General features: G+C 36.0%; 1 long non-coding RNA gene across 2 annotated transcripts; it reads left to right on the forward strand.

The window, feature by feature from the left end:
- Positions 1-11,836: 11,836 nt before the first annotated feature.
- LOC102913173 (uncharacterized) lies at positions 11,837-25,898 on the forward strand. Of its 2 annotated transcripts, none has more exons than XR_013051143.1 (4): positions 11,837-18,450; positions 19,210-19,523; positions 21,143-21,268; positions 24,991-25,898. It is a non-coding gene; the product is annotated as an uncharacterized LOC102913173 (long non-coding RNA). The 2 variants fall into 2 exon arrangements; XR_013051139.1 differs by having other exon boundaries at positions 11,845-18,450; positions 19,353-19,523.
- Positions 25,899-53,208: the final 27,310 nt, after the last annotated feature.

Below are 53,208 nucleotides of genomic sequence, written 5' to 3' on the forward strand. Positions count from 1 at the left end.
AGAACCAATGTAAAAATGAAAGCTGAGAAGTCAGAGCTCAGAGCTAAAATCTTACCTCCTGCAGTGCTCCTACCTCCCTGAAAGAGAGCTACTTCCTGTGTCTGTCTTTAAATAATCTTTCTGTTCTGCCTTCTCATTGGTTGTAAACACAAACACATGACTGCCTCATCACTGCCTGTAAGTACAGCCCTCCAGGTCTTAAAGGCATATGTCTCCAATGCTGGCTGTATCCCTGACACACAGAGATCTACCTAGCTCTTCTACCAAGTGCTGGGATTAAAGGCATGCACCACCACCACCACCACCACCACCACCACCACCACCACCACACACTTGCTATGTCTCTAATAGCTCTGACCCCCAGGCAACTTTATTTATTAACATACAATGAAAATCACATTTCAGTACAAATAAAATACCACCATACTTGAGATCTCGTGCCATTGGTGAGTAAGTACACATGCCTTTAATCCCAGGAAGTAATATGTCAAGATGTAAAAATTCCATAAGTTACAAGGAGACAGGAACTAGACACTGTTTTTGGCCAATGCCTTTTCACTTATTACTCAGAGGCTTTCAGGACTGGCTGAGGAGTTGGTAAGGTAAGTTGGTTGTGGTTTTCTCTGCTTCTTTGATCTTTCAATTTTACCCCATTATCTGGCTCAAGGATTTTTATTAATAAGACATTTTTTTTTAATTTTGTGGCAGGGTTTCTGTGTAGCTTTGCACCCTTCTTAGATTTCACTCAGTAACACATTCGGGCCTTGAACTCACAGAGATCAATTTGCCTTTGCCTCCCAAGTGCTGGGATTAAAAACATAGGCCACCACCACCCAGCTTTAATAAGACCTTTTAAGATTTGAATACCTGCTAGGGAAGCAGGTAGACTGACTGAAGATTTTTACCTGTTCCTGTGCTTCTTCACCTTCAATTCCTTATTTATGCCACAGAATAATCTGTGGTTTCTCCCTTCATCTAGCTTGAATCGAACAAAATTTCTAACCTCAATAATCAAACTCAGAGTACTGTCTCAACTTTTAACTCCAACATGGCCTCCTTCGGAACCCACCAACCACTGTGGCCAAAGAAGAGCTAACCTAAATACAGATCTTCACCCTTACTTATTCCTTTGAGTCCAATCCCCCAGCCTTAGGATAGTGTGTTTGCTATGTGTTGCCTGGTAGGAAAACTTGCAGCAGAGCACTTGCCTTAGCCATCCAATTCTCTAGTGCATGTCTGAGATTCCTGCTTACATCCCTTCCACAATGCTAGCATTTGCCCCACACCTCAACTCAATCAAGTGTTCCCTAAAAACATACAGACCAACCTAGGCAAGGAAATAGTTAGTGTAAATGTAGAACTTCACCTCTCCATTTGCTTCTCCATGCCCAGTCTCCTAGTTTCATTTCAAGCACTATGTAGAACACATGCTGCACCCTCCCTCCCACATATGCCCCTGTCTCTTGTAGATAACACAGATATTAACAACCAAAGTTCTTCGCCCTTCTCATTTCTTTGTCCTAGCAAATCATGAATTCCAGAAGATACTATCTAAGAACCTACTGGCAATTCTAATCAGGAAACAATTAGACTAACTGCAGATCTTGATCTCTCCTTCCATTCTTCCAAGTCCAATCTTCAGTCTCATTCACAGCTTAATTTCAAACCTTCTCTTGTGATCTGACTTTACTCAGTGGTCCCATTCCCAGTTAACTAACTAAGTAGCTCCTGTGGATTAATCTCTTCTCTTCTCTTTTGTGGAACTTCTTATGCCTTCCTTCTAGATCATTCCCAATCTTAAATGGAAGCTTTGTAAATTTGGTGACATTTTACCTGAAACTGCAAGTGACCACACTTATCAGGATTTCAGAAGAATTTTCTACCAGGCAGCACATTGCCAACACACTATCCTAAGTACCAGAAAGAGCAACAGAAATTAAGAAAGGGAATACCAACCCAGCATGTATCAGATATCAGCATGTAGAATTACAATTTCCCCAATCCCAGATGCCTAGACACCAGCCTAAAAACACAGTCAATAACATCCGACAGTATACCTTCACCCGAGCCCACCAACTATACTACAACAGGATCTGAATATTCCAATACAATTACAAAATAAGAAAAGAACACTAAAATATTTGGGTGGAGATGACAGGGGTCATTAAAGAGCAAATAATAAATCTCATTAAGTACTCTGTGAAACCACAAGCAGTGCAAGGAAATTAAAAAAAAAAAACCATTCAAGACCTAAAAATGGAAAGCGTATTAGATATAAAAACTCAAATTGAAGGAAATACAAAAGAAATATTTAGGAACTCAAACAGGAATCTCAGAGATGAACTTCATGAGTACAGTGTGAGAAATGGATGAGAGAAACTCAAGCATTGAAGACAATGTAAAAGAAATGTAGACCTTTGTCAGAGAAAATGTTAAATCTAAAATATTCATGGCACAAAACATGCAAGATATCTGGGACACCATGAAAATAATGTGAAATAATAAGAATATAGGAAAAAGAAGCAAACCCAGGTCAACTATATATAAATAGTATAATTTACATAATATATAATATTTAATATATAAATGAATAATAAATATAAATATAAATGTACATACATATGAATACCATCTAAATACTATAAAATAATAATGGTAGAGATGGTTGCCCAAATGTCTATCTCTAGACAACAAAGGAATTTTCTTTTACTTTGATTGGATTAAATCTAATTTAGTTCTTGGCAAAGAGAACTTATTGAAACCTCTAACCAACACAGTTTGTAGGTTGCTCTTGACAAACTGACAGAAAGGACCCATTCTTGAGGACAACTTCAGAACTCATTGAACTGATTGGTGACTACATAGAGCTTTCTCCATTAGTTTATAGCTTCTTTGATACAGGAATGTACTTTGTACACTATCAAAAGAGAAATGTAGATATGAAGCCAGACACAAATCCTTTGATCTACAATGGTGTCTGCTGTTCTACAATCCTTTTCTACACTATCTATATGTTTAGTCTCATTAGTTAAAAAAAGTTGATAGAAAAGTAACTTGGCGCCTTTAATCCCAGCACTCGGGAGGCAGAGCCAGGTGGATCTCTGTGAGTTCGAGGCCAGCCTGGGCTACCAAGTGAGTCCCAGAAAAGGCACAAAGCTACACAGAGAAACCCTGTCTCGAAAAACCAAAAAAAAAAAAAAAGAAAAGTAACTTCGAAGGGAGTAATGGAGAAAAGCCAAACTGAGAATGATGGGAAGAAGAAGAAGAAGAAGAAGAAGAAGAAGAAGAAGAAGAAGAAGAAGAAGAAGAAGAAGAAGAAGAAGAAGAAGAAGAAGGGTGGAGTTAGGAGATATGGTAGCCACTGACCCAGGAAGCAAGACATGCTATAGGACAGGTAAAGCCACAAGCCACCTGGCAATATCTACATTAATAGAAATGGGTAAATTTAAAGGTAAGAGTTAGGTAGTAAAAGCCTAAGCTATCAGCCAATCATTCATAATTCACATTCACACTCTGTGTTGTTTATTTGGGACCAAGCAATTAGAACAGGAAACATTAATTTACACAGTCAAACTTGCAAGATATGATAGGCAAATGATACCACAAATCTCATGGCAGTAAACAGCCAGTAATGATTTTTCTTAAGGCCCACTCCATGAGATGGGATGCATTCCTGACACTGCTTTGGTGACAAGAGACTGGGGTAAAACTAAATAATAGTGGTCTAAAATATTGTGAAAAAATGGTGACTAATGATGTTCTGCTATGTTCTTATTAGTCACTTGTTCAGTCATCATTAGAGATATTTTCTCCAAAAGCAGTTGAGAACAAACAGATAGACAACACAGAGTTTGAGATGCTCTTAAACAATCAGGCCAAAATCATCTGTCTCTACCAAATCTCTCACTTTATAGCTCAGAGTACTCTTCAGAAGAAGAAAGAATGTTAGAACCAGAGAAGAGTGAGGACACCAAAAAAAAAAAAAAAGACCTTCCACATCAACACAAGAAAAGCTCACAAGAACCCACAGACTGGAACAGCATGCATAGGGCCACTCCACTCTGCACCAGTTTTCTGCTTGTAAGTTATGGCTTTCAGTTTAGTGATTTTATGGGCTTCCTGAATGTGTGAATCTCTGCTTGTGGGTCTCTGCTTGTGCCTTACCTTGTTCTCTTTTCCTTCTGTTGTTTGTCTTGTCCAGCTGTGAGGTGAGAATACTATTTCAACATATTGTACTTTATTTTGTTATATTTTTATTATTATTTTATTTTATTTTACAATATTATTCAGTTCTAAATGAATTAATGAGTGAATGAATGAATGAAAATCTATCCACTAAGCTAAAGGATAACAACTCAGCTTTCATTTATACCTGCTGGGAGAGGGAGAACCAGTTTTCTCCAATGCAGTGACACTGGATATATCAACCATTTCAAGGAAGTCTTCATCTTCAGGAGTAGTTGACCAACATGTAATAGACCTAATGTGGTTGCTTCTCTTCTGCACTCTAGTTTTAGCAGAACATCCATATTCACTCATTTGTATCCACACCATCATAAACAAATATACCTATGCACATCAAAAGAAAAGATAAAACCAAGTCAAATGTGATGTGGCATCCATCTGTGATACTAAAACTCAGGAGGAAGAGACTTGAGAAGACCAAAGATCCAGTGTCATTTTCCAGTTCACATAGTATTTGTATCCATCCTAGGATACAACAGATCTGCAAAAAAAAAGTCAAACTCTGTTACTACAGGCACAAAAATAACCAATGTCATAAATGTAGCAGATAATTAACAGTGGTTCTGACTTGGAAGTGATATTAAAAATATGTTTATTTGGAAGCAGGGATTCCAAAGGGTGTGTCAATAAGGGTGTCTCAGCCTTGGCATGTAGCAGAGGATGGTTTTGAACTATTGATCCACTTGAATCTGTCTCATGAATGTTGTGATTGAAGGCTTGCACCATAATAATTAGCCTGGATATTAATTATTTTGCTACATTTTCATTGATGTTTATCAGGTGATGAGACCTAATGGCTGAATCTAACCAAAAACAACCACAAAATCTATGTGTTAATAGGGAGTAATGTTCAAAATGCAAACAAATAAATACCTGACTCCTGGCTAAGTGTGCTATGAGGACAATTAGATAGTCTTTCTGTTCTGCCTTCTCATTGGTTGTAAACCCAAACACGTGACTGCCTCATCACTACCTTTAAGTACAGCCCTCCATCTCTTAAAGGTGTATGTCTCCAATGCTGGCTGTATCCCTGAACACACGGAGATTTACCTAGGTCTGCCTACCAAGTGCTGGAATTAAAGGAATGCACCACCACTGCCATGCTCTTGCTATGGCTCTAATAGCTCTGACCACTGGTCAACTTTATTTATTAACATACAATTAAAATCACATTTCAGTACAAACAAAATACCACCATAATCTATCCAGCTCTAATGACATAATTTTCCAGAGTAAGTTATAAAAACAACTTTATTGAAGAAGGAAGTGTAGAAATTTTCACAGATATCATACACAACAAATAATTGTAAATAAAGTAAATAAATTACAAAAGGGAATGGTGGCATTATGAGAAAACAATGGGTAAAAAAATAGTTTATCATATAAACCTGATGAACAAAATGTCTCTGTAACCCACATAAATCAGAAGTAGAAAAGTAACTCCACAACATTGTTCTCCAGTTGTCTCAAATGTTCTTTGAAATTTGTGTAACCACACAGCCACACATGCACACATACACACTGGATCATAATTAATAAGATATTTTTATGGCTGGGGATCAGAGGAAGGAGGAGGGTGGATCTATTTGTGGTATGTGGGGTGAGTAGAAAATTTTTAATAAAGAAAAATGAAAAAAATAAGTTTAAAAAATGATTTTAAAAATGTATGTTTAAAGGAAAAAATAATAGTGTGAAGGCAAGATGGTGAATTTGGGACAATCCAATAATAACAAAGGTAACAAAAAAGAAGATAAAAGTGGGAATTCTGCCAGGGAGTGGTGGCACACGCCTTTATTCCCAGCACTCGGGAGGCAGACACAGGCGGATCTCTGTGAGTTCGATGCCAGCCTGGGCTACCAAGTGAGTCTGAGGAAAGACGCAACGCTACCCTATCTCGAAAAACCAAAAAAAAAAAAAAAAAGTGGGAATTCCAGGATATCTGTCATACAATGCAAAGATGAAATGTAAGTTTCATAGGTGTAGTAAACATTTTATGATCGTTTCTTGTAATTAGGAAATGAGATATTATGTTTAGTAGCTTTTAATGTCAATTTAACACATTCTATATCCACCTTGGAAGAGATTTGCAATGAGGAATCATCTAGATTATATTGTCCTATAGGCATGTCTTTGAAAGAGTATCCTAATGTTCATTGATAATGTAGAATGATGAATCACATTGTGGACAGCATCATTCCCTACTCATAGGAGTCCACAAAAGTATAAGGGAAGAGAAAGCTAGTTGCAGGTAAGAAAGCAACAGCAAACACTTTGTCTGTCTGATTTTGACTGTGAATACAGTGTTTTAACTTCCTAAGAAGATCTCTTATCAATGATATACTGTACTCTGGAGTTGTAAGTAAAACAAACCCTTTTCTTGCTAAGTTGCATCTTGTTAGAATGGATACACATTCAGATACAGGCAGAATTTAGAACCTCAAATAGACAAGACCAGAAAAGAACCACCTCTCAAAATGTTATACTTAAATCAAAAAATATGTATTGACATTGGCAAGAGAGAAACATCAAGACAAAATTAAAGGAAGATCTGTCAGAATAATAGATTTTACCTGAGATTTTGAAAAGCAGGAGAAACTGGAAAGTGGTATTTCATGTTCCAAAAGACAGCTAATGACAATTCAGACTACCCATCAAAGCTGCTTTCCATTATTGAAGGAGATATAACAATTCATATGCTAAAAATATGCAAAATTATATTATGACCACCAACACAAATCTACAAAGCATATTTAAAATAAAGGAGTCTTTTACAGTTAAGAGAAATATAAGTGTATCCCTAAGAGTGCAACAAGCAAAATTCATTTCACCAGTCAACTTGACACAACCTAGAATTATCTGAGAAAGCCTCAGTTAAGATATTATACTCATGAGGCTGATATGTTTCCAGGTGTTTGAGATGTAATCTTCATTGATGATCAGTGTGTTTTGGCCCACAGCATAGGTAGAGGAGACTGAGTTGTATAAGAAAGAAACTGAGCATGAAACGATGATCAAGTTAACAAGCAGATTAGTAAAATTGTGTCTGCTTCAGTTCCTTTTGGAGATACTGCCCTGACTTCTCCCATAGCTAAATTGTGACCAGAAAGTATAATAATTTCTTCCCCTACATTGATTCTAGCAAGAGCGTTTTTTTCACAGAAACCATAAAGCAAAGTAGAGCAACAGCTAAACAAAAAATAATGAAAGGAAAACAGCTCGAGCACATTGGCAAAATGACAAAATTGCAATCATGAATAGGCACCTTTCAGTAGTATCTTAATTATAATGGAATCAATTCTTAATCAAAAGACATAGGTTAGGAGATTAGAATAATAAAGTATCAAGTATATTTTTTGTTGTACTCCATCATAAAAGACATATAACCTTAAAATGAAAAGATGAAAAAGATATTTGAGGCAAATGGAGCTTGAAAACAAGCAATTGTTGCTGATGCATTCTGGCAAAATAGACTTGAAAACTTATCTAATGAGAAATGATAAATATTACTTCCTACTGATTAAGGGAACAATTCATGGAGAGAACTGTACAGTTCCACACACAGGTGCACACAGTACTACACAGAAAATACCACTAGATGTAAAGCCAAAGTCTATCACCAGGTATCATAGTAGTTCATTCTAAGAATTAGTCTTTCATCCCCAAACAAGTAAACAGACTTAAATGAAATCAAAGGTAAAATGGCCTGAAAAGACAACTATAGAACAGTATATCCAAACATTGCAAAATACAAATTGTTCTCAGCAGCCCATGGAACTTTCTTTAATATAGATCATATATTAAGACACAAAGAACATGGGAGCAAATATGGGGAAACTGAAATATTATCTTTTATTGTACATGACAACAATGAAATAACTTCAATAAACAAGAGAAACACTAGAAGGTAAAGAAACTCATGGCGGTTTAACAACTCACAACATAATCATGAATGATTTCTTGAAGAATCCAAGAGTAGAAAGACTCCTATAATAACATGAAAATTAAAACCAATCAATGTACTTTAATCTGTGAGATGCAATGAAAATAGTCCTAAGAGAGATGTTTAAAGGTCAACATGCCTACATTAAAATATTGAAGAGATTTCTAATAATTTAGTTAATGGTTCACCTTAAGACTCTGGAAAAAGAACAAGTTACAAATCAAAATCAGGAGCTGGAAAGAAAGCACTGACATTAATGAAATCAGTGAAATGCAAACAGTTGAAAAGGAAACGAACCACAGAGTCAATGAAATTGATTTTGGTCCTTCAAAATATAAACAATATTGACAAACTTTAGATAAACTATCCAAAAGGAAGCATGCAATCCAATGCTGAATATGTAAGATTCAAAAATGGAGTCATTATGAAAAGCAACAAATTAAGAAAATTATTAGAGTTTACCTTAAGAACATTCCACTAAACTGGAAAAATCTAAGACATATGAATGAATTTCTAGACAGCTTAAAAACTACCATAATTAAACTAAGATGATGATTTAAACATTTAATCAAGTGTGGATGGGGATAAGGCTCAGCAGTTAAAAGCATTCACTGTTCTTGTAGAGAACCAGGATTCAATTTCTAGTACCTGTATAACAATTCACAATGCCATTGCCTAGATTCTTGGGGCAACAGACATCTGTAACAAACACATACATACATGCAAGAAAATCACTTCTACACATAAAATAAAAGGAAAATTAAAAATAGTCAGGACTGGCTCTGCCCCTTGCCCATCACCTCTGGGGTGGGAAAAGGCACAGCAAAGACCATCACTGAATAATTCAGCTACCACTCACTGAGGCCCAATCTAGGGCTTTGAGTTGGGTCACCCCAACATTGTCCCTACCTTTGAGCTGGTGGTGAAGGTGAAAAGGGCTGGTGCTTCAGAATCTAGTCACAGGATATCCATTACTGTGAGTGATAGTAACATATCCAAGATTTGTCTAGGTGAGGGTGCAGTATTGATGCTGTAACAAAATGTGGAGACCCTGAACCAGACCAACAGCTCATTGCAAAGTACATTATCAGTAAGTAAAGCTGTTTCAGCAAAATAATATACTGCATGACACTCCCCAGTTCCCTATGCCATTATGATGAACAAATAATGGAGATGTTGGGAAAATGGAGTAGTAAAGTGGGACAAGTAGGTTGGATCTGAGGCATGACATGTTTGACTGGTATGAGAGAATGCTGCTATTGATAGTGGAGCATATCCATGCCCGGAGTGTTTGACAAGATTTGGTTTTTGGTTTGTTTGTTTTTCTTTTCATTTTAAAATAAATTTACTCATGTATATTTTTACATTCAAGCCATAGTTTCTGATCCCTCTTCACCTCCCAGGAACTCCCCCAAACTCCCTCTCAAACCATTCCTTCTCCATTTCTGTTTAGGAAGGGGGAGGTCTCCCATGAGTATCAAAAAATCATGGCCAATGAAGGTGCAATAAGACTAAGCAATTCTTCATGAATTATAAATACAGTTGCTATGAACATAGTTGAACAATATCATAGTTGTATGATTGCACATCCTTTGGTTATATGCCCAAGTGTGGTATAGCTTGGTCTTTTTGTAGGTTGATTTCCAGTTTTCTGAGTAACCTCCACAATGATTTTCAAAGAGAATGTACAATTTTCCACTCCCACCAGCAATGGAAGAGTGTTCCCCTTACTCTATCTCCTCTCCAGCATGAGCTGTTTGATATAGATATATAGGATAAAAGGGTAGATTGTTGAACCTACTTTTAAAAAGTAACATCTTATTTAAAAGTGTTTGACATTGCTATGGATTTTAGTTTATTGATACAAATTTAAAGTTAATTTTGTTATACTCTATATGTATTTTACTCTAATTTAAAGTATTATGTTCATCCAACTCAATTAAATTTTAATAAAACAATTAGTCTTCTATGATAGTCATTTGCAGTGGATATCACTCTATATAAATAAAACACTGATGGCCAGTGACCAGGCAGGAAGTATAGGCGGGACAAAGAGAGAGGAGAATTGGGGAAACTGGAAGAAGGAGGAGAGACACTGCAGCCACTGCCAGGACAAGCAGCATGTAAAGACGCCTGGAAGCCACCAGTCATGTGACAAGGTATAGATTTATAAAAATGGGTTAATTTAAGATAAAAGAACAGTTAGCAAGAAGGCTGCCATGGCCATACAGTTTATAAGTATTATAAGCATCTGAGTGATTATTTTATATGTGGATTGTGGGACTGTGGGGCTTGGTGGAAGCTGGAGAGAAGCTCTCCAGCAACAAAAGGCTCCCAACGGCTCAAGTTTCCACCTTAAACCTAAAAATATTTAATAACCAATTCTAAACAGAGCCCAAAACAGGTTCCTCCTTCATGTCTCATATGGGAGGCTAGACGCCGCAAAACACGGGTTTGAACTACTGGCCAGTTCCTGGCATTTGCGTTTGACCAGCAGTATGGTGGAAATGAGGTGTCTGCCAGAGGCACATTAGGCTGTGTGGGAGATTTAGTCTTTACTAGTATTAAAAAAAAAAGAGGTTTCTGGGCTACACGCTGCTTTGATAAAAGCTTAGACCCACTATTTCTGAGACTTGATGACTCACAGAACAGGCAGAAAATGCCATGTTGGTAAGCTGAAATGAGTGGAGCCAGCAGCCACACCACCATTTCAGTCTTAGAATGGTGCAGTTTAAAGCAATAGGCTCAAGGTAATATAAAAAAATAAGCCACATAAAGATGGCTACCACACAGAGAATCTGGATTATGTTCTCTTTGATATTCGTAACTGAAGAAAAACATTTGATTACAAAAGTTGTTGATTTATGCCAAAATGTATATTTTAAAGGTATCTTGACTTCAAAATTTGGATTTAAGGATATGTTGCTTTGGAAAAGAGGTTCTGCTTTTTTTCCACAGAAAGCCAGAGGCTGTGGATTTATTCCAGATTAAGATACATCAGGTTTCACCAGCCAAGACTCCCAGAAAGGTCTCCGATGACACCATGGCCCAGATGATCCAACATCCAAAACAGTTTCAAGGCAACTGGTTCATACAATACAGCCTCACAGACTACCCCATAGGCCTAAAATTTTCTTTGCGTCCCCATAAGATACAGCAGCCCCCTCCAGCAGGAAGTAGTAAGAGATGCTATGCCCCAATTCCCAAATATACCAAGCTGGCTTTAGAGGTGGAATTGGCTCACTACCCCTCTAGACCCAGACATATTGCTTTAAAAAAAATGGTTAAGAAATTCTTGTGCCCCAAATCAGAAGAGCCCTCTGGTGTGGGACAGAGAAAAAACAATATTTTTATTTAAAACAGGTTGATTATGAATATGATCTCTTTCTAAAAAAGAAAAGGGGATTTGATATAGATATATAGGAGGATATAGAGATGATAAGACAAAAGGGTAGATTAATGAACCTACTTTTAAAGAACAACTTGTTTAAAATGCTTTACATTGGTATAGATTTTAGTTTATGTTTAAAATGTTTTACATTGGTATAAATTTGTTTATTGATATAAACTTGAAGTTAATTTTGTTATACTATATATATATATATATATATTTCTATTCTTGTTTGAGGTATTATGTTTAACTCATTTAAAATTTTAATGGATAATTAAAAATAGATTAATAATTAGTCATCTATGATAATCATATTTGTAGCCATGTTAGTTAAGTCTTCTAGGTATACATATATATATTTCAGATAGATAGGTAATCTTCAAACACTTCATAGACGTAGAGAATATGGCATTTAAATAACTTAAAATTCTGTTGACGTGAGACAATTGCTCCTGGCTACACCAATTGATCCCGAGAGAATGTTGGGCTTCTAAGACATTTCCATTTGGAAGTTTGTCTTTTTGGTACAAAATAGCCTACAGGGCAAAGAACTGCCCTTGCCTTGATGGCTGACAGTACAAATGTATTGCTGTCCTTTCTGGACAAGCGGGACACAAGGAAAGTGACCACTCTACTCTGCCAAGACAGGGTAAGATGGTCTCTCAGAAATCCTGCTTCTGAAAATGATCTGTCAGATACTCTAGGCCTGTAGCCAATTTGAATGCACCAACAATGCTGAGAAACATTAGGTGACTATCCAGGCTGCCAGCATTCTTGGTCTACTCTTGCAAGATTCCTGAAAGTTGCTTGCATCCATCTACCATTTCTCAGGTACCATTATGTTCCTTCTCAGGTCTTTGATGTGGTTGAAAACTAGATAGTTGTAATTTTCTCAGTTATGATAAAAGATAAGTTAGATAGAAAACCTTAAATTCACAAATATAAGATAGATAGGACATCTTTAATATTGTAACTGTAATTCTTGCTCAATAATTGTTTAGTTATATGTAATTTTACTATGTTAAAATTAAAACTTTCATTTTTAAAAAAAGAAGAAAAGGGGAAGTGCTGTGGATATCACTCTATATAAATAAAACACTGATGGCCAGTGACCAGGCAGGAAGTATAGGTGGGACAAAGAGAGAGGAGAATTGGGGAAACAGGAAGAATTAGGAGAGACACTACAGCCACCACCAGGACAAGCAGCATGTAAAGACGCCGGTAAGCCACCAGCCACGTGGCAAGGTATAGATTTATAAAAATGGGTTAATTTAAGATAAAAGAACAGTTAGCAAGAAGCCTCCCACGCCCATACAGTTAATAAGTATTATAAGCGTCTGAGTGATTATTTTATATGTGGATTGTGGGACTGTGGGGCTTGGTGGAAGCTGGAGAGAAGCTCTCCAGCAATAGTCAGTCTTCAAGGACTTGAAGTTTTTGTCATGCTGGTCTTTCAATTGCTTGATTAGAGTTAAGTCAAGAATAAATTACTTCTACTTTAGTAAGTTAGCCTTGAGCAATGGCATACACTAATTTCTAAGTCCAAATTCCGGTTTCTTTCATATGATCTAATATGACTCTCTAGCTATATGTTGTTTGATAGGTTTTTTATTTTATTCCCTTTTAGTCTGTTGAGAAACTCCTACACAAATATTATAATTATTACATTTTACCTTCTCTCTGTTTTGCTACTTCCCTCCTCTTGTGGTCCTCATTTCCCAAATTCATAAGAATTTTTACATATCTTATATATTTACAGATATAATAGATAAATGTATATGTTATGTATGTATATATAAAATTGGGATGCATTTATATTGGTATACATATATAATATATCACACCTAATATATTGATTCAATTTTGATCATATGCATATGTGTTTTGAAGTGACCAGTTGGTTGTACAAAGCATAGAAAAGCTATAGGCAATTGATATATTTTAAATAGAAAAGAGTTAATATTTTTCTAGAAGGAACACAGATGTGAAAGAAGATAAAGATGATGCCTAATAGAGCTTATAGGAGAGACTTGCTATTTGGTCCAGTGATAGGTAGCAGTACATAAGTCATTGTATATTCATTAATAAACTCAAGTCTTCTGGTTACTATTTAGGCAATTTTATATATACCAGGTTCATCCTGGAAGAAGGAGTTGCAATTTTGAAAACACCTCCAACTGACTGGCATATAGTTATGTCATATTGGCCATTTCTTGCTTAATTATTCATGTGGAAGGACCCAATCCAGTGGTTTGGAGGCACTTGCCCTAGGCCGTTGTTCTTGGTTTGTTTGGAAAAGCAGACTAAGGAAACTATGAGGAATGAGTTAGGGAGGAGTGATCTGCCATGTGACCGCTTCAGTTCTAAATAGATTTCTGCCCTTTTCCTTGTAGTAGTGACCATCACTGCTGTTTTGCTTGGACAGAAACTTCTGTTTGCTATAGGTGAAACAATTCTTACTAGGAACCTGTAATTTCAGCTTCTGTAAAATTTGGTCAGTTCCAGAAAAAAAATGTTTTATGGAACATACATGAAAAGGGCACCCTGGGATGATTGCATAGACAAGATTATGGCGATGCTTCCTGTTCTATATAAGCTATGGAATGTTCATTATCAGGAATAGACATTCTTGAGCTGAAGCTAGAGTTTTTGTGTCCTGGCTAGTTTTATGTCCACTTCACACAGCATCAAGTCATGTGAATGGAGGGAAATTCAACTGAGAAGTACCTTCATAAGATTCAGCTGCAATGTATTTTTTTAGTTAGTTCTGGGAACATCCAACCCATGGTGCTTAGTGCTCGCCCTTGGTTGTTGTTAATGGGTTCCATAAGAAAGCAGGTTGAGCAATGTCATGGAAATGAGCCAGTTAGCAGCACCAATCTCATAACAAAAGAGTATTTTTTTGAATTCCTTTCTAACAAATTATTGTCATCTGACACCAAGTTGTGGTGGTTTGAAAGAAAATGGTCCCACATATCACAGATTCTAAGGACTCCTCCACAAAACACTCAAACTGTATCACTACTTTCCATAAGAAAGCATTGCACAAGATCCATGACCTTTTAAAATAACAGTGAAAATATTGAAAAAAATAAGAAATTAATACTCTTAACAATAGATTAAACTATACTGGGAGGAGTCATGAAAAAGGAAGTGAAATTAATTACAGTAAATATTTAAGACTTAAAGGAAGGACCTAAAATGAACAACATGAACTGGGAATACACTCTCCAGCAATATACTCTTCAATGATTGACAAATTTAATATTATGGATATGATTAAATTAGCACAGAAAATCCATATTAAAATTTTGTCAAAATTCTAATTTCATTTCTTATTTTAAAAAGTTGTTTCAAATTTATTTTACTTTTATATTTGAGTGTTTTACTTGCATGATTATCTGTGTACCTCATGCATTTTGGGTGCCTGTTGAAACCAGGAGAGATTATTGGATTCCCTGGAACTGCAGTTACAGATGGTTGACAGTGACATATGGGTTTAAAGATGGAATCTGTGTTCTTTGATGGAACCACAAGTACTCTTAACAACTGATCTACATTGTGCCTCTCCCATTTTATGATCTTCTTATAAGTGAGAAGATTTTCCACAAAAATAATGGAATATTTACTTCTCACAGACCGAATATCTTGTTTCTTCACCCATCACAATTAAGATTTGTTTCTTAGATAGGATTTCCATTGTTATGAAGATACAAAATGACATCAACAACTCCTATAAAGGAATATATTTAATGGGTGGTTAGTTTACAATTCAGAGCTTTGTCCCATTATCCTTATGGTGGCATAAAAGGTAGCAAGCAGACAGATAAAATACTGAATCTGTGAGTCCTCACATCTTTATACAATGGCAACAGAATGTGGTCTGAATTACTGGAGTAGATTGATCATTTGTCAAATCACAAAGCCCCCCCCAACAATGTCACACTTCCTCCAACAAAGCCAATCCTACTCCAACAAAGTCATACCTCTTAATATGACCACTCCATTTTTTGGGCATTTTGTTTCAAATCACCACAATTTGGTATCAGATAATAATAATTAATTAGAAAGCAATTCAAAGCCGGGCGGTGGTGGTGCAAGCCTTTAATCCCAGCACTCGGGAGGCAGAGGCAGGTGGATCTTTGTGAGTTCAATGCCAGCCTGGGCTATCAAGTGAGTTCCAGGAAAGGCACAAAGCTACACAGAGAAACCCTGTCTCGAAAAACCAAAAAAAAAAAAGAAAGAAAGAAAGCAATTCAAAATGATACTCTTTTGTCATGGCATATATTTTATAATGTTAGTTTCACTATTTCTCAAAAATGAAATTTTGTGAAATATCAAAATAATAGGTAAGATCAAATTTTATTCAACTTGTGGGGGCTAGTGTTTCCTAAAATTGATACTAAATGTATTTTGAAAAGCCATATGAAAACCCACTAATTTAGATGCTTTCTAAAGTAAATAAAATAATTTAAATTGTATTATAACATATAGGGATTATCATGTCCCAACTAGAATTTATATGCTGTCAATTGAAATATATAGTAACAGGTATTGGTTTTCATCTGGCAAAAAGGAGCCCATAGACACCCCCAAATATTACAAGCTGTTGTCAATGTTTTTGGTTACTTTCCACAACCTGATGATAAGGCCTTATTCCTTAAGACAGAACTTAACTTATATTATTCAATATGGAGAAACTGAGCTGGTGTCTAACAAGAAGCTTCATCTCTAATGATTATCATTAACAGTACTGGAAGGTACTCTGCACACTACAGGAGGGGAAAAGCAATCATAAATATCATATATCTACAAATACTGTGACCTATACAAGTGACCTACCTTCCAGATTTATTGGTACCTTAATAGACAAAATATTATGGGAATAGTCAACACCATTATTACTGGATTTAAATCCAATTCCAACAGATGGAACCCACATCTGACAATGATAATGAGGCCAAACCTGATTCTAGATTGCTCATGGACTTATAGGAAAATCTATAACAATTATTGAAACATGCCCTACTCTGAAACCATTACCAAAGAAACACTCTTGGTCCCTAGAATCAGTCAGTGAAAGAAATATGCCCTAGCCTTAGAATTAGTGTGAAAATGCCAAGAAATGCCAGTAACAGAAACACAGTTTGGTTCTGATATCAAAACCAACACTGCCCCTAACCCACAAAAGTAACCAATCCCTGAACAGAAAAAAAACTAACCAATATTTGGTTGACTCCATGCCGAAGATACTCTATATAAAGCACCCTGCATGTTCAGTTGTGGGCTACTTTCTAAACCTTGTTAGAGGCAGCCACTCTCCTGGACTACTACTTCCCATATAAATTTCTTTCTCAAAAGAGTTTTGGGTGTGAAGATCTCAATTCACCCTTTCATGCTGAGCTGACCTAGAAGTTAGAGGCCTAACTCTCCTGAGCAGTCAGAATACCTTCCCTTCCAGGGCTGAGCTGTCTCATTGCAGATCCAGTCATCAGAGTTGTCCTAGCAGCTCAAGATATCTGGGAGACCTTCCCCTCCAGGGATGATCTGTCCTAAGCCAGTCAAGGTATTTGGGATACCTCCAGGTTTGAGCTATCCTGTCAGCTTGAGTTATCCCAGATACCTCACTCTCTAGGGCTGAGCTTTCTCATTGCAGCTCCTGCTGTCAGGGCTGTCCTAGTTGTCATCTGACTCTCCAAATAGTTAAGATACCTTTCACCCACAGTTGCAAAATTTATTATTTGGTGCCAAAACCTGGGACCAAAACCACAGAGTTGGAAAATTTACTTACATTTTGGTGCCCAAAACCAGGACCATACCCACAGAGTTTCAAAACTTTTTTACAATGAATCCATTCTACCTAAGGCTTGTGAAAAACACAGAACCTGAGGATATCTTTTGATAGGATATATTCTAAAGACATGAAAGAACAATACAGCTTTGAACACTCATCAGTATATTTATACAAATGAACCACTATAATGGCACAGTTTTTACCCAAATAATGATAGGGGAAATTTTACATTGTCTTATCCATAGAGAAAATACAAACACAACAGAGCAGGTCAATGAAGGTAGAATCAACTGCCTCAGGAGGGGAAATCTCATATTGGTTGTTCAGGTCCTAGTGCTCATCTAAGGATATAGTCACATACAAACAGAATTAAATGGACTCTGTATGGTATGTAAATGTGTGATCATATCAACATAGCAGTGAAAATTAAGGAAGGATTCATGAATATGGGAAAGAGAGGAAGGCAATGGAGGGGAAAAATGAGGCTGAGGTGTATCTAAGGCACTATATTTATCCAAAACAATCCCTATTTTAAAAAACATGATTGTACATGACAACTTTATTTCAGAGCAACATTTTTTTATGGTCTCTGTAAATTTTTTGCACATTTGAAACCATTGAGAATGCTTAATTGTATTAGAAAATATTTTAACTAAGACTCATTTCAATCTCCTAGTACTTGTTATTGAGTTTCTGGTTTGGGGCCATGACCTCAGGCTCACAAATATCTAAAAGAATCTCTGAATAAGTTCACAGTTGCTTAATACAGCAACCTTTGACTGGTTTCTGCAATCTCTATTTCTTCTTATCAGCAGCTCATTTTGTACAAACTTTGGGATGTTAATGATTCTTTTACTGAACTATAAATTATACCTCTCAGCATTTGCTTTAATCTGAACAGGGGATCAATGCTGGAATTCTCACAGCACCAAGAAAGAGTATTTTGGGATGTCAGCCTACTTTTGGTTTGAAGGAATACCTTTCCCTGATATAGTGTATGAAAGAGAAATTATTGAAGAAGTCATGATAAGTTTGTGATCAGAGATGAAGTCACTGTCATAGTGAGTTATCCTAAGTCAGGTAAGAACATCATTGAGAATGATCCTGAACTGTCTGTGGAGATTTTGGGCTTTAATCATCCTTCATTTAGGTGGTGAATGGAATACTTTATATATCTCATGTGTTCAATGGTGTGTGGGCTCGAAGAGCTTTATCTGAGAGCATTTTCACTCAGAGGAAGAACTCTAACCTAAGCAATGTAGTCAGTGGAGCAGCTTAGGCACTAGCAGTGCCTGAACTGATCCTTGGGGCAATGACAGTGTTTCCTAAAGCAGATTGTGGCATTTGTTTCTCTCTGTGTGGAAGAGATATTGATGATAATAAACAGATAAAAGAGCATCAAGAAAAAAAGGCATGAATGTAAGATTATGTGGATGAGAGGACAACGTCAGGTAGAAGAATTACCATGGATGATCTTAAAGTAGAGGAAAGAGTCTCAAAACTCAAGGAACCAAGAAAGGCATCATGGTCATTGGGGGAGGAGTGTGGTGGGTGGCAGAAGCAGTAAACATTGGTTAAGTATTAGGTTGCTAACATCAAAGGGCAATAATATGGAAAATCTAAGGACAGTGGACTGCAAGAAAGGGAATCAGATAATAACCCAGAGAATAATGCTAGAGAAACACTCATTGACAAATGAGCATATAATCACAAATACATTGTGTATGGTAAATAGACCATGGAATTCATTTAAGCTAAAGTGAAGCAGTACCAATACATACAGTGCAGGATGGATGCATCTTAATGACACTGTATTAAATAAAATGTTCCAATCTCTAGGACATATACCATGAATGCATCCCTGACAAACATCTGGAATAGTTGAATTTACCGAAACAGAATGGTTCTTCAAATGAGTGTCACTAACTTTTCCTTCTTGTTCATGAACTAATTAGCTGATTGAGATTGTCTGCTTGATTCAGACCAAGGGAAATCCCAAATGGATACAATCTGTGCTTATCTGGGAACTTACACCCTGGATAGAGACTAAAAGGGGACTTCCAATATTGATCAATAAAGAAGGACCACGCCTCATGTACTCCCACCTCCCTTTCCATCTTTTCCCCAAGTCTTTCTTCAGATCCAAGGCCAAGGTCAGTGTCCAGTAGCTGAGATATCTTTGGCCAAATGCTGTTTGCAATTATTCTACTTCATTGGGCCCTGGAACTCTGCCTGATTTGGAGAGGGAAGTTGGGATTTTCATGCACTAGGTGATGCTAATCTGTCCCCTCCTCAGACTGTATCAGAGTACCAGAATATCAACCACCTCTCAGTGATCCTGGGCAGATATAATGCGGAAAAACTATGTTATAACAGTAGGGCTTTCAGGGACTACACATACAGGTAAAGTAGAGCTCAAACTCTTGTGTACAGTTGATATTACTGTTTTGTTGTCATCAAAGTCATTTAGCTAAAATTGGTTCTATATATAGCTGAAACCTAATGGGTGAATCACCCAAGCAGAGTTGCTCATAGGGGAAGCAGCCTCAACAGGCACCAATGCTGTAATTTGGGAGATTGTTCAACAACCATGGTTTATCTGTATCCATTGTGTCTTGCTGTGTGTAGCTGTCCATTAAGACCAGTAGCCACAAAAATCACCAACATCACTGATAGAGGATCTGCTACAGGAATCAGTAATATCCAGGTTGAGACACATCATTTCCCATTGTTAATAAGAAAGTTTTGTGGAAATCCCCACACCTTAGAAACTATAACTATTTATGCTACACACAAAGACAAATGTAGAAAATAATGTCTCTTGAAACTATCACAGTGAAGTTGTGATCATAAAGCTATATTTATGTGTCTTATGTAAATTTAGAAAACTTATGTCTTGAGAAATTAAGGCCCAAAAGATGAATTATATAGTAATGTCACAATGAGCATTGGGACAAAATATTTATTTCATTTCATTAATTTTTTTTAAATTATTTCTTCTGTTTTGAGATTATATTATAATTACATACATTATTCCCCCTTCTTCTTCCTATCTCCAGGCTTACCATCACACTCCTCTTTTCTGTTATTCAAATTTGTGTTTATTCATTAATTGTTGTTACAACTATATGTATCTATGTAGTCCTAAGTACCTTGGTACAATCTGCTCAGTATGTACACATTTACTTGTGTTATGATTTCAGGGCTAATAAATTGATATTGTGTAACCAATTGCTGTTGCTTTTTCCATTTCTTTCCATCTCAGCATTTTTTAGGTACTCATGGGTCTTTGTGTTCACCATTTTGCAATGAAACATTAGCATTAAACTCTGCATAATGATTCTTTTGAGAGTTTTCTTTTATAGTTACAGTTACAGAAACCAATTAGTTTGTCAATTTTAAGATAAATTTAGCATAGTATGCATTATTCGATGTCTATAAAACATTATTTCACAGTGAATGGACAGTCTTTCACCCTGTAAAATATTGATCTTTACAAGTATTGAATCAATCTTGTCTTTTTATTGTTGCTGTTGGTTTTATTACAATATTACTGGCCTCAGTCATTTTGCTGTTATATTTGTGTAAATCAAAATGATAAAAGAAGATTCTGATATTAATATTTTGCATTTGTGTTCATATTTTGTTCAAATAAAAATAATAAATATTTTTGGAAACCTCATTGATACTTGATTGATTTTCATATAAACTAAGCCAGATCAAATTGGTTTATGACTATATTGACATTCATTTACATGTTTTTCCATTTAAGGTGATCTATGTCATCAGAAATCCCAGAGATGTTCTTGTGTCTCATTATTTTTTCCTAATAACACAAAAGTTATTGATAATCCAGAGTCACTAGGAACTTACATTGAGTGGTTCCTCAAAAGAAATGGTGAGTGTCCTGTTAAGTATAGGGGTTGAGGGAGGCTCAGTTACATTTATGAAGACAAGGTGTCTATAGCTTAGGCTGGCCTTGAATTCTCAATGCAGATAGGGATTACTTGGAAGATCTGCTCCTCCTCCCTGTACTTCATGAGTTCTAAGACTATAAGCACTCACTTCAACATTCTGTTTATTTAATAATGGGATTCAACCCCCAAGTCATTCATGTTATCTAACTTGGTTACAACTCAAGCCTTTATTATATTCTATAATTTCTCTTGGCTCCATCTTATTCCTCTACACTTTACCAACCTGTTGATCCAAGGATCATTACCATCACAAACCTAATTGTGAAGTCTTCCTGTTCTCACAAGCCACTGCCTAATGGCACAGCTACAGCTTGTCCTATGAATAACCATCCTGGCAATATTTGGTGTAGCTAGTCTTTCTAGTACTAAGGAAGATGTTATATCTTGTGGTTAACAGAGCAACAGTGATAGCAACAACACTAGGACCTATTTCCTTCTCATCATGAATATTTGAACATGATGACAGTACCAGATGTGAAGTCTTATCAATCAGAAAATGATTGGTTACTCTGATACCACAATTGCAGTTATCACACCAGTGGGTGTATGTTATATGGATGGTTGAAGTATGGATATCAGTGTCCATAGCTGAGTAATATTATTGACAAGATTCTCCCACTAGAATCCTACATAAACCTTTTGTTACAATGAGGGCTATTCAGCAGAAATTTATATTTCAGCTATTCCCAGTTTTCTTTCCTTATGTTGTGTGACCAGACTATGAGACTGGCTTTAGGAATAGGGTCTTAGCCAGGCAGTGGTGGTGCACATCTTTAATCCCAGCACTCATGAAGCAGAGCCAGGTGGGTATCTGTGTGTTCAAGGCCAGCCTGGTCTACAGAGCAAGATCCAGGACAGGCACCAAAATTACACAGAGAAACCCTGTCTCAAAGCCAAAAGAAGAAGAAGAAGAAAAAAGAAAGGAATAGGTCTTACCAACCAGTTTTTGTGGGCAAATGACAATAGTGACAATTGCCTACATTATTTGGGTCCCCAGGCCTGTTTTAGGCAACATTTTCTAGTGAGGTATCCCAATAATAGCAATTCAGCTTTCATTATATAACCAATAACTTTTGGGAACATTAGTATCTGCTCATGAAAGCTGCCTTGATTTAAACTCTTTAATAAAATTTTAAATGAGCTTACAAACTAATGGCATTTTCATATATTCTGGGTTTTGGTTAACTTTATCCCTAATTTACCCACCCCATCTTTGCATCCACACAATCAGTCTCATATTCCCTTCCTTCATATTGATACCATATGTGCCCTGGTGCTTCTCCCTCCTTAAGGTCTCTTTTTTCTTGCTCCTCTTTTAATGGTTCTTTTCTGCCTTCCCCTCCTTTATATACACATCAAGGTAAACATGCTAAGAGTTTGACTAGAATCGAAATATGAGAAAAAGATGCAGTGCTTGTCTATCTGTGCTTGTGTTACCTCCTTAAGTATATTTTCAAGTTCCAAATATTTTACTGTGAATTTTGTAATTTCATCTTTAAAGCTGAATGAAATTTTATTGTGTGTACATATCACAATCTCATCTATTTTCAGTTGATGGGCATCTAGGCTAAAACTGTTCTGTAGCTGTTGTGAATAGAGCTGTAATTACCACAAATATTCCAGTACCTATGTAGTTGTGTGTATATAAGTCTCTAGTAGTATATACTGACCTAGTTTGAGTCTATACCTAAGATTTGATAGCTGGTTCATATGGATTTCTGTTTTCAGCTTTTTAAATGGTTCCCATATTGATTTTAATAATGGCTGTGCAGTTTTCCATCCTAACAGTGTTTTTCTTTCCCCACATTTTTAAAATTAAAAAAAAATACATTTTATTATAAAGCAACTTGCACATAAATAAAAACCATATTCACCAAAATTATGGAGAATCAAAGTCTATACAATTAAGTGTATTTATATACAATTAGAATTGGTATGCAAAAGAGAAGCTTGGAAACTTCATATTAAATGTTATACTTTCAATATTGCTTATATTTCACCCAATTTGGACCACAAAACCCCCAAATCCAGGAGAAATTTAGAAAAAGAAAAACATTACCTATATTCTCATTCAACAGTCTTGTCCATTACTTGCATCTACTCCTTTCACATCCCTTTATGTTTAACTTATCTTCTGTTTTCAAACATTTTCAACATGCACTTCAAACATTTATTTTTGATTTTTTTTTCCTTTTTTTTCTTTTTTGTTGTTTCTGAGACACATTTTCTCTATGTTACAACTCTGGCATTTTTTCTTTTAAAAAATGTTGGCCTTTCTGACATAGATAAGATGGACTCCTAAGTAGTTTTGAGTTTTTATTTGTATTTCTTTGATAGAACCCTTTCAAAATTCATATGATGAATTCTCTTTCTTTTATGCTATACTTTTTAGTTCCATACCACAGGTTTTGATTTGTTTCTCAATTTGTTCATCATTGGTATAAAGAAAAACTATTTATGTTTGTTTTGATAATTTTGTACACTGTCACTTTGTTAAAAGTCTTTATCAGATCTAAGTGATCGCTCCTAATCACTTTCAGTCTTGCACTGATAGAGTTGTATCACGCAAGAACAGGTACTTTGACTTGATTTTTTATTTGTACAGCTTTTTTTGTTCATTTATTTTTTTCTATCTTAGAATTTGGTACTATAATAAATAAGAGTGGAGGAAGTCAGTTCATTTTCTTCTTGCTTGTCCTGGAAATATATTGGATTTCCCCCTACCTAGTGGAATGTAAGCAACAGTTTTCCTACATATGGCCATTACTATGTTGAAATATATTTCTTCTATTCTAAGTTTTTTGGCATTTTATACATGAGGGGATGATAAATTTTATCAAAAATTCTTTTCTTTATCTACACAGATTACTATGGGTTTTCTATTCTTGAGTCCATTTATAATATGTAATTTATATTGATTGATGTTTGGGTATTGAACCAGTCCATCACTGAGTCTCTGGAGTAAAGTCAACTTGATCATGTTGAATGGTTGTTTTTGATACAGTGTGTATTTATGTTTATGTTTGTGTCTGTCTGTGTGTGTGTGTGTGTGTGTGTAGTTGTGCATGTGCATGTACATTTATATGCACATTGTGTGGGTCCATTTATATCCAAATGTGCAGGTTGACCATGTGGATTAAGGTGTTCATGTTTGGCAATAAATAACTTTACCTGTTCAGCCATTTTACTATCCTTTGATAAGTTCCTGAATATGTTAACAAACGATATTAATGAGAAACTTTGCATCTATATGAATCATAGATCTTGGTCTATATGATTTTTTTTGTTGCTGCATTATTTCTTTGTTCTTTGTATCAATATGATACTTCAAAAATACTTTGTTAATGAGCCTTATTTTCTTTCTTTTATGTAACAGTTGAATAATCTTTGTGTTCTCTGAAGGTCTGGAATAATTCATATGGTCTGAACTTTTCCATTTTTTAGATATTTTTTATTACTTTTGCAAACTCGTTGTTTACAGTATTTTTATAACTTAATTTTTATTGATTCTTTTGAACTTCTTCTCATCATGCATATCAGTCCCACTCATTGCCCTGCCCTTTCAAATCTACCCTCCACCCTTGTATCCTGCCACCAAAAAGAAAATAAAAAATGATTTCACCTCTCACTTTGATAATTGCAGGCAAATGGATGGATCTAGAAAAAATCATCCTGAGTGAGGTAACCCAGACTCAGAAAGACAAATATGGTATGTACTCACTCATAGGAAGATGCTAGATGTGGAACAAGGATGACTGGACTGCTACTCACATCACCAGTGAGGCTACCTGGAAAACGGGACCCCAAAAAAAGACACGGAGAAATGGACAGGATCTACATGAACAGCCTGGTCATGAGTGGGAACAATGAAGGGTGACGGTCGAGGGAAAGAGAGTGGGAGATCCTAGCTGGATCAAGAAAAGAGAGGGAGAAAGGGGAATAGGAGACCATGGTAAATGAAGACCACATGAGAAGGTGAGAAGGGGAGGAAGCAGAGAGCTAGGGAGGCCCACGGAGATCCACAAAGATACCCCCGCAAAAGACTGCTGGCAATGGTCGAGAGACGGCAGGAACTGACCTACTCTGGTGATGGGATGGCCAGACACCCTGATAGTTGTGCCATAAACCCCATCCAAGGACTGAGGAATCTGAATGCAGACATCCACAGCTGGGCCCCTGGTGGAGCACTGGGAGTCTAATTAGTGAGAAAGAAGAGGGTTTATATGAGCGAGAATTGTTGAAGCCAAGGTTGGATAAAGGACCAGGACAAATAACCAAATGAATGGAAGCATAGGATCTATGAACCAAAGGCTGAGGGGCCCCCAACTGGATCAGGCCTCCTGAATGCGTGAGACACTCATTTGGCTTGATCTGTTTGGGAGGCAGCTGTGCATTGGTGCCGGGTCCTGGGCTCGTAGCATGAGTTGGCTGTTTGAATCCTGGGACTTATGCAGGGAAACTTGGCTCGGTCTGGGAGGTGGGGAATGGACCTGCCTGGACCGAGTCTACCAGGTCGATCCCGGTCCTCGGGGGAGACCTTGATCTGGAGGAGGTGGGAATGGGGGGTGGGCTGGGGGGAGGGGGGTGAGAGGGGAAGAACAGGGGAATCTGTGGCTATTATGTTGAACTGAATGGTGTAAAATTTAAAAAAATAAAAAAATAAAAAAAAGATAATTTCCTGATGTCTATTCTTCCTGAGAGACTTTGCTTCTTCTTTTTCTAGAGCTTTCAGGTGTGCTGTTAAGTCACTAGTGTGAGATTTCTCCAACTTCTTTATGTGGGCATTTAGTGCTATGAATTTCCCTCTTAGCACTGCTTTCATAGTGTCCCATAAGTTTAAGTATGTGGTGTCTTCATTTTTATTGATCTCTAGGAAGTCTTTAATTTCTTTCTTTATTTCTTTCTTAACCCATTGGTGATTCAGTTGAGCATTATTCAGTTTCCATGAGATTGTGGGCTTTCCGTAGTTTTTGTTGTTGTTGAAATCTAACTTTAAACCATGGTGGTCTGATAGAACACAGGAGGTTATTCCAATTGTTTTGTATCTGTTGAGATTTGCTTTGTGGCCAAGTATGTGGTCAATTTTAGAGAAAGTTCCATGGGGTGCTGAGAAGAAGGTATATTCTTTCTTGTTAGGATGGAATGTTCTGTAGATATTTACTAGGTACATTTGGGTTATGACATCAATTAAGTCCTTTATTTCTCTGTTAAGTTTCAGTTTTGGGAGATCTGTCCACAGTTTGGAAACTGGGGCTTATACAGGGACACTTGGCTCAGCCTGGGAGAAGGGGACTGGACCTGCCTGGAATGAATCTAACAAGTTGAACTCAATCCTCGGCTTAGTCTTTGCCCTGGAGGAGATGGAAATGAGGGGTGGGCTTGGGAGTAGGCAGGGGAGGTCTTGGGGGGAGAATAAGGGAATCTGTGGCTGACATGTAAAATTAAATTTAATAAATAAATTAAAAAAATAAAAATAAATAAATGTGATCATTTTATCATGTTTAATAAAAATAATTCACCTTCTTTTGAATGTTAATATTAAAAAAAAGAAAAGAAAAAATGAAAACAAAAATAAAAACAAAAACAAAAAACAAATATCTCACTGACCCCTCTGGGGAATGACAAGCTCTGCTGTCAGTCAGCAGTTTTCTCTCATTCCAGTCACAGCTGTCACGTCTCCAATTCTGGCATACTTTTCCCTGTTCACTTCTCTGTACTCCCCATCTTCCCACTGCATATTTGTTCATTATAGTTGCACTGGGTGCTGTTGTGTATCAGACCACATACACTTTTGCCCAAACAGCTTTATTTTCAAATGTTCATTGTGATAAATGGCTGGTCTGGTTCAAGGCCTCTCTGGCTTTGGCTACACCATCAATACTGGACCCTTATCCAGACTCCTCTCAGATATCCTACTATATCTCAAAATCAAGGAAATCCTACTGTGGATATCGCTCTATATCAATAAAACACTGATGGCCAGTGACCAGGCAGGAAGTATAGGTGGGACAAGGAGAGAGGAGAATTGGTGAAACAGGAAGAAGGAGGGAGAGACACTGCAGCCACAGCCAGGATAAGCAGCATGTAAAGATGCTGGTAAGCCACAAGCGATATGGCAAGGTATAGATTTATAGAAATGGGTTAATTTAAGAGATAAGAACAGTGAGCAAGAAGCCTGCCATGGCCATACAGGTTGTAAGTAATATAAGTGTCTGAGTGATTATTTTATACATGGATTGTGGTACTGCTGGGCTTGATGGAAACTTGAGAGAAGCCCTCCAGCAACAAATGGCCCCCAATGGCTCGAGTTTCCACCTTAAACCTGAGAATATTTAATAACCAATTCTAAACAGAGCCAAAATCAGGTTCCTGCTTCATGTCTCATTCCGGTAGCTAGATGCCACAAAACGCAGGTTTGAACACTGGCGGGTTCCTGGCGTGTGCATTTGACCAGCAGTATGGTGGGAATGAGGTGTCTGCCAGCAGCACATTACTCTGTATGGTAGATTTAGTCTTTACTAGTATTTAAAAAAAAAGGTTTCTGGGCTACATGCTGCTTTGATAAAAGCGTAGACCCACTATTTCTGAGACTTGATGGCTCACAGAACTGGTGGAAAACATACTGCTGCCATGTTGAGAAGCTGAAGTGGGTGGAGCCAGCAGCCACAGCACTGTTTCAGTCTTAGAATGCTACAGTTTAAAGCAATAGGTTCACAATAAGACTGATTCAGATAAAGTAGTTTACAATGTGTGTAAAATATACATAGGCTTGAAAGAGACAAAAAAAGATAAATTAATATAAATAAGCCATGTAAAGATGAATATTACACAGAGAATCTGGATTGTGTTGTCTTTAGGATTTTTAACTGCAAAAATACATTTGATCAAAAAAGATGTTAAATTAAACCAATATGTATATTTTAATGGTACCTTGACTTCAAAATTTGGATTTAAGGATATGTTGCTTTGGAAAAGAGTTTCTGCTTTTGTTTCCACAGAAAGCCAGAGGATATGGATTTGTTCCAGATTAAGATACATCAGGTTTGACCAGCCAAGACCCTCTGAAAGATCTCTGATGACATCATGGCCCAGATGATCCAACATCCAGAATGGTTTGAAGGCAACTGGTACAGATAATACAGCCTCATGGACTATTCCATAATCCTAAAATTTTCTTTGTATCCCCATAAGATACAGCGCCCCTCTCCAGCAGGAAGTAGTAAGAGAAGCTATGCCCAAATTTCCAAATATACCAAGCTGGCTTTAGAGGTGGAATTGGCTCACTCCCCTTCTAAACCCAGACATATTGCTTCAAAAAAAATGGTTAAGAGATTCTTGTGCCCCAAATCAGAAGAGCCCTCTGTTTTGGGACAGAGAAAAACCAATATTTTTATTTAAAACAGGTTGATTATAAATGTGATCTCTTTCTAAAAAAGAAAAGGGGATATGATACAGATATATAGGAGGATATAGAGATAAGATAAAAGGTAGATTAATGAACCTACTTTTAAAGAACAACTTGTTTAAAATATTTTACATTGGTATAGATTTTAGTTTATTGATACAAACTTGAAGTTAATTTTGTTATACTGTATATATATATATATATATATATATATATATATATATATATATATTTCTATTCTTGTTTGAGGTATTATGTTTATGTAACTCATTTAAAATTGTAATGGATAATGAAGAAATAGATTGATAATTAGTCATCTATGATAATCATATTTATAGCCATGTTAGTTAAGTATTCTAGGTATACATAGATATATTTCAGATAGATAGGTAGTCTTTAAACACTTCAAAGACCTACAGAATATGGCATTTAAAATGTTTTAAAAATTTAGATGTTATGGACAGTGAGACATGTCTGCTCCTGACAGCACTGGATTTACTTCAGAGAGGAGGATGGGCATCGAAGACACTCCATATGGAGTTTATCTTCACCCTGCCAAAGATAGCCATTCGGGCAAAAAACTGTTCTTGCCTGGTCTGTTTGATTGACTAGACATGCAAGACCCAGGAAAAGATGACCACTGTACTTTGCTTGATAAGATGGTCCTTCAGGTTCCTGCTTTGCAGAGAAAATTGCCAGACATTCTACAGGACACTAAAAAAAAGACGGAGAGACTTTAGCCCTGTGAGCTGAAGACAGATGTCCCAACTTTACAAAGGAACAATAGATGACTGTCCAAGCTGTCAACTGTCTCTGTCTACCCTGCAAGACTCCCGAAAGTTACATACATCCTTTTCCCATTTCTCAGGTAATATTATATCCTTCTGAGGTCTTTGATATGGTTAAAGACTAGATATTTGTAATTTCCTCAGTTATGATAAAAGATAAGTTAGATATAAAACCTTAAACTCACAAATATAAGATAGATAGGACATCTTCTTTAATATTGTAACTGTAATTCTTGCTCAATAATTGTTTTGTTATATGTAATTTTACCATGTTAAAGTTAAAACCTTCCTATTTAAAAAAAAGAAGAAAAGGGGAACTACTGTGGATATCGCTCTATATCAATAAAACACTGATGGCCAGTGACCAGGCAGGAAGTATAGGTGGGACAAAGAGAGAGGAGAATTGAGGAAACAGGAAGGAGGGAGAGACACTGCAGCCAGTGCCAGGACAAGCAGCATGTAAAGATGCCGGTAAGCCACAAGCAATGTGTCAAGTCATAGATTTATAGAAATGGGTTAATTTAAGAGATAAGAACAGTTAGCAAGAAGCCTGCCAAGGCCATACAGTTTGTAAGTAATATAAGTGTCTGAGTGATTATTTTATACGTGGATTGTGGGACTGTTGGGATTGATGGAACCTGGAGAGAAGCCCTCCAGCAACAAAATCCTGTGGCCATGCTTCCACAGGACCAGCTCTTTCCATCATCTCCAGCAGCTCATAGACAGGGTAGATGTTGGAGAGAGCCAACTGAAGGCTGAGGATATGCACTTCAGTGAGAGCTGAGTTGTTCAGCCTCAGTATTTGCTGTGTGTTCCCTAGGCTCCAGAGGTGGCAGATGAGAGGTAGGGTCAGGCCTGACTATTTTACAGGTTTATTTTATGTTATGTGTAGAAGGGATTTGTTGCATGTATGTGTGTTTTTGGATATGTGTCTTATGGCCACAGAGGAAGGAAGATGGCATTGTGAGCTATCATGTAGGTACTGGAAATTGAATCCTGACCCTCTAGAAGGAAGTAATTATTTTTGACTTCTGAGCCTTGTCCCTACATCGACCTATTTAAAATTTTAAGATGTCATCTTGGTTTTATTTAGATAGGTTTTAACCTATGTAGAAATTAATCCATATATTTTAGATTTTCTGGTTTAGTGGAATGATTTTCATGTAAACTTTAATAATTTTTTGAATTCACTGGTGCTTGTCATAATGAATGATTCCCTTTTCATGACTTACTGTATTATCTTTTCCTGTTTTTCTCCCTTTTCTTTGTTTATCCATGGTTATATTGTATTTGTGCTCAAATGCGGTGACATTTTACATTTGCATTAATAAATAAAGTTTGCCCTTAGATCAGGGAAAATAGAAAGCCATTTTAAGTAAACAAAGAAGTCTGGCAGTGGTAGAACATGCCCTTATTTCTATCACTTAGCAAGCAGGATCGTTGTGTGTTCAAGGCCACACTAGAGAACAGAGCCAAGCATGGTGACACATGCCATTAATCCCAGTACCAACCATAGAAGCCTGGAGGTCTGTACAGAGAGACAGAAAATGACCGAGATGTGTAAGAAGAGGAAGTGAGGTATCTGGGCTAGGAGACCGACCAATCAGATGGCAAACAGCAAGTAATATAAGACTGGGTAGATAGGATGTCACTCTCTTTGGAAGCTGCAGAGTTGGTGAGTTAAGGTTGGCTTGTGTCTTTCCCTAGTTCCCTGATCTCTCTAAGGTTTTCACCCCTATATTTGGGTTCATGGTTTTTCTTTAATAAAACCATTTAGAAATATGTATACATTTATCAAAAGTTTTGTCAATATTATTTATATGTTGAAAGAACAAACTATTTCATTGACTCTCTGGATTTGTTTGGTTGCTGCTGCTGTTTTCATTTCACTAACTTTTTTTAATGTCAGTGTTTTCTTTCCAGCTACTACTTTTGATGTTTGATGTATTCCTTTTCCAAAGGCCTAAAGTGATTCATTAGCTAATTCATTAGAAATCTCTTTAACATTATAATGTAGTTCATTTGAACCTTAAAACTCCCTCTTAAGGCATTTTTCATTGCATCCCATAGGTTAAAGAATATTGTGGTATTTTTGTTTCATTCCATCTTTCAATTCTTGATTTTATCAAGGACTCATTCATCCTTAAGTTGTAAGTTGTTTACTCTCCATGAGTTTGTTTATGTTCTGGAGTTTTTCTTATTTATTTATAGTCATTTTATACTTTTGAGTTAGAACATAAGGAATTATTTCATTTACCCTATGTTATTTAAGATGTTCTTTCTGACCTTGTATATGTCTATTTTACAGGAAGTTCCATGGACTTCTGAGAACATAGTGTATTCTTCAGTTTTTGGATACAATATTCCATAGATGTCTTTTAAGACCATTTTACCCGTGATGTCAGTTAATTCTATTTATTTTCTATTGGGATGAAGTGTTAACTATTGGAAATGAAAGTACTGAGATTCTTGCCTTTGGCTTTACATCTAGTACTATTTTCTGTGCATAACTGGGTGAACCTGTGTTTGTAATTGTAGAGTTCTCCCCATGAATTGTTCCATTAAGCAGTAGGAAGTAATGTTTATCAGTGCTCAATAGACTTCAAGTCTATTATGTAAGATTAGATCAGCAACATATCTCTGTTTTAAAGCTCCATTTTTCCAGAATCTCTTTTCTCCATTATTTCATTTTAAGTTTATAGCTGTCTTATATGATGAACTACAACAAACATAAACATCCTAGTACTTTAATCTAATGTCCTACACTGGGTCTTTGGATTAAGGAATTGGTGTCATTAATATTCAGTTACTAGTGTGTACCTGGAGTTTTCTTGTGTCCAAGCCTGCTGGTAGTCAGGGCAAATCTTTTCCACTAGCGTCCCCCAACTAAACACACAGAGACTTATATATTTACAAACTGTATGAACTAATGGCTCAGGCTTCTTGCTAACTGTTCTTATAACTTTAATTAAACCATTTCTATAAATCTATACCTTGCCACGTGGCTTGTGGCTTACTGGTACTTTACATCCTGCTTCCCATAGCGGGCTGGCAGCATCTCTCTGACTCAGCCTTCTTCCACCCAGCATTCTCCTCTCTCCTTGTCAGGCCTACACTATCCTTCCTGCCTAGCTACTGGCCAATCAGTGGTTTATTTATCAATCAATCCTAGCAACATATATTCACAGCATACAGGACACCCCACAGGACTTCAGCTACACTATTGAAAGATGTTTGTTGATTCCTCTCATTTTGATGATTTTACCAAGGTGATTGAGTTGTTTTCTTATTTAACTATTGGTCTAGTTTGCTTTATGGTCTCTGTGATAAAAACACTCTTGCCAGAAGCAATATAGTGGAAGAAATTGTTTATCTGGCTTAAACTTTCAGATTGCAATTATCTATGGGAGAAGTCAGAGCAATTTCTCCAGAAGGAACTGAAGTAGAAACCATTTTATTAATCTGCATGTTAACTTGTTCAAAGTCTTATGATCAGTTGTCTTTCTCATAAAATCCAGGCACAGCTACCTATGCTGTGGGCCCTAACACACCAATCATTGATCAGGAAAACAACTCAGATACTTTGTCACCAGCCAATCTGATCTGTACAAACTCTTAAATGAGAATCTCTCAGATAATTCTAGGTTGAGTCAACTTAAACACTGAAGTTAGCTTTTGCTTGTTGCAGCCTTATGGATTCATTTTTTTCTCTTTACTAGCAAAGATTCCTATAAGTATATTTTGTAGTGCTGTCTTCAGCAATGGTGCCTTGCTGTCAGTTTGTGGAGAGCAACGTATAGTCTTGGCAATGGCCTGTGTTAGGGGTTCCCATGGAGTCTCTTTGGTCAAGAACTCAATTAGATGTAACCTGATATGAGAAATGGAAGCTTCCTTCCGTGACAAGAGACTGTCATTTCGAACACTATCTCTCCCATTAATTGATAATATTATTTATATTGTCATCACATGTGTATATATTTTAAGAAGTTTATTGTACTAGATTTCCATATATTTGCTCAAATATTCCTTAATTTTAGTTTTCACTCCTCATATTCCCTCCCTCCCTTAAGTTCCTTTCCTGCTCCCCATTTAATCATCCCATTTCAAGCCTTGCTTATCCACCCATAATGTGTTCTCTATGCTTAGTATTTTTCATTATAATTATAGGCTGAAGGGCCTTTCTTTCCTGTTATAGTCTATTTTGTGTTTTGCAAATTATTTTTTAATTTGATGGCCATCTCCTTCTTTAGGTTGGTGAATTATGTTCCTGATTTATTTTTGCTTCATTTATTTATTTTGTTTTTTTTTTATCCAAACCAAAATTTCCCTCACTTCCCTCTTTCTGCTTCCACCACTATCCCCCAACCACTTCATTCCCCTTCACTGTTACTCTTCAATACAGCTGGGCCTCCCAATGATATCAGCCAACCATGGTACATCATATACCAGGGTGACTAGTCTCTTACTCTTCTATTAAGGCTGAATCTGGTTATCTGGTAAGTCAAAAGGAGGCAAAAGTGTCAGAAACATCCTCTGCTCTCATTATCATGAGTCTCACATGAACACTAAGTTACACAACTGTAATATATATGCACAGCATTTATATGTCTCATGCGGGCCCTTTGGTTCAGTCTCTGTGTGCCCCTATGAGCCCAGGTTAGTTTAGTCTGTGGGTTTTCTTTTGGTGTGTTTGATATCACTGGGATCTAAACTCCAGCCTTGCCCTCTTCTGCAGGATACTGTGAGCTCCACCTAATGTTTGGCTGTAGGGTAGTTCTTTGCATATTTTTCCATGGGTTGCTTTGTTATGAAGCCTCCGTTACACTAGACATCAGTCTTTGAGAATAGAAGAATATCATTAGGAATCATTTCGTTGACATTTTGCCATTCATATTAGGTTCTATTCTAAGACTCTGGGTTAAACTGCCTCTGGATCCTGACCATCAGAGAGGAACCCCTCTCAAGATACAGGTTGGCACCTGTGCCAGTCATTAGTTGTTCACTTCCACAATTTCTGCCACACCTTTCCTAAGTCAATGTTGACAAGACAGACTATAGGTAGAAGGCTTTGTGGCTGGGTTGGTGGCCCAGGCCTTCTACTGGACATCTTGCCTGGTTACAGGAGATGGCCAGTACAACTGCCATATTATGTGTCAATTGGTCAACCTCATATATTCATGAATGTTTCCATTGCTCTAGGTTTCCATCTCATCCCCGAGGTGCCCATAAATCCCAGTGTCTCTCTTAATTCTCTCTCAACCCACCCTTCACCCACATGATCATTTCTGTTACCATCTCCATTCTCCCTTCTATGTTTTCCCCCATACACTATCAATCTCCATTTTACTTCTTCACAGTGAGATTCATGCATATCCCCTTGAGCATACCTAGTTATTTAACTTCTCTGGGTCTGTCAGTTGTAGTTTGTTTCTCCTTCACTTTCTACATAATATTCACATATGATTGAGTACATACCATTCTTGTATTTCTGGGCCTGGATTACCTTACTCAGGATTATCTTTTCTACTTCCACCAATTCATATTTAATAATGCCATTGTTTTTAACAGCTGAGTAATACTCCATTATGTAAATATACCACATTTTCTATATCCAACTTTCTATTGAGGTTATTTACAGTTTCTATTACAAATAAAGCTTCTATAAACATAGTAGAACAAGTGTCCTTGTGGTATGGAGTGTTCTTTAGGCATATGCCCAGAAGTGGTATGGTATAACTGAGTCCTGAGGTAGATCGATTCCCAAATTTCACAGAAACTGTGTATTTACTTCCAAAGTGGATGTATAAGTTCGTACTCCCACCAGCAGTGGAGGAGTGTTCCTCTTGCTCTATGTGCTCTCCGTCATAAGTTGTCAATGGTGATTTTGATCTTAGCCATTCGAACCAATTTAAGATAAAATCTTAGTGATTTTTTTAATTGTTTTACTCTGATGGCTAAGGATTTGAATATTTCTTTGACTGTTTCTCAGTCTTTTGAAACTCCCCTGTTGAGAATTCTCTGTTCAGATCTGTACTTTATTTTTACATTGGATTATTAATTTTATTGGTATCTAGTTTCTTGTGTTCTTTATATGCTTTAGGTATCACACTTACGTCAGATGAAGAATAGGTAAAAGTCTTTCCCAATTCTGTGAGTTGCCTTTTGTCCTATTGATAGTTTCCTTTGCTCTACACAAACTTTTTAGTTTTATGAGACCCCATTTGTTAATTGTCAGTTTTTATACCTGCTCAATTAATGTCTTGCTCAGGAATTTGTCTCTTGTTCCAGTGTCTACAAGGCTATATCCCACTTTCTCTTTTATCAGGTTAAGTGTATCTGGATTTGTGTTGAGGTCTTTGTTCCTCTTGGACTTCTTTTTTGTACAATGATAGATATGGATTTATTTACATTCCTATACATGTGAACATCCAGTTTTACCAATGCCATTTGTTGAAAATGTTGGTTTTTTCATGGTATAATTTGGTTTTTGTTTTTTGGGTTTTTTTTTGGCAAAAATGAAATGTTCACAGGTGTATGTATTTACTTCAGGGTCCTTGATCTTATTCCAATGAACAATTTTTCTGCTTTTAATGCCAATACCATGTGAGGTTTATTACTATTGCTTTGTGGTACAGCTTTAAATCGGGGACAGTGACATCTCCCGATGTTACTTTCTTGTCCAGGATTGTTTTAGCTATCCTGCTTTTTTATTTTTCCATACAATGTTGAGTAGTGTTATTATTTAAACTTCTGTAAGGAATTGTTTTTGGAATTTTGATAGGTATTGCATTGAATCTTTAGATTGCTTTAAAAAAACATTTGTTTTTTATTTATTACACATACAGTGTTCTGTCTACATGCGAGAAGAGGGCACCAGATCTCATTATAGATGGTTGTGAGCCACCTCTGAAAGAATAGCCAGTGCTCTTAACTTCTGAGCCATCTCTCCAGCCTGTAGATTGTTTTTGATAAGCTGTACAGTTTAATTTGTTAATCCAGATGATCAATGAATGTAGAAGACATTGTCATCTTTTAATATCTTCTCCAATTTTTTCTTCAGAGTCTTTATGTTGTTATCATGCAGGTTTATAACTTACTTTCTAAGAGTTACACCAAGATCTTTATCTTATTTGTGGCTATAGTGTAGGGTGTTGTTTCTCTGATTTCTTTCTCACCCCAATTATCATTTATATAGAGAGTGATACTGAATTTTTTTCAGTTAATTTTGTATCCAAACACTTCACTTAAGATATTTATAAAGTTTTGGAGTTCCTTGGTGGAATTATTGGGGTAGATTATGGGGTAGAAGTATGTTATTGTATCACCTGCAATTTGTTTCCCATTATTCTCCATAAGTTTTCATATTCTACAAGATAACACTTCAAGTACTATGCTAAATAATGTGGAAAGCCTTGTCATGTTCCTAATTTTTGTGGAATTGCCTTGACTTTCTCTCAATTTAATTTGATGTTGGCTATTGGTTGCAATATATTGCCTTTAGTATGTGTAGGTATGTCCCAATATCCCTGATCTCCCCAATGTATTTATCACAAAGGGGTGTTCCTGTTTGTCAAAGGATTTTGTTTTTCCATCTAACAGGGTGAATGTGTGGTGTTTTTCATTCAGTTTGTCTACATGCTGGATTAAATTAAATTAAATTAACATATATTGAATTATCCTTGCATCTCTAGGATGAAGTCCACCTAATCAGGGTGGATGATCTATTTGTTTTCTTGCATTCACTTTGTGAGTATTTTATTGAGTATTTTTCATCTATGTTATTGAGGGAAATTGGTCTGTAATTCTATTTTTGTTTATTTTTTGTGTGGTTCAGATATTAGGGTAACTGTAGAGTTATAAATAATTTGGCAATATTCCATCTATTTCTTTTTATTTTATTTATTTATTTAATGCTGAATGCCATTTATTGAAGGAGGGAGGGGGTCTTAAATACAGGCTTACAGCACAATGGGAGAACCCCAGTGGGCAGAAGTTCCCCAGTGATGTTTTACAATCTTGCATCTAACCTGTTAATGCCCATTATTCAGGATACACAGACATTGATCTTCCCTGAAGAATTCAGGAGGGTGGAACCCAGTAGGGTATTAGCATAGGGAGGATATCAAGGTCAAGGTCAGTAAGCAAAATAATAATTACCCAAAACGGCCCTACAGGTCCCCTTTTTACAAAAGAATGAGCTTCTGACTTAGGTTGTGTGTGACATGAGCAGGTCACCTTACCCATCATAGAGACGCCTGCCCAGGCCACACAGGCACTCTGTCTTAGGTTGGTGAGCACCCCCAGGCATTACCCATCTCTGAATACTCATTATCATACAGGCTCAATCATGCGTGAGCTGCAGAGTTAACTGCTGCCACAGATCTCAAAGTGGTGCTGGGCTTGCAATCTGTGTTTTTGACACAGAAAAGACAAACAGAAATCCTAACCCACCCATAGCCAGTAGGCTAAAGGCAACTGAGCCATTCCCTTTCTTAACTAGCCTTACTGAAAACTGGAGTCCTTGTAAGATGGTATCCCAAAAGCAAATGGAACTTGAGTTTATATATTTATAATTTTCAAAGCCAATCGGAATGTATATAACTATTGAATTAAATTTATCATGCCCAATAGAATGAAAGATTAACTAACTGCGGTAGCTACTTTTGCTGCCAGGATCTCCACTGCCTAGCTAGAGTAAGCAATTATGAAATGGTAATCCCAGAAACAGTAGCAGCGGTGGCCACCACTGCTATAACAGCAACAACAGCAGCAGCAATGTCAAATTCTCTTCTGGAGCATGTGGGCATCCACTGGCATGGATACAACTCCAGGAACACGAACCACCAATGCCCATTTTTCTTGATCCCAGCAGGACTTAAGCTGGCAGCTCTGCAAAAGAATAACTAAGAACCATAAAGAAAAACAGGCAGCTCATAAGGAATATAACTAATGGTCTTATAATGGCTACATTCAGGCTCATAAATTTTAAGGTATTTCCAAAGGGGGACTAAATGAATTTCAGGAGGCCCATAAATGTTACATAGAGCCACTCCTGAAAAGTAGGTACTACACCAGCTTGAAGAGGATTGTGAAAATGAAAAGGCTTAGCTGGCATGCTACTGTTAACAAATGGAGGAAAATGACCTTCAGGGTTATCCTTAATCTCCAAGGTGTCTGGGTGACACGTTCTCAAACATACTTGAAAAAGCAGTTGCCATACATTACCTTGTGGAGAATCCAACCGCATGGCTACAGTTCTTAGGCTTACTTTAATGCTTGCCAAAGCTGGCCATATTGGGCTCTCAATCCATCTATTTCTATTTGGTGGAATAGTTTGAGGAGAATTGGAATTAGCTCTTATTTGAACGTCTGGTAGAATTATGTACTAAATTATGTACCATTTAGTCCTGGGCTACTATTGCTTGGGAGACTTTTAATGACTGCTTCTACATTCTTGGGGATTACACATCTATATAAATTGTTTTGAACTTCATATAACTTCAGTAAGTGATATCTAACACAAACATTGTTCACTTCTTTCAGATTTTCCAAGTTTGTGTGGTATACACAATTTTGACTTATGGCCCAATGATTTCTTTTATATCCTAGGTGTGTGTTGTTATGTCTCTCTTTTCAATTATGGTTTTGTTAATTTAGATATTCTCTCTCTGCCTTTTAGTAAGTTTGGATAAGAGTTTGTCTATCTTGTTGTTTTTCCTCAAAGAACCAATACTGTTTCATTTTTTTCTTTGTGTTGATCTCTTTGTTTTTAATGTATTGATTTCAGTCCTCTATTTGATTACTTCCTGAAGTCTGTTCTACTATTTGTGTCTGCTTCTTATTGTTCTAGAGCTTTTAATTTTGCTTTTAAGTCTCTGCTATGAGAATTCTCTAATTTCTTCAATCAGCGTCTTAGTGCTAAGAGTTTTCCTCTTAACACAACTTTAATTGTGTCTCATTAGTTAGGTTAGGTCATGGTTTTATTTTCATTGAATTCTGAGAAATCTTTGTTATCTTTATTTCTTTCTTGACCCATTGTTAATTAAGTTGGGAGTTTTTCAGTTTTCATGATTTTATAGGCTTTCAATAGTTTACATTGTTTTTGAAATGCAAATTTTACTGACAGTGGTCTCATAGTATATAGTGGGGTATTTCAATTTTTTTAATCTATAGAGAGTTGATTTATGACCGAATATATGAACAGTTTTGGAAAAGGCTCCACAAGGTACTGAGATATAGGTATAATCTTTTGTATTTGGGTGAAATGTCCTGCAGATATATGTTCCAGTCAATTTGAGCCATAATGTCGATTAATTCCATTATTTATCTGTTTATTTATTTATTTCTGGATGGCATGTTACTTGTAGGAATAATCTGTTGAAGTCTCTCACTATTAATATTTGGGATTTGGTGTTTGATTTAGGTGTAAGCCACATGTCTTTTACAAATGTGGGTGCTGTTGCATTTGGAGAATAGATGTCAAGAATTGAAATGTCATCATGGTGGATTTTTCCCTTAATGATTATGAAATATCCTCCACCTTCTCTTTTGAATAATTTTGCTTTGAATTCTCACTTTTACATTAATTTAACCCATTTTTATTCATATTTGTATTGTCACAGGTCCTGTCCTCCAGCACCTTGCTCCTCTGGCATCTCAGATGTGTCTCTCCACTGTGCCCTTCTTTTTTCCCTCCTCAGTTTCGTTTCTCCACTTAACCTTATCAAGCCTGGGTATTGGTCAATACGCTTCTTTATTAACCAATCAGAACATAATTTATACAGGGTATAGAAATATTCCACATTTCCCTCTTTTTTTTTGTCTAAATTAATAGGAAGGTTTTAGCATTAACATAGTAAAGTTATATATAATGGAAACTGTTACTAAATAAGAATTACAGTAGCCATTCCCAAATCCATTTGCATTTGGCAAAAGTAGATAAAATGATTATCTAAGTAATCTTAGTCTGAAGTTTTGTATCTAATTTACTTCCCATTATAACTAAGGAAAACTATATTTATAATATTTATATCTGTTTATTCTTCATCTCCACCAAACACCAGAAGCATGAAATATTACCTAATGACAGGGATATCAGGCTATATCAACAGTCACCCAAAGTTCTTCTGCAATGATGGGACATTCATCTTTGACCTACAGGCCTAGATTATCTGCCAGACTTTACTGTGAAGCAGAGAAATCTAAAGGACTTCCCAACTTGTCTCCTCTTTCAGTTTTTGCAGTGACTATCAACAGTTGAGTCAATGGCAGTTTCTTTGCCCACATTGCTAGCTTTATTCATAAAAAAAGCCTCCACGTAGTTTCTTTGATGTTCATCATCTTTCTGAAGTTGATTGGTGCTGCCAGGGCAGACACATCTCACTTTCCTGAAAAGCTTAAATTGTTAAAACATTTAAAATGCCATATTTTATAGTTGTTTGAACATTTTGAAGATTACCTATCTATTTGTAATATATGTTTGTATACCTAGAACACCTAACAAGACTATAAATTTGACTATTATAGATGACAATTGATCTGTATTTCTTAATTGTATATTACATTTATTATTGCATTGCATAAGAAATACATTAACCAAGTATATAATCCATTATAACAAGATTAACTATAATTTGGTATAAAGTAAAGTTCATTCCAATGTTTAATATTTAGAGATTAACAACTGTTTTGGAGGGATTAAAGAAGATTCCAAATTCTACTTTTTTCTCATAATAGTTAAAACGTTTCCTATAATCTCTGATTCATATACCCTTTCTTCTTTTGAAAGAGATTGATTATGACCAATATCAATTTGTAAACAACTCTCCTTAAATAAAAACAAACATTTATAACCAATATTTTGGTAATGTAGGTGTACTTTTCTAGACTACTTCCTGCTGATCGGTGGGTGCTGATAATCTTTCAGGGACTCTGAGAAAATCAGGATAATAGTTAAGTTTTGGCTGGAGTGTTTGTGAGGCTGGATCATCTAAGCCAGCAATCGTAAAGCTATTTTGGTGGTTGGATCATCTAGAACATTTTTATTGGTGATTTGTCACCTTGTTCTGAAAATATGTAAACTTTTAAAGGTAACACATACATCTGTATTAAAAAATATAAACTTTGATTTGTACACAGGCTAGCCAAAAATATTTACTTTGGCTTTATGTATGAACAGGTAAAGCATACATCATATTTCTTGTATTTATTATAGGTTTATTTTCTCATATCTGTATTCAGGATTTTAGGGGTTCTTCCTCAAACAAACCTGCTTTACCAGGCATGAATCCATGAATCAAAATGGATGAATTCCATTTTTCTGTGAAAACAAAAGCATAAACTTTCCCACAACTAACATATCTTTTGACTTAAATTTTGAAGTCAAGATAATTTTAAAATATATAGGTTGGTTTAATTTAATAGCTTCCAAAATCAAATGTCTTCAGAAGTTGTCATTCACTCATTAACAGTCAAAAAATCTAAACACAGTACAGAACAGAATATAGAATTTAGACTCTCTGATTTTTATCTATATATGGCTTATCATAATTTTATTACTCTAATTAATTTTAAGAATTTTACCTAATTCTTTTAAAATCATTTTTAATATATGACTATTTCTATCCTTTCTCTTCTTCTTCCAAGCCTATACACATTTTTCAAACACACTGCAATCCACTTAGAGGCCTTTTTGTCTGAATTTGTTCTTACTGTGTTTCTCTAACCCTTTCTGTCTTTATAAGAAAAACCCTAAATCTGCCACCTAGTATGTAGCTGGAAAATGCCACTCTGTATGTCATCCTGTGTGAGAATGTAAGAACTTGCCATGCTGCAGATCAAGCCCACATGTCACAGGCAGAGGATGTGTCTCTGTACAGGGGCTCACATGAGAGTTATGAACTACGAAACTGCTCTTGGCTCCATTTTTGTGTGTCTAGAAACATTTTTTAAGCTCTCTCACATTTTACATGAATGTATGTGCCCAATCGTGGGTCCCCTATGTAAATGGACATTTTTTTCTCCCACCTGCCAGTTCTCAAATTACCACTCAGAACCTTATGATAAATCCAGAATTCTAATCCAATAGCTCAGGCTTGTTACTAACTAGCTCTGACATTTAAATTAACACATTTTATTAATCTATGTATTGCCTTCGCAATTCAGAAAAGGTACAGTGCCCTTTTCTTTGAAGGAAGCTGAACAGGCAGTGGGGGGATGGCTTCTGATGTGCAATGGAACAGCAGCTGAAACAGTTATTCTTGAAGAATAACTAAGCTCATGCCTCTCAATAGTAGACAGGCATTTAATAGAGGGATGTGGAGAAGAAGGGGATGCTGAGATGAAGCAATATATACACAGCCAAGAAGAATGGACAGCTGAATTAAAAAAACCATCAACAATTTCCAGAATTTAAAATCCCGAATCATGACATGACACTAGTGGTGTTCAGGTGTTTTTGATACATGGACTGCTCTCCCCCAATGTGAGGTTGAACTGTTGACCTTGTGTACATCCTACTTCACAAATGAGTCTGTCAGATACACTAAGCCTATAGGTTGAAGATGATGCCCCAACACTGTAGAGAAAGCTCAGGTGACTCTCCAGGCAGCTGGCTGTCTTTGTCAACTCACAAATTTTTTGGAAGTTGCTTGCATGCACTTCCTGTTTTTATTTTTGTTAGCTAATATTATTTCCTTCTTGGGTCTTTGAGGGAGTTGAAGATTAGGTAGTTATAGTTGAAGATTAGTTATAGTTGAAGGTTAGGTAGTTATAGTTGAAGATTAATTAGGATAGAAAATGAATTAGATATATTTTGATCTTACCAAAATAGGATAGATAATAAAATATTTTTTCTGAATTTGTCAAATACAAATGCACTAGACATTGTTTAGGTATTTATTACTTGTATATAGTGTATATAGTTATTGTACTTTTGTGTATAGGTTTTCTTTTGTTAGTTATAACCTTTTGCTTTTTTTATTAAAATAGAAAAGGGGAAATATGGTATTTTATTTGTACTTTAATGTGATATTTATTGTATGTTAATAAATGAAGTTGCACCTGGGTCAGACCTATTAGAGCCACAGCAAGAGCGTGGTGGTGGGGGTGCACGCCTTTAATCCTAGCACTTGGTAGACAGAACTAGGTAGATCTCTGTGTGTTCAAGGATACAGTCTGCATTGGAGACACACGCCTTTAACCTCAATCCCAACCATAGAAGACCTGGAATTCTCTACAGACAGGCAGTGATGAGGTAGTCATGTATTTTGGTTTACAACTAATGAGAAGGCAGAACAGAAAGACTATATAAAGACAAACACACAGGAAATAGCTCTTTTTCGGAGAGGTCTCGGCTAGCTGCATCAGGTGGGTAAGGCTCTTAGCTCTGATCTCTTGGCTTTCTCATTTGCATTGGTTCTGTGTTTCTTATTTAATAAGACAGTTGGTTACATCTATACACAGACACACAAACATACATACATACATACATACATACATATATATATGTGTGTGTATATGTGTGTGTATATATATATATTAAAAATGTGTGAGTCCATGTGAAACCAAATATGCAGGTGGAGACCAAGGACAACTTACAGGAATGTATTCTCTCTTTTCATCATGTGTATTTAGGTGATCAATTTAGACAGCAAATAACGTTTCCTGTTGGAACATTGAACTACTCTTTGTAATATTCTTGATTTTGATTATAAAGTATCTTATTGAGTAGTTTTGTATCTATGTTCATCATGTATCTTTACCTGTAATTTTCTTTTTTTGTTGAATATCTTTCTACTTTTTGTCTCAAGATGATACTTCATAAATGTACTTGGTGGTGTGTCTACTTTTCCATCTTTTATGGAAGAGATCAGCAAGCTTTGGTCAGATTCTCCAAAGGTCTAGGAAATTTCATCTTTCTGATTTATTTTAATTTAGTGGCTGATTTTAGTACTTCTGGAAACTCATTGCTCATTATTGGTTCTCTATGAATTGAAAACCATGTACCCCAATCACACTCATTTGCCAGGTTTTCCATACCTGCTATCCACCCTTGTAACCTCCCCCACCAATAAAATAAAAAATGAAAATATTTGTTTTAAAAAGAAAGGAAAGTTGAATATTGTTCTTTACTGAATGAGAGATCAGGAAAGGGAAAGTTTTCCCATTGTCATGGATCTGTATGATAAACATAGTAAAAATGATCATCTTACCAAATACAAGCTACAGGTTCAATATTATTCCCATCAAAGTTCCAACACAATTGTTAACAGAACTTGAAAGAACAATACTAAATTTCATATGGAAAAATTAAAGATGCGTAATGGCTAAAACAATCCTGTACCATAACAGGACATCCAGAGGCATCACTATGTCTGATTTCAAGCACTAGTACAGAGATGTAGTAGTAAAAATTATATGATATTGTTAAAAAAAAAAACAGAAAGGTGGATCAGTGTAACTTAACCAAAGATGAAGACATAAATCCAAAAAATTATGGACACCTGATCTTCAACGATGAAGCAAAAATTATACTATGGAAAAAGAAAGCAAATGATGATAGTCTAACAGGATATCAGCTTTTAGAAGAATGCAAATCAATCCATAGTGATCACTTTTCACAGAACTCAAGTCTTAGTACATATAAGACCACAACATGAATCCAGATACACTGAATCTGATAGAAGAAAATGGGAAATGGCCTTGAATGACACAGAAGACAACTTCTTAAACAGAACACTGATAGTACAGTCACTGAGATCAACAATTAATAAATGGGACCTCATGAAACTGAAAATCTTTTATAAAGCAAAGGACACAATCAATAGGGACAAAATGGCTCCCTGAAGATTAGAAAAATATTTTCAACAACTCTGCATCTGACATAGGGTTAATATTCAAAATACATAAATGAACTCAAAAACCTTGACACCAACAAACTAAATAATATAACTTAAAAATGGAGTACAGATTTAAATAGAGAGGTCTCCACAGAGGAAACCAAAACTGCTAGGAAACACAAGTAACAGCTCTAATTAGAGTATTTTTGTGTTTGCTTGTTTCTTGTTGTTGTTTAGGCCCAATTAAACACATTGAGACTTATATTATTTATAAACTGTACGGCACAATGGCTCAGGCTTTTTGTTAGTTATTTTTATATTTTAAATTAACCCATTTTTAAAATTAATTTATAAGTTTTTATGTGGCTGGTGGCTTTCTGGTATCTTAACATTTTTTTATGGTGGCTGACAGCATTATTTTGTTTTAGTGTTTTACCTTTCTAATTTTGTTTTTGTCTCACCAATATTTTTTTTTGGCTACTGACCAATTAGTATTTTATTCATTAAGCAATCAGAGCAACACATTTATAGCATAGAGAATATTTTACAGTATTTTTTAAAGGGAGGTTTTAACTTTTACATAGTAAAATTATATATAATTAATAGTTATCAAGTAAGAATTATAGTTATATTATCTAGACTATTTGTATTTGGCCAAATGAAAGAAAATATTTTATCTATATTATATTTGTGAGTCTAAAGATTAATATCTAACCTCTTATCATAACTAAGGAAAATTATAAGTATGTAGTCTTTATATCAAAGAACTTAGAAGTTCTTAATATTACCTGAGATATAGGTAAAGGACATAAGAAACTTTCAGGAGTCTTGTGAGAGTAGACAGAGGCAGCTGGCAGACTGGAAAGTCATCCAAATTTCCTTTGTAATGTTTGGGCATCTGTCTTTAGTCCACAGGCCTAGAGTCTCTCAGTGTTTTTCTTTTCTTTCTTTTTTTTTTTCTTTTTGGTCTTGTAGAATGTCTGTGTTTGGCGTTTGGCACGTTTTTTTTTTTTCGTGTGTGTGTATGTGTGTGAAGCAGGAACTTGAAGGACCATTTTGTCAAGCAAATTTTAGTGGTCATCTTTTTATGGGTCTTGCATGTCCAGTTGATCAAGCAGTCCAGGCAAGAATAGTTTTTTTGCCCAAGTGGCTATTTTTGTCAAGAAGAAGATAAACTTTTTATAGAGTATCTTTGATGTCCATCTTCCCTTCTAAAGTAAATTGGTGTTATCAGGAGCAGACATGTTTCACTGTCCACAATGTTTAAATTTTTAAAATATTTTAAATGTCTTATTTTGTAGGTCTTTGGAGTTTTTGACAATTATCTACCTAACTGAATTATATCTATGTATATCTAGAAAATGTAACAGGAGTATAAGTTTGACTATCATAGAAGTCTAATTGTTTTATTATAATTTAATGAGTTGTATCAACATAATACTCTAAATACAAGTTAAAATATATATACAGTATAACAAAAATAAGTTTAAATTTGTATCAGTAAACTAAAATCCATAGCAATGTAAAACATTTTAAAACAAGTTGTTGCTTTTTAAAACTAGGTTAAACATTCTACCATTTTATCTTATCATATCTATATCCTGTATATCTATATCAAAGAGCTTTTGCTGGACAAGAGGTAGAGTAAGGGGAACACTCTTACATTGCTGATGGGAGTGAAAATTATACATTCTCTTTGAAAGTCAGTGTGGAGGTTTCTCAGAAAACTGGGAATCAACCTACAAAAAGACCAACTATACTCTCTTGGGTATATACCCAAAGAATGCTCAATCATACAACAATGATATTGCTCAACTATGTTCATAGCAATTATATTTGAAATAGAACCTGGAAAGCTAGATATCTCTTAACCAAGGAATTGTTAAAGAAAATGTGATGCATTTACACTCAGCTCAGCCATGAAAAAACAAAGCCAGCAGGAAATTTGGAAGCAGATGGATAGAAATAGAAAAAAAAATCATCCTGAATGAGGTAACACAGAGAGAGTTAAAGACAAACATGGTATGTACTTAGTCATAAGTGGATATTAGCTGCAAAATAAATGATAATAATGCTATAATTCACAGACGCAGAGAGACTACGTAACAAGAGGATTCATGGGGACTATACAATGATTTCCATGTAGAAGGAAAATAGAAGAGAATTAGTGAGTCATCTGAGGGCTGGTTGGATTGGAAACATGAACAATCAACTTGAGGGAGGGGTGAAGGTATAGAGTAATGAAAAAGACTACTGGGAAGGGGGGCATTTCCAAGTTAGGTAACAACATGGCTTAAGGGAATCCCCAAAGAATATATCAGGAACATTCCTTAGACTCCTAGAAATAGCAGATATGCAGTCTGAACTGGCCATCTCCTGTGACCAGATTGGTCCCTAACCCAATTGTCATGAGAGAAGCTTTATCCAGCAACTGATGGAAACATATGCAGACTCCACAGGTGGAGTTCAGAATACACTGCGGAAGAGGGGGGAAAGGATTGTGTTAGCCACAGAGAACAAGGACACCACGAGAAAATTTACAAAATCAACCTGGGCTTATAGGGGCTCATAGAGTCCTAACTGCCAACCAACCAGTTTGCTTACATAAGACTGACCTCTGACCTCTGTATATGTGTTATAGTTCTGGAGCTTGGTTCTTTTGTAGGACTCCTAAGACTAGTAGAGCAGCTGTCTCTAATTCTTTTATTGGCTTTTGGGACCCTACCCCTCATACTGGGTCAACTTGTCCAGGTTTAATACATGGGAAATTGCTTAGGCTGTAACTTCATAGGCAATGACTTTTTGATATTCATGGGAGACCTGCCCTTCCCTAAACAGAAATGGAGAAGTAGTGGATTGAGGGGCAAGAACAGAAGGAGGTTAGAAGGAGTTCCTGGGAGGAGAGGATGGATGGGAAACTGTGGTTGGAATGTAAAAATATACATAAATTTATTTTAAAATGAAAAGAAAAACAAACAAACCAAAAATCAAACTAACAAGGGCAATTTTAAGAGCCATGCCATATTGCCTGCTCGAGTTAAGTTTCTGTTGTCCAGTATTGAGCCACTAACCAGAAACTTTTGACATGCCTGGACAAATCCTAATCCTGAGTTATTAGAAAATAACTGAACATTTACTTATCTTTCTGCTACACTGACCATTAGTAACAATGTTTTGTGTTTGGGTTGCTTAGTTGGGTTGCTTCACAACTCAACAGTCCCCTGATAACTTTCCCAAAGAATGTTTCCTGGTCTGCTTGCTTTAAAAGCCACCTAAGAAAAATAAAATTTTATAGCTTGATCAGAATACTGTCTTGCTGTCAATTCTTTTTGTCTCTTGTCCCTTTAATTCACCATTCCCCCTTCTAGGGTCTCTACTGAAGATCCTGCTAGCAGGGACATCAAACCATCTTGTCAAACACTCTGGGCATGGATATGCTCAACTATCAGTGGCAGTCTTTTCTCGTACTAGTCAAACATGTCATGCTTCCAGTTCCAACCTACTTGTCCCATTTTACTACTCCATTTTTCCCACATCTCCATTAATTATTTGTTGATCATAATGGCATAGGGAACTGGGTAGTGTCATGCAGTATATCGTTTTGCCAAAACAGGTTTACTTACTAATAATGTACATTGCAATGAGCTGTTGGTCTGGTTCAGGGCCTCTGCATTCTGTTACACTATCAATACTGTACCCTCACCTAGACACATCTTGGATATGCTACTGTTGCTCACAGTCATGGATATCCTGTGTCTAGGTTCCGAAGCACCAGCCCTTTTCACCTTCACTACCAGCTCACAGATAGGGAAAATGTTGGGGTGACCAAACTCAAAGCCCTAGATTTGGCTTCAGTGGTAAATGAGTTATTTAGTGCTGGTCTTTGCTGTGCCTTTTCCCACCCCAGAGGTGATGGGCAAGGGGCAGAGTCAGTCCTGACTATTTTTAAGTTTCATTTTATTTTATGTGTAGAAGTGATTTTCTTGCATGTATGTATGTGTTTATTGCATACCTGTCTGATGCCTCAAGAGTCTAGGCAAAGGCATTGTGAGTTGTCACACAGTTACTAGAAATTCAATCCTCATTCTCTATTAGAATAGTGAATGCTTGTAACTGCTGAGCCTTATCCCCATCCACACTTAATTAAATGTTTAAATATCATCTAAGTTTAATTTTGGTTGTTCTAATCTATCTAGAAATTCATTCATGTGTCTTAGATTTTCCAGTTTAGTGGAAAGTTCTTAAGGTAAACTCTAATAATTTTCTGAACTTGACTGTAGCTTGTCATAATGACTCCATTTTCCTGTCTTACTGTATCAGTGTTGGCATTCATTCTTCCTTTTGTTTGGTTTATCTAAAGTTTGTCAATATTGCTTATAATTTGAAGGAAAAAAATCAATTTCATTGACTCTGTGGTTTGTTTCCTTTTCAGCTGTATTCATTTCACTGATTTCATTAATGTGAGTGCTTTCTTTCCAGCTTGTGATTTTGATGTGTAACTTGTTCTTTTTCCAGAGCCTGAAAGTGAAACATTAACTAAATTATTAGAAATCTCTTTGATTTCTTAATGTAGGCATATTGACTTTAAACATCTCTCTTAGGACTATTTACATTGCATCTCACAGATTAAAGGACATTGGTTTTAATTTTTATGTTATTATAGGATTCTTTCTACTCTTGGATTCTTCAAAAAATCATTCATGATTATGTTGTGAGTTGTTTAATCTCCATGAGTTCATTTACCTTTTAGAGTTTCTCTTGATTATTTAAAGTGATTTCATTGTTGTCATGTAGAATATAGGGAAATATTTCAGTTTCCCCATATTTGCTCCGATGTTCTTTTTCTCCTAATATATGATCTAATTTAAAGAAAATTCAATAGGCTGCTGAGAACAATTTGTATTCTGCAGTGTTTGGATACAATATTCTATAGTTGCTTTTTCAGGCCATTTTACCTTTGATTTTATTAATTCTGTCTACTTTATTTTGGGATGATGTGTTAATTCTTAGAATGAACTACTATAATACCCATGGATAGACTGGGCTTTATATCTAGTAGTATTTTCTGTATAGTACTGGGTGCACCTGTGTGTGGAATTGTACAGTTCTCTCCATGAATTGTTCCCTTAATCAGTAGGAAGTGATATCATTTCTCATTAAATGTGTTTTTATGTCTATTTTTTTTCAGTTTGCATCAGCAACAGTTTCTAGTTTCCAAGCTCCATTTACCTCCAACTTCTTTTTTCATCATTTCATTGTAAGGTTACATATGTCTTTTATGATGGAGTACAACAAAAAATACTTCATACATTATTATTCTAATCTCCTAAGCTGTGTCTTTTGAATAATGAATTGACTTCTTTATAATGAAGATACTACTGAAAGGTGCCTACTGACGAATGTAATTTTGATGATTTTGCCAATGTGCTCAAGCTCTTTTCCTTTTATTATTATTATTATTATTAATATTAATATTTTTAGTATTTGTTTAGCTGTTTTTCTAGTTTGCTTTATGGTTTCTGTGAAAAAACACTCTTGCTAGAATCATTGTAGGGGAAGAAATTATTACACTTTCTGGTCACAGTTTATCTATGGGAGAAGTCAGGGCAGTATCTCCAAAAGGAACTGCAGCAGAAACCATTTTACTAATCTGCTTGTTAACTTCATCATCATTTCATGGTCAGTTTCTTTCTTATACAACTCAGTCTCAGCTACCTATGCTGTGGGCCCAAACACACTGATCATCAATGAAAACTACATCTCAAACACCTGGTAACATGTCAGCCTGATGAGGACAATATCTTAACTGAGGCTTTCTCAGATAATACTAGGTTGTGTCAAGTTAACTGGTGAAATGTATTTTGCTTGTTGCACTCTTAAGGATACACCTATATTTCTCTTAATTGTAAAAGACTACTTTAAATATATTTCATAGAGCTGTGTTGGTGGTCATAATTTCATTTTGCATATTTTTAGCATATAAAATTTTATATCTCCTTTATGTATGACAAACAGCTTTGATGGGTAAAGTAGTGTGAATTGTCATTAGCTGTCTTTTAGAACATGAAATACTTCTTTCCAGTTTCTTCAACTTTTCAAAATCTCAGCTAAAATCTGTTATTCTGACAGACCTTCCTTTAATTTTGTCTTGATGTTTCTCTTGCCAATGTCAATACATATTCTTTATTTAAAATAATATTTTGAGAGGTGACTCTTTTCTGGTTTTGTCTATTTGAGGTTCTAAATTCTGCCTGTATCTGAATGTGTATCCATTCTAACAAAATGAAACTTAGCGAGAAAAGGGTTTGTTTTACTTACAACTCCAGAGTACAGTATATTATTGATAAGAAGTCATGGAAGGAGTTAAAACACTGTATTCACAGTCAAAATCAGAAAGACAAAGTGTTTACTCTTGTTTTCTTACCTACAACTAGCTTTCTCTTCCCTTATACTTACGTGGACTCCTATGAGTAGGGAATGATGCCCACAGTGTGATTCATCTTTCTACATTATAAATGAACTATCAGGATACTCTTTCAAAAACATGCCCAGAGGTCAATGTAATCTAGATGATTCCTCATTGTAAATCTCTTCTTAGGTGGATATAGATTGTGTTAAATTAACAATAAAAGCTACTAAACATAATATCTCACTTCCTAAATACAGGAAATGGTCATAAAATGTTTTCTATACCTATGAACTTATATTTCATCTTTGCATAGGATGACAGATATCCTGGAATTCCCACTTTTATCTTCTTATTGTGTTATCTTTGTTATTACTGGATTGTCCCAAGTCCTCCATCTTGCCTTAACACTATTATTTTTTCTTTTAAATATACACTTTTAAAATCATTTTTATTTATTATTTTTATTTTTCTTTCAATTTGTTTTTTTTTGTGACTAATACTCTTTCTATTTTCAGGTCTTGAATGTTTTTTTTTTCATTTCCTTGTACTGCTTGTGTTTTCACAGATTACTCTATGAGATTTATTATTTGCTCATTAATGACCTCTGTCATCTCCACCCAAACATTTTAGTGTTGTTTTCTTATTTTCCAATTATGTTAGAATATTCAGAGCCTGTTGTAGTATATTTGGTGTGCTGGAGTGAAGGTATACTGTCCTCAATGTTATTGACTGTGTTTTTAGGCTGGTGTCTAGGCATCTGGGATTGGGGAAATTGTAATTTTACATGCTGATATCTCATCCTGTCTTTGCTGGGTTGGTATTTCCTTCCTTAATTTCTGTTGCTCTGTCTGGTACTTAGGGTATTGTGTTGGCTATGTGTTGCCTGGTAGAAAATTCTTCTGGGATCCTGATTATTGTGGCCACTTGCAGTTTCAGGTAAAGTGTCTCTATTTTTATAATGCTTACATTTAGGATTGGGAATGATCTAGGAGGAAGGCGTAAGAAGATTCACAGAAGGGAAGATAAGAGATTAATCCACAGGAGTTACTTAGTAGTTACCTGGGAATGGGACCACTGAGTGAAGTCAGATCACAAGAGAAGGTTTGAAATCAAGCTGTGAATGAGACTGAAGACTGGACTTGGAAGAATGGAAGGAGAGATTAAGATCTGCAGTTAGGCTACTTGTTTCCTGATTAGACTGGCCAGTAAGTGCTTAGATAGTATCTTTTGGATTTCATCATTTGCTAGGACAAAAAATGAGTAGGGGGAAGAACTTTGGTTGTTAAGATCTGTGTTATCTACATGATACAGGGACATATGTGGGAGGAAGGCTGCAGCAGGTGTTCCACATAGAGCTTGAAATACGACTAGGAGATTGGACATGGAGATTCAAATGGAGAGGTGAAGATCTGCATTTAAC

This window comes from Peromyscus maniculatus, chromosome 1 (assembly GCF_049852395.1).
Source record: "Peromyscus maniculatus bairdii isolate BWxNUB_F1_BW_parent chromosome 1, HU_Pman_BW_mat_3.1, whole genome shotgun sequence".
Taxonomy (NCBI): Eukaryota; Metazoa; Chordata; class Mammalia; order Rodentia; family Cricetidae; genus Peromyscus; species Peromyscus maniculatus.